Below are 72089 nucleotides of genomic sequence, written 5' to 3'. Positions count from 1 at the left end.
CCAGTTCTCAAACAAGTAATCTCAAATCACTCAGGTATTGAGGATTAGTTTCTAATAATTTTAATGAAATTTACTTATGACAGATTTTCATCTCTTACAGTAAGGTTTCATAGGTTTGTCCGATACTAGTCTTCCCAAAGTAAGTATCTATGCAAATGATTGCGACATTGCTATGTCCACATAGTTCAAGAAACAGAACTACTAGTCATCTTGCATTCTAGTGGTCTAACGTTTTCTATGCGTCCATCTTTATAGAAAACTCCGACCAGGGACAATTTTCAACTTTTGACATTCAAGTTCACTTGATAGACATTTCTTAGTCACATGACTGGTCCTGACGGTCTATCTTTAATATATCGTCAAATTGAAGGGACTCGTCATTTAATAATAAACCAAGATTAAATGGAATATGAAAATACATTTCATATATGATAAATGTTCAACCCCAATGTTTTACAACCATGGGCCTCGAACCCATCTTTAAAACAATTAATGGAATTCAAAGCTATGGTTGATTTCCAGTGCCACAATGTGAGTGTTGTTTCTTACTTGTTGCATAGATTTAGTTATCGTGCTTTGCCAATCTTAATATCCTTTTCATCGAATGTTCTTCGAGATATGATGATAAGATCTTTTGAGTATGTTTATTTTGTGATCTAATCTTTCTTGCTACAATAGTGGTTCTACTCATTTTTCAATGAAGAACCATCAAGTCAGCAGACATATGATCCACCCAAGTTCAGTGAAGAACTCTTTAACATAAACAACCCTGTTTTATTGCTTCTCATAAAATAAGTACTTTTACTTCAACTGTTTAGGTTGCTAGTGATGCTTTGTTTGGATTTACTTATCCAAGCAGTTCAAGGATATGTGGAATACTTTCCAGCTGTATCTTAGAACATAGAAATTAATATTTAATTTCCCACGCAACAACTCATGGTCTTCATTCCATGTTGCCATTTCAAAACACGATGCTCTATAGCTCGTCCTTGCCAATGTTTAACTCCAAAGGGATCTTGCTTGATCATTTGCCAGTGTTTATGCGTGTAGTATCAATCTTTAGCATATCTTCATTTCCTTGAATCAAGAACTATTCCTATGTACTTTTCAAGTACCATAAGTTTTTCTTGATCTCAATCTAGTTGATCTTCACTTAGATCAATAGATATTGGTATATGTTGGTCATGCCCAAAGTCATACGATACATTTTTGGCGATCCCCATATTATATCATACATGATAAATTCTTTTGCAGAATAATTCACAATTGAATTCTATTCATGTAACTTTAGCTCATTCAGTTTCAATAGATACAGAATCCAGCTAAATTCTTTGACATATAATATAGGTTTAAGAATCTCATTTTGACTCTTTGATGTTTTAACTTAGTAAATGCTTATACATAGTTCAAACATTCATTACTTAGATTTATTCATATGGGTCGAATGTCTCCAATGGAGTCTTTCGTGTTTGATTTAGTAAATGCCATTACTTAATCCAAAACAATATTATAAGATCTTTGTGAATGGATCTTAATACCCAGTATGCACTAAGTTTTTCCTTGGTCCATCATTGATGAATAATTTCAAATCTAAGTCATTAGAATTTGAATGTTATTTCAAAATAGAGAGATATGTGTGTGATACACATAGGACCAATTAAGTTTTATGTACTCCAACTAAACTTCTTATATATCTATAAGAATCAAGTATATTTTATGAAACTAAAATTCTTACTAGCTTCACTAAAATACAGTTCTAATTCCCAATTGCTTGCTTAAATCCATGCATAAGCTAGCTTTTCTTTTCAAGCATTTATTTGGATCCACAAATCCTATGACATGCCATGTACATAGTTTCTTCCAACATTTGATTGAGGAAGATGTTTTGTCATCCAATTTCCATATGTACCATATGCAATCATTACTTGATTTATAGACTTGAGCATTACGATTATGCATGAGGTTTCAACACAATCCACGCCATGAATTTTCTTGTAACCTTTAGCAACTAATCTAGCTTCGTGTGTGAACACAATTCCATGCTTGATGGTTTTTATCCTTAAAACAAACTTGCAACCAATAGGTGTGAAACTATTCTCGCAAATCAACAAAATTTCAATTTTGTCATCAAAACATTGATTCTGTTTTATGGCCTTTAACCATCTAAAACATTTGAATCTATATATGGCCTTTAACCATTTTAGGGAATCTAGGTTTCGTCATAGCTTTCTTGCAAGTCACAAACTCATTAATCTACATGATAATAGTTTGACTGCAAGTTGTAGGTTTCTTCACTATCTAATGGAAGAACCTCATAGCTCTAGTGACCTGAACTCTATGCCTACATGGGTATAGAACAACAAACAATAGAATATCAATAGACACTAGAAAGTCTTTTAAATATTTTGTTCTCCTTGAACTTGTAAAGTCTTCTAAGAGATGTTTATTCTTTAAAGCCACTTCTAAAGTCCTTAAAGAATAAGTGTTCGGACTTTCTGAAGAACTTTGAAAAGCCTCCGGAATGTCCGTTTATGTTTGTTGTTCGCCTTGAAGACTTTCGAGGTCTATCTCCCACTTGTCATTTTGGAAACGAATCTCCAAAAGGACAATATTTCGAGCAAACAAACATTATGTTCTCAAAAATTCGTGGTAGAAACAATACCCTTGTGTCTCATTTGAATAAATCACAATGAAACATATATCTATACTTGGGCCTTAGTTTGTCGAATGACAAACACTAAGCTCCCACTGAGTTTAGCAACTATCTAGATATATATTATGAAAAGATATTCTGAAATTACTTTTCAATAGCTTTGACGAATTTGGTTTAGTTTGGTGGTAGTTGAGCATTTTGTTTTAGAAATTATAGGAAAAGTCTTTTATGATTCATCATTGATTGAATCAAGTATTAATTGACTTTGATTATTCCAACGTAGATATGCCATATCTTATGGAGCTAGATCGTGAAATTACAAAACACAATCATTGATGATCATTTTTGGTCTTAAAGTAATCATCGTCATGATTTAACGTAGATCTTTATGATTTCTTGCCAAGTGGATTTTATACTTCTAAATCTTTAAACTAGCCAAACAGATTCAAGCTTATATCACATTGAGTAAATAAACCAATATTCACTCAAATCTAGGTGAAATAATAAAGTCATAAAATCTTTCTTTAGCTTTGAACTCTATCGTCTAGGCGTTCTAACAATAGTTCATATCTTTTGTTACTTTCAACAAGTAAGACTAGCTTGTTTCGAATTGATCTAGAAATCAATCAACTTTCAAAATTCCATCAAAATAGAGCTTTTGAATGTTAACTTGTTGATATGTTCTAAGCAACAATGCTAAAGGTTAGTGGAACTCAAATCAAGAGATTGATCTGAACCTAGTAAATTTTTTATTTATTGTTAAAGAGTTGTTTGTTTTAATCAAGCATATTGACTTAACCCGTAAATGACCATTTCATGCAAATAAACAAACAAACATTGTTTTTGTCTTTCTTGAATATGAGTCTTTCTGTGTTTGAAAACAGAAATTTAGGTATGCGGATTATGGAACAAAATAGCCATTAAGTTACAGCCTTTGAAAGGACTTAAAACAAACTAGATGACCCTACAATTAATGTAGCAATGCCATGCTTTGTTTCCCACTTGTAGGTCATTAGTGCATCCTAGCTTCCATTGTTTGAGTTATTACCGAAGTAAAACCCTCAAGCGGTATATGATACCAAGGAAGTTTGATCTCTAGGTTACTTCTCTTTAAACATAAACTTATAGGTAGAAACGAAGTCGTAAACTCCTTTCATTTGTTCCTTGTTTTCCTATTTCTTGTACCCTTTCTTATTGTCTTAAGAAATGAATTCTTTAGTGTTGACTTTTATACTTTGTTAGACATGTCCAATGTCACTCAAACAAAGTTCTTACTGAAGGAAATAGTTCCCTTGGTCCAAGTATGCATTCTATGTTAAGTCTAATAAGTGCGGTTCAGTATTAATTAACAAGTTAATAATTCAGTGAGATCAAGTGAGCTGAATGCCTAGCTAGAGGCCGCTTCAGTTCAAGTGGAATTAATGATATTAATCCACAGCTTACTCTTGACTGAACCCGTAGGGTCACACAAATAATACGTAAACGGATCAAGTATTTAATGGCATTAAATACTCCATCTATGGATATTCGGAATCGACGGATCTTGGTTTCAGTGGGAGCTGAGATCGTCACAAGGCAAGAAATGAATACTCCGGAAACGATGATATTGCCGGAAACGGAAATATGGATCGTATCGGAAATATAAATATTATCCAAGTCGTAGATGTTGCCGGAAACGGAAACATGGTACGTATCGGAAAATATTATCGGAAATGGAAATATTGCCGGAATCGGAAATATTGCCGGAAACGGAAATATTGTCAGAATCGGAAATATTATCGGAATGGGAAAATAATTCCGGAAACGGAAATATTAAATATTTGTTCGAAACGGAAATTAATTCCGGAATCGGAAATATTAAATATTGTTCGTATCGGAAATGAATTCCGGAATCGGGAAATTAATCGGAAGCGTATCGTACGAATTAGCATCGGACGAGGCCTGCCAGACGAAGGCCCAGCACGAAGCCGGGCCATCGCCCAGCAAGCCAGCGCGCCACAACGCACCAGCCAAGGCTGCGCCAGGCCCACCGCAAGGCAGGCCCAGCGCGCGCCAAGGCTGCGGCAGCGTGTGGGCCTCGTGGCAATGGGCTGCGAGCTCGCGGGCTGCGCGCGCGCGCATGGCGCCGTCATGGGCTGCTGTGTGTGCGTGTGTGTGTTTGTGTGATATACGAATCCTAAAGCTATCAGGTTTCGACATATGATTAAATTCCTAAACCTAAAAGGATGAATTAATTAAATAAGAATTCTATTAGGATTCTAGTTTAATTAATTCGTATCCTAATAGGATTCCAGTTCCTTTTCCATACCTCTATAAATAGGTGCCTAGGGTCATAATTTATAGAAATAATTCAAGTATTCAAAGTGATTTTTGAGAGCAAAAATTCAGTCATACAATTGCCTACAATAGCCGAAAATTCTAAGTACCTTAAGGGCGATCCTAGTTGGTCAAGCTTAAGGCGGATCCGGACGTGCTGTGGACTATCTACGGAGGGACGACATTTGGAGTCCTAAAGACTTGTTCTTGTTCGGTTCGGGCGCAGCTAGGGAAGGCACGCAACAAAGTGTATGCATCTAAACTATGCTAAATGATTATGTGTAAATAATATGCTTTCCTGGATTTATGGTTTTTCCGCATGATTTAAGTTTTGTCATATGAATCATAACCTAACAGTGGTATCAGAGCCTCTTATTATTTTCATAATCTAAATTGCATAAACATGGTTAAATATTACAAATTTGCAAGAATTAAAAGGGGTGATTAATTTTCGTAATTGTTAATTAATTGCAAATTGCGTTTATTTAATTATACGTACGCAGTTTTTCGGCAGTTTCTTCGTTACTAATCCAAATCGAGTGATTTTTGTGTCAATTCCGCATGTAAAAGGCATTCTAAAATTTTGACAAAAATAGTAATTTTCGGCCGAACCCAGAATTCTCAAATTCGAAGCATAACTATGACTTTTCGGAGGTTTTAGTTTTTCGAATGCAAAATTTCGTAAATTTAAGATGTTAAATTAAATATTTGCGATTCTTGTTGATAAATCTTGAATTTTTGATTGACCTACTGTATATGTTTAACAAGTTTGAATGCCTAGCCTTGTTAATTATGCAATCTAATTTGTAATTATGATTAATTTGTTGAAAATTGGAATAATTTAGAATTAATTTGATTTTCATAATTAGTTATAATTTAATTAGATACCTATGATTAAAAACCACCATAAAAATTGTAAATTTATGTTAAATTTTAAATTTTTATGACCTAGACTTGAATCCATGTTAAGCGGAAATCAATTAAATAATAAATTTTCGATTTTTCGCCCTAAAATTATGAAATTAATATTATTTATTAATTTGTCATTAATTTTGAATATAAAATTTTAATTTTTATGCGACTCGCTCATATAACTTGCACGCACAAAGAAATGGACGCTACGTGTTACCCTTAAGGGGTGTTGTATAGTACGGGCATGCGACGACGAGCAAGGGAGCTCGTCGCCCATGCGGTACGAATGCAGCGAGCAAGGGCATGGTGCACGAGCACAAGGCAGCAGCCCTGCCTTGTGTCGTGGGCTGTGAGGAATGGGCGTGTGGGCAGGGGCGAAAGCAAGGCACAGCAGTCGCGTGTGGGCAGCAAGCGTGCTGCGCCACAGCGCGCACTGCCTCGCGCAAGCATGCGAAGCCTCGCGCGCAGCGAGCGCAAGCTCGCGTGCCACGAGCGCTACGCACAGCGTCGATGCCTCGCGCGCAGCGAGCGCCAGCTCGCATACTGCTGCCTCGTGCGATGAGCGCAAGCTCGCGTGCGGGAAAGGCAGACGCGCAGCGAGCGATGGCTCGCATAGATCGAGCGCTGGCAAGCGAGCGAAGCGAGCGATGGCTCGCGTGCATCGAGCGCTGGCGCGCGCAGCGAGCACCAGCTCGCGTGATGCCTTGCGATGGTGAGCAGCAGCGATGCGACGCAGCGCATGGGCTGCGCGCACATGGCCAGCGATGGCTGTGTGCGTGTGGCCCATGGGCGTGCGTTGCGTGGGATTGTTGCGTTGCGATAAGATCGTTTTGAAATTTTTAGTTTACGTAATTTTAATTAATTTTAAAATTAATAATTTAAATTATTTTCTTGGATTTTAATTTTGAATATTGTAATTATAATAAATTTTATTTATTCTAATTATTTTACTAAAATTAAAATCGTGAATTAATTTAAATACGACTGAAATTAAATTAAACTTTTTGGATTCAATTATAAAGTTATATGAGCTTTAAATTTTAATTAAATTTGTATGTTTCCGGTTAGACTAGAAATACATTTTTATGTTTAAAATTAGTAAAGCATATTAATTTATTGGTTTAAGTGGGAGCCCTTTTAGTCATAAACTCTTGATTAGGTCTACAAATCCTTAAGGTTAAAACAACTTGATTAGAATTAATAAGGACTGAATAATTTGTAGATTATTGGTGCCCTTGATTAATTGCTGCAAATGTTTATGTGATGCATAATGTGTTTTACTAACCAGCTATGTGGGCCATTCATGATAATGAATGGGTGAATGGTATATATTGTATATGTACTGTTTTGCAGGTTATGAAGTGACTAGTATGGCCCAAATAGGATAGAAAATATGATCTGCGTACCATTAATTTGAATGTAATTGGTCTAAAGTACCAAAGTTGTTTTTCAATTCAAATATGGTCTGCGTACCATCAAATAGTTGTAATTAGTTTTAATTATAGCTTATCCTATTTGAAGAAAATGGTGCCTCCCACGGAGATTTTCAAGACGGACTTTGAAGTTAAAGCTTCAAGATGAAGTCGGGCCATACTAGATCACATTTATCTTATGCATGTTTTAAGTTATTTATTGCTTTTAAATATGTCTTAAAATGCATGAGATCAAAAGCTTGATTATGTTGCATGATTAAGGATTTTAGTTCACTTAAAATCTAACCAACATAGTAAGAGCCTTAAGTTCCAAACTTAAAAATTGAGTTAAAAGGTGCCATGCCAAAATATACACTTGCTTGGATATCCTTTACATCAATCTAGTAATAGTTTTCGCTCAGTGAGGTGTTACTTATTGGTCCTAAAGGGGCAAGGTACACAAATAATTGTGAGTACATGTTAGTTTTGGTGAAACTCGACGATATAAGTAAGGAGTCCTTTTATGTCGTGGCAAAATCGATAGGTTTACCTAATAAGTTCTTAGACGTACCTATCAACCAAGAATAGTTTCTAGACTATTAGCAAAAGGCTTTTGCTTACCTAAGATGTTTTAGGACTAAGTCGACAAACTGTGCTTAGTTCTTCAATGATTTTAGGATCTTGGAATCATTTTATTCACACCTGCCGGAACACATAACTTGAATAAAATGCTTAATGAACATTGAATTATGCATGTATGCTAGAATTTAAGTTTATTAAGAGAAACTGTGAATGGTTATTTATTTGTTTATTCTTTTCAATTGTAGTTTTAAATATGGCAAACAACAATTCATTCAACATTCGATCAATTCTCGAAAAGGAGAAGTTGAACGGGAAAAACTTCCTTGACTGGCAAAGGAACTTGCAAATAGTTCTTATGCAGGAAGAAAAGGAGTATGTCCTAGAAGAGGCGATGCCCGAAGCCGCAGGCGACGGGGTCACTCAGGCAGCCCTCAATCGTTGGATTGATGCCAACAAGGATGTGAAATGTCTAATGCTCGCCACCATGAGTGCAGATCTGCAGAAAACGTTCATCAACTCAGATGCTTTCACAATCATCAGTGAGTTGAAGAACATGTTCCAAGATCTGGCTCGAGTCGAAAGATTCGAGACTCATAGGCAAATTCTTGAGACCAAGCTTAAGAAAGGCGAGCCCGTAAGTCCACATGTTCTCAAAATGATTGGACTCATTGAGAATATGAGTCGGCTGGATCAGCAATTTTCTCAGGAAATGGCTATAGACACCATCCTCCATTCTCTTCATATCGGGTATGATCAGTTCAAACTGAACTAAAGTATGAATAGTCTGGACAAAACGCTCACTGAGCTTCACGGTATGCTGAAGACCGCTGAAAAGACGCTCAAAAGTGATAAGCAGGATGTGCTTATGGTGCGTGGGGGCAAGTTCAAGAAATCTGGAAAGAAGAGGAATGCTAAGAAAGGTGGCAACAAGGCCAGCCCAACTAAGCAAACTGGCGCCAAATCTGTAAAGAGGAAGGTCAGTCAACCCACTTCTGAATCCGAATACTTCTACTGCAAGAAGAAGGGGCATTGGAAGAGAGATTGCTTGAAGCTAAAGGAAGATCAGAAGAACGGAACATTCGTTCCATCTTCAGGTATTTTCGTTATAGACTGTATACTTGCTAATTCAAATTCTTGGGTATTAGATACAGGTTGTGGCTCACACTTATGTTCCAATCCACAGGGACTAAGAAGAAGTAGAAAGTTAAGCAAGGGTGAAGTCGACCTACGAGTGGGAAATGGAGCACGGATTGCTGCATTAGCTGTAGGAACTTATTATTTGTCGTTGCCCTCCGGGCTAGTTTTGGAACTGGAAGAGTGTTTCCATGTTCCAAGTCTTACTAAAAACATAATTTCTGTTTCTTGCTTAGATGCTAAGGGATTTTCCTTTTTAATAAAAGACAATAGTTGTTCGTTTTATTTTAAAGAGATGTTTTATGGATCTGCTAGATTAGTCAATGGACTTTATTTATTACATCACGACAAACAAGTATATAACATAAATACCAAAAAGGCCAAAAAGGATGATTCAGATCTCACCTATCTGTGGCATTGTTGATTAGGCCATATAAACTTGAAACGCTTAGAAAGACTTTAAAAGGAAGGAATTCTAGAACCATTTGACTTAGAGGATTATGGTAAATGCGAATCATGTTTACTTGGCAAAATGACAAAGCAACCTTTCTCTAAAGTTGGAGAAAGAGAAAATGAACTATTGGGTTTGATCCATACAGATGTATGTGGACCAATGAGTACAAATGCTAGAGGTGGTTTCAGCTACTTTATCACTTTCACTGATGACTTCAGTAGATATGGTTATGTCTACCTAATGAAGCATAAGTCTGAATCCTTTGACAAATTCAAGGAATTTCAGAGTGAAGTAGAGAATCAATTAGGCAAGAAGATTAAGGCACTGCGGTCTGACAGAGGCGGTGAATATCTGAGCTATGAATTTGATGACCATCTGAAAGAATGTGGAATTCTATCAGAATTGACTCCTCCTGGAACACCACAATGGAACGGTGTGTCGGAACGGAGGAACAGAACCTTGCTAGACATGGTCAGGTCAATGATGCCAAACTTCCATTAGAATTTTGGGGACATGCACTAAATACAGCTGCACTCACTATAAATAGAGCTCCGTCTAAAGCTGTCGAAAAGACTCCATATGAGTTATGGTTTGGAAAGCCTCCAAATGTGTCTTTTCTTAAGATTTGGGGATGTGAAGTATACGTCAAACGATTAATTTCAGACAAACTTCATCCAAAATCTGACAAATGTATCCTTGTGGGCTATCCAAAGGAAACAAAGGGGTATTACTTCTACAATACATCTGAGAACAAGGTATTTGTTGCTCGAGATGGTGTCTTTTTGGAGAAAGATCACATTTCCAAAATGACAAGTGGGAGAAAAGTAGACCTCGAAGAAATTCGAGTCGAACAACAAACTCTAGAGAATGCTCAAGATGACATTCAGGATGAAACTCAGAGATCTTTAGAAGAATCTGGTGAGAATCATGGTCAATCTAGAAATGTTACCCCGCGTAGATCGCAAAGATATAGATCTCAACCGGAAAGGTACTTAGGTATTTTGACGAACGAGAGCTATGACGTTCTATTACTTGAAAGTGATGAACCTGCGACTTACAAACAAGCTATGACGAGCCCTAGCTCCAAGCAATGGCAAGAAGCCATGCAATCTGAATTAGACTCCATGTCTGAAAACCAAGTATGGGATTTGGTCGATTTGCCAGATGGCTACCAAGCCATTGGAAGCAAATGGGTTTTCAAACTGAAAAACGACAAGGATGGGAAACTTGAAGTTTTCAAAGCTAGATTGGTTGCAAAAGGTTACAGGCAAGTCCACGGTATGGATTACGATGAAACCTTTTCACCAGTTGCAATGATAAAGTCTATTCGGATAATGTTAGCAATCGCTGCATATTACGATTACGAAATATGGCAGATGGATGTCAAAACTGCTTTCTTAAACGGCGTTTTAACAGAAACTGTGTTTATGAAACAGCCTGAAGGTTTTGAGGATCCAAAGAATGCTAAAAAGGTATACAAGCTAAACAAGTCAATCTACGGATTGAAGCAGGCATCCAGGAGCTGGAATATACGTTTTGATGAAGCAGTCAGTGACTTTGGTTTCATCAAGAACGCAGACGAATCTTGTGTATACAAGAGGGTCAGTGGGAGCAAAATTGCTTTCCTAGTATTATATGTCGATGACATATTACTTATCGGAAATGACATTCCTATGTTGAACTCTGTCAAGATTTGGCTTGGGAAATGTTTTTCGATGAAAGATCTAGGAGAAGCACAGTACATATTGGGCATCAAGATTTACAGAGATAGATCTAAAAAGATGATTGGACTTAGTCAAAGCACTTATATCAATAAGGTGCTTGATAGGTTCAAGATGGCAGACTCCAAGCGAGGCTACCTACCCATGTCTCATGGAATAACTCTAAGCAAGACTCAGTGCCCAAAAACACTTGATGAGCGTAGACGAATGAATGGGATTCCATATGCATCATTGATTGGTTCAATAATGTATGCTATGATATGTACACGCTCGGATGTTGCGTACGCACTCAGTGCTACGAGCAGATACCAGTCAGACCCAGGAGAGGCGCATTGGACTGCTGCCAAGAATATTCTGAAGTACCTGAAAAGGCACAAAGATGACTTCCTGGTCTATGGTGGAGATGATGAATTAATTGTTAAAGGCTATACAGACGCAAGTTTCCAAACCGACAAAGATGATTTCAGATCACAGTCTGGGTTTGTCTTCTGCCTCAACGGAGGTGCAGTAAGCTGGAAAAGTGCTAAGCAAAGCACCATTGCGGATTCTACAACTAAAGCGGAGTACATTGCTGCACATGAAGCAGCAAAGGAAGCTATATGGCTAAGGAAGTTCATAGGTGAACTTGGTGTAGTCCCCTCCATTAAAGGAGCAATAGCCCTGTATTGTGATAATAACGGAGCTATTGCACAGGCAAAGGAGCCTAGACACCACCAGAGAGTCAAGCATGTACTTCGTAGATTTCACCTTCTACGAGAGTTCGTTGAAAGAAAAGAAGTCGAGATAAACAAGATTGGAACTGATGACAACATATCAGATCCATTGACTAAACCTCTGCCGCAGGCGAAGCACAACTCGCACACTACAGCTATGGGAATCAAGCATATTGGAGTATGGCTTTGATATCCCTGTTTAATGTTTTAAAGTTTTAGAGTTTAAATCTTTGTAAAACATTATTGGTTAATCATTCACAATAAATGAAAAGAATTCATTTTTCCATTTAATTTGTGGTTTATTAAATGATGAGTCCCTTCAATTTGACGATATATTCGAGATAGACTGTCAGGACCAGTCCTGTGACTAAGAAATGTCTATCAAGTGAACTTGAATGTCAAAGGTTGAAAATGGTCCCTAGTCGGAGTTTTCTATAAAATTGGACGCATAGAAAACGTTAGACGATTAGAATGCAAGATGACTAGTAGTTCTGTTTCTTGAACTATGTGGACATGGCAATGTCATAATCATTTGCATAGATACTTACTTTGGGAAGACTAGTATCGGACAAGACCTATGAAACTTTACTGTAAGAGATGAAAATCTGTCATAAGTAAATTTCATTAAAATTATTAGACACTAAATCCTCAATACCTGAGTGATTTGAGATTACTTGTTTGATAACTGGTTGCTTTGACGTTGACCAACCGTCGCACCGTAAAAGGAGGCTATAAAGGCAACGCTCAGGTAATCACCTATCAAACGAAGTCTAATCTCAAGATCGCAAGATTGGGATTGTCCTCCCATAAATCGGGATGAGATGCTTAAAAGTTGTACAAGGCCACTCGGAGAGCTAGAAACTGTGAAATGCATGGCCGTGCTCGGATGAATCATAGGCTATGATTATCTGTTTATTTGATCAGTTGAACTCTGAAACCGAGGAACGCCTCTGGACATAATAAGGATGACAACTCTTACCTTATGTTCAAGAGCAAGCATCGAGCGACAAAGGAATTAGGAAATGCACACTTGTCCCTAAGGACAAGTGGGAGACTGAAGGAAATAGTGCCCTTGGTCCAAGTATGCATTCTATGTTAAGTCTAATAAGTGCGGTTCAGTATTAATTAACAAGTTAATAATTCAGTGAGATCAAGTGAGCTGAATGCCTAGCTAGAGGCCGCTTCAGTTCAAGTGGAATTAATGATATTAATCCACAGCTTACTCTTGACTGAACCCGTAGGGTCACACAAATAGTACGTAAACGGATCAAGTATTTAATGGCATTAAATACTCCATCTATGGATATTCGGAATCGACGGATCTTGGTTTCAGTGGGAGCTGAGATCGTCACAAGGCAAGAAATGAATACTCCGGAAACGATGATATTGCCGGAAACGGAAATATGGATCGTATCGGAAATATAAATATTATCCAGTTCGTAGATGTTGCCGGAAACGGAAACATGGTACGTATCGGAAAATATTATCGGAAATGGAAATATTGCCGGAATCGGAAATATTGCCGGAAACGGAAATATTGTCAGAATCGGAAATATTATCGGAATCGGAAAATAATTCCGGAATCGGAAATATTAAATATTTGTTCGAAACGGAAATTAATTCCGGAATCGGAAATATTAAATATTGTTTGTATCGGAAATGAATTCCGGAATCGGGAAATTAATCGGAAGCGTATCGTACGAATTAGCATCGGACGAGGCCTGCCAGACGAAGGCCCAGCACGAATCCGGGCCATCGCCCAGCAAGCCAGCGTGCCACAACGCACCAGCCAAGGCTGCGCCAGGCCCACCGCAAGGCAGGCCCAGCGCGCGCCAAGGCTGCGGCAGCGTGTGGGCCTCGTGGCAATGGGCTGCGAGCTCGCGGGCTGCGCGCGCGCATGGCGCCCCTCATGGGCTGCTGTGCGTGCGTGTGTGTGTTTGTGTGCTATACGAATCCTAAAGCTATCAGGTTTCGACATATGATTAAATTCCTAAACCTAAAAGGATGAATTAATTAAATAAGAATTCTATTAGGATTCTAGTTTAGTTAATTCGTATCCTAATAGGATTCCAGTTCCTTTTCCATACCTCTATAAATAGGTTCCTAGGGTCATAATTTATAGAAACAATTCAAGTATTCAAAGTGATTTTTGAGAGCAAAAATTCAGTCATACAATTGCCTACAATAGCCGAAAATTCTAAATACCTTAAGGGCGATCCTAGTTGGTCAAGCTTAAGGCGGATCCGGACGTGCTGTGGACTATCTACGGAGGGACGACATTTGGAGTCCTAAAGACTTGTTCTTGTTCGGTTCGGGCGCAGCTAGGGAAGGCACGCAACAAAGTGTATGCATCTAAACTATGCTAAATGATTATGTGTAAATAATATGCTTTCCTGGATTTATGGTTTTTCCGCATGATTTAAGTTTTGTCATATGAATCATAACCTAACACTTACCATTTTATTTATGTTAAATATTTTGCTTCAACTAGATGATCGTAACAGAATCTTCTAAAGTTCTCTAAGCATCGATCTATTCGAATGTCTAGGGACTAGACTCATTCGTGAATTAAATGGACAAAGATATTAGGTTGTTAACCATTGGTAAAGATGAGCGTTTAAACTCAATGCTTTATGATCTCAAAACTACATTGTATTTTGAATTCACAAGCACCAATCGGTTTGCTATTCGACTTTGATACTCGAAAACAACCATAAAAGTCGCTAAAAGAAACGTACATTTTAAATTGCTCACTTTCTCTCATTTCCGTGAATCGTTCTTGGGTTCACTACCAATCGAGGAAATTTATTGTTACCTTTCTAAAAAGATTTACTGCAGTGCAAGATATTTAATTATAAACAATAATTAAAACATACATTAAAGCATGCAAAGTCTAAACATTTATCATTAGTAATAACTTGAAAATTAAAGCAATTATGCAATTTAGACAAGTCATTGGCATTTTATTCGAATTTATTGTTCCGTCAGGTTGTGAATAAAATGAATCCAAGACCCTTAAATCATTAAAGAATTAAGCACATTATGTATTTAGACTCAATTCTAAAATATTTTAGGTAAGCAAAGCCTTTCCTAATAGTCTAGAAACTACTCTTGGTTGATAGGTACCTCTAAGAACTTATTAGGTAAACCTATCTCATTTGCCACGACATAAAAGGACTCCTTACCTATATCGTTGAGTTTCACCACAAACTAACATGTGCTCACAATCATTTGTGTACCTTACCCCTTTAGGATCAATAAGTAACACCTCTCTATGGAAGAAAACTATTACTAAGATTGATGTAAAGGTTATCCAAGTAAGTGTTATTTTGGCATAGCACCTTTTAACTCAATGTTTAAAGTTTGGAACTTAAGGCTCTTACTATGTTGGTTAGATTTTATGTGAACTAAAATCCTTAATCATGCAACATAATCAAGCCATAATCTATGCATATTTAAGACATATTTAAAAGCAATAAATAACTTAAAGCATGCATAAGATATAAATGAGATCTAGTATGGCCCGACTTCATCTTGAAGCTTCAACTTCAAACTCCGTCTTGAAAATGGATTGGAAACTCCGTCTTGAATTTCACCATGGGAGGCGCCATTTTCTTCAAATAGGATAAGCTTATAATTTAAACTAATTACAACTATTTGATGGTACGCATACCATATTTAAATTAAAACTTTGGTGCATTAGACCAATTTTACATTCAAATTAATGGTGCGCAGACCATATTTTCTATCCTATTTGGGCCATACTAGTCACTTTCTATAACCTGCAAAACAGTAAATTTACAATATACCATTCACCCATTCATTTATCAATGAATGGCCCACATAGCTGGTTAGTAGAACATATTATGCATCACATAAATATTTGCAGCAATTAATCAAGGTTTCCAATAATCTACCAATTATTCAATCCTTATTAATTCTAATCAAGTTGTTTTAACCTTAAAGGAATGTAAACCTAATCAAGAGTTTATGACTAAAACGCTCCCACTTAAACCAAGAAATTTACATGCTTTACTAATTTTAAACATAAAATTGTATTTCCTAGTCTAACCGGAAACATACAAATTTAATTAAAATTTAAAGCTCATATAAATTATTATTTGAATCCTTTAATGTATTTTCAGTTTATTAAATTAATTAATTTAAATTTAATCAAGGTTTTAATTTTAGTAAATTAATTAGTACAAATAAAATTATAATAATTAAATTTTTCAAAATTAAATTCCCAGAAAAAATTAAATTACGAACTTTAAATTTAATTAAAATCGTTTTTCCAACTGAAAATCAAAATTAAATTCAACGCGTATCAATCGGGTCAAGACGAGGCCATGGGCTTGCGCCCATGCCCCGTCGAGTCCACGGGGCAGCATCACCCCTCACGAGTGATCGCACAGCAAGGCACGAGCAGCAGCCACGTGCAAACGCAGCAAGCCAAGCCAAGCCACGCTTACGCACAGCATTGCTCGCTGGCTTCGTAGCGCAACAGGAGGCTCGGCGAGGCAGCGCTCGCTGCGGGCGAGGCATCCCTCGCTGGGCGAGGCAGCGCTCGCTGGTCGAGCCAGCTCTCGCTCTCGCGCGCTGATAGGCTGTTGTCCACCCGTCAAAAATAAAATCCTAACAAAACCTCCTAACAATGTAGTAGGGTAAACAGGGTCGAATTCACAGAGAGATGGCTATTTAAATCTAGCTTTCAAGGTATAGCGAAACTAACAATGTCATGAAATTTAGGATTCAATGTTTAAACTAAAATAAATAGAAAAATAAACTAAAAGATCTAGGGCAACGGTTCACCATATTCATAGTTCAGAATCAATCAAAACATCATCAACAACTCAAATATTCAAATTATCTAGAGCACAAGTTAATCCTACGGTTGGGTCTTAACACTCTCAATTCAACATATGCAGTACGATCGCAAACATAATCAGAATTGCTAGTTGTAGGTAAGCCTCTAAAATTCGATCTTTCGATTCTAAATCCTATTAGCATGATTTAATCAAACAATTGATCAGATTGCAAAGACTAACAATATAAACCTAATCAACTAGAAATATCAATGAATAATCAACCATCAACAATAATAATAAGGATTCATAATATAAACATGGATTCCCAAACCCTAGAAAGCGAACTACTCAATCATGAAACGAACAATGAAAATCAAATCTAAGAATGAAAACATAATTAAAAGCAATAAATAAAATAGAGAGAAAAATCGATAATACCTCAAAGAATTTCATTCATGGAGCATGTAGAAAAATTAGGGTTCATGAAAAAGAGAAGAGAGAAAAGAAACGTGAAATAGAAATCTAGGAGAATTGAAACCTAAAGTAAAAATAAAGCCTAAGGGACAAAAGCATTCCCTTGAAGTATTTATATGCTTCCTAAATTCTACACAAAATAGGAAAAAATAACAATTACATAAGCTAAGATTTAATTGGACGATCACGAAGACCAAAACACGCGCGGAAATCACTTGGGCGCAGAAACCAGCGGGCCCGCTGGTTGGTCGCTGGTTTTCACGCCCAAGGAGGAGAGTTGGGCCTGCGTTTTGGGCCGTGGGCGAATCGGATAGTCGTGCCATCTTGTTTATGTCATAACTCTTGTTCTACAATGCCTATAAGGACGTGTGACCTGCCGTTGGAAAGCTCTTGAAACCGACTTTCTAGGCCAATAAAAATCGCCTCATTCCGACATGTAGAACTTGAGTTATCATCAAAAGAGTGAACGATTGTCCGTTTTGATGCTTAGAAAAATAGCGTTTAGCTTCGTTGTTGACTCAAAATTATCCCTAGAGATATGCAATCATCCTCGAGTCAACATTCCATCCGTTCATCATCCAAATCAACTCATAACAGTCCGAAAGCATCCAAATGACCGTAAAATCACCTGAAACATTAAGAAAACACAAACGGGGCGTAATAGAGTACGACAACGATAACTTATGCAAATGTGATCCTAAATGCAACTAAAATGATATAAATGCCTAATAATGCATCCTAAATGCGCCTAAAATACCCTATACAAATATGACTCATCAAATTCTCCCAAGCTAGACTGTTGCTTGTCCCCAAGCAACACTAAACCAAAGATAGAGAACAAGACGCACATGACTTTCATAAAACCATGGTAAGACCAACCTAACTCTCGAGAAAACAATCAAACAGAGTTATTGAGATAGAAATCTAGCTCGGATACAAATAGAACCACAAAGCATCATGATCCACAATTGAAACAACCAAGCTTAGCCACATACTATTCTCAATCAAGCTAGTCGTCGCCGCATACCTTGTAGAATATAAATATATGATGCAACATGGGGTAAGATGACAATAGCAAGAAACGATTTTCATTCAATCACAAAACAAACATGCTGATCAAGAGGTCTTTATAATAAGCTTGTAATGGGGCTAGGTGAAGAGAAAGGGTAAGATATAATTTGGGAAAAAGTGAGAGTAAGGTCCAACTTGGGGAGCAAAGGTGAACTATACGTGCCGGCGTGATAATGCCGAGGATCCAACTCCATCGAACCATGAAACCCGAACAATCAACCAAGTTATAACCAAGGGGAAGAACATAATATAATGTCAATGATCTTTGTTCAATCCCCTTGCCTTCAAACTATATGCAAAAACGAAAAACATATTTTTGATTTTTATTTGATTTTTCTATTTTTTCTTTTTCTTTTTCCTTTTTGTTCTATTTTTTTTTCTATTAATTTTTTTTTCCAAATTTGAGATGAAATAAATTGATGAAAATGAAAGTACAAAAATAAATACTAATGCTAACTGTTACAAGCTTGGGTGCCAACAATAATATACACCATTTTCGAACCACGAATCCAACGATAGCCTCGAACCACGATCTATTGGCTTAGTGTGCCAATCAATCAACATTAATGAAGCCATTACGAACACCGAAGCTCCCCCAAGCTAGACTCGGGACAAGTAATAGGGCTAATAGGGCTCAATTTTTTGGAGTTAAAACAATGAAAGGACAAGGCTACAACATGGGTATGAAAGGCAGGAGCTGATGTTTCTAAATTCGTCTGAAGGCTTCCTAAGAGAATGGCCTCTGTCATACGCGGCATGCGTGAGTTGCAACTAAGCTACTATTGAATCTCAAGCCAAAGTCATACGATAACAAGTCACATCAATCACACAAACACATAGTAAGGTGACCTACAAGATAATTGGCTAGCTATTCTTGACACGAGACCAACATCTTACCGCATACCATTCAATTGGTTCACACAATGCCAAGCAGTTATCAATGTATAACATGACCGACTGGATTTCAGAATCATAACTAAGTTCAAAAGAAGCTCAAGAGAGTCAAATAAAGCCCGAACATAGTTTGAAAGTCAATTGCACAATGCAGGGTATAAAGACGTATGAATGCAAGTGAAAATGCAACTAAATTGAAAAATAACACTAGGAAAGCAGTACATTTTTTTTCGTTGCACGTAAACTCCCACCACTAATGAATGGTACAAAGCGTACAACACCTAATAAAAGCAATAAAACTATACTAGAAAGCAATAAAGATAGATATCCCTCCCCCAAGCTAAAGAAAACACAGTGCCCTCACTGTGAAAATAGCAACAAAATAACTTAAACAAGAGGGATAGATGGAAAGTGCTCACTCGTGATGAGCCTCGTCGGCCGAGTATGACTTGGTAGGACTGTCGACAGTAGAAGCGGTGTGGCCAGAAGCTTCAAACTGACGACGCAAAGAGCCAATCTCCATAGATGTGGTGGATTTGGGTGATAGCTAGTTGGTTTAGTTGCTTTCATGATACAACAACCACGATTTAAAATACTCAAATCAACTAAGATGGTGCATAACGCAAGATTCCACAATCAATCCCGAGAAGCAATCCAAGCAATGACAATATTCTCCCAATGCTAATAATTCAAACTCAACAACCAACGAACGTTAACCAATCTCAACAAATAATTCATATAATATTCACAACAACGAGAACTATTTGAATTCAACAACCAATATTATCATCAAAATTCCAATTTTGTTTTTCAAAATATGATTCAAGTGAATAAACGTTAGAAAAATTTAAATTCTAATATCTTTTGTGCACCACAAAGACCATAATTTAGTTGCGAATTCACGTGAATTCCGCAAACGAGCCACAATACTGCACAAATTACCAATGTCCACAAAGAACCAAAAACCCCAAATTGATTTCAAAAGTTAGGGTTTTAAATTCATGAATAGAATAATGGTGAAGGTGGGAGATTTGAGTGGTGGAGAGAAGGGAAGGTGGTGGGCTGGTGGTGCGTTGGTGCGCCCACCACTGCAGTGTCGTACCTGCGTACCGCCGGTGGGGGGTTGGTGGGCGCGGGACGGTCGGTGCTGGTGGTTCAACGGAGGGCGGTTCGAAAGAGGGAGAGGGAGAAGCGAAGTGCGAAGGAGGGCTGGTGTTTCCGATCACCGGTGCAGCGCCGACGGTTGGTGTTGGTGGACGGTAGAGGGTTGTGGTTGAGGTTCGACGGGGATGGTGGAAGGAGGCGAAGGGGAATGGGGTTGGGTATTGGTGGTGCGGAGGGTGAGAGGAGAGAAGGCTAGCGGGTGGTGGTGTTTCGCCGACCACCGGTGCAGCGACGGGGAGTGGTTGACAGCGAGAAAGGGGTTGGAGGATGCTGCTCGTGGGGTGGTGGTTGGTTGGGCGAGAGAACGAGAAGGGGGGAGGTTCGTGGTTGGTTTCCCCTTTTTTTTTGAATATGGGAGGGCGACAAATCCAGCGGGGTAACTGGATTGCCAGCGGGCAAGGCAGGGAGTTGCGAAATTTGGGCCAAAACAGTCAGCGTGGCCGCTGGGTATGCGCTGGTTTTCTGCGCACAACGAGCTCCCTCGTTGGGCGCGAGCTGCAAGGCTTGTCGATGCATTAAAATTCTTGGAATTAACTTGATCGTGCACCTACACATCCTAAAAAAAATCAAGCACCACCAAACTCAAAAATTAGAATCGTTAGTAAAAATTAAACACACAAAATAATAAAATAAAGGAAAATTTGTAATTATTAATCGAACCTTTGCCCGATTTTCTTTAATTAAGCCTACCTATGCGATATTTCTAAATAATCTAACCTTTATGACCCAACTACTATTATTAAGCCTAACAAGTTACTAACCTGCTATAGGCGGTATTCACCCTTACATGGCATATAACAATTATATTTTTTTTCCCCTTATTTTCTTTAATTGCTATTTTAATTTTCGTTCCTCTCTCCTCTGCGATTTTCTGCTTCATCTCTGAACTCCTCTCCATTATTTCTCTTCTACCTCTTCTCCACCATTGTCGATCCTTCATACCTCTCCATTCGAAGTTCATTAAAAATAATCAGCAATTGCTATGGCAGGGGTAAAGCAATTGCCTGTTGGATCTGGATCTTCTTCAAATTCAAGGTTTTTTTTCTTTCTAAATTTTCAACAAGACCACAATAACCAACATCCCACAACATAAAAAAAAACTATATTATTGCAACAGCTCTGGTTTTTACGAACTGACCATCAAGGAAGCCCAAAATTCAAAATTTACCAAAGCATGAACAAAAACGCTAAGGTTCGTAAGTCCACCTTCAATTGTACAATTTTGGAGACGAAATTTGAATGCGCGTGGATGAAGTCACCTATTTCCACAAGAAAATCGCTGATGATGTCATGAACCAGTACAATTGTGGTTAAAGCAGCAGTAATGAAGGAGAGAGGAATTGAAACACGGTACAGAGAAGAGAAGGGTTAAGGGTTTTTTGAAAAAAAAATGAAATCCTTGTTTAGCTGGCAAGTGATGATGACGTGTCCAATATTTTAGCAGGGAAACCAACTTTAGGTTATCAACGTTTTTAACGTTGACTTTGTAGCAGGTAACCGATCATCCAGGCTTAATAATAGTAGTTGGGTCATAAAGGTTGGATTATTTAGAAATATCGCATAGGTAGGCTTAATTAAAGAAAATCGGGCAAAGGTTGGATTAATAATTACAAATTTTCCTTGACTTTGTAGCAGGTAACCGGTCATCCAGGCTTAATAATAGCAGTTGGGTCATAAAGGTTGGATTATTTAGAAATATCGCATAGGTAGGCTTAATTAAAGAAAACCGGGCAAAGGTTGGATTAATAATTACAAATTTTCCTAAAATAAATAAATACGATTAACGAAAAACTAATCTAAAAATAAAATAAAAAATGAATTCAAGTGAACTCGAAAATAAAATAAATTGACCAAATGAAAAATAATAAATTAAAATAGAAAATAGATAAAGTGAAATAGAAATAAATGAAAAAATTGAAATAAGGAAGAGTTAGAAATCGGGTTGCCTCCCGATAAGCGCTCGTTTTAAGTCATTAGCTTGACTCCTCTCAAATTGTTAATCAGAAGAATCCAACGCCTTGAGTAATTTATCAAATGCCCCTGCAAACATGTCATTGAGCACAACATATGGCTTGAGTAAAACCAAATTCATCCTCGCAAATAGGGTATTAGACAAATAAGCAGAAAAAATAAAACCAAAAGAAAAAGAATCAGAAGTAGAAGAAAAATCAAAAGAAAAATCAAAAGGAGAATATTTCCAACTTCCTTCTAATTTCTCCTCGGGCAATGTAAACGTTTTAGAATGAGCATCAAGGTCGACGAGGTCAATTGTATCATGGAATGGAGGCCTATTGATAAAGTACGAAAGACTTAACATGGGCGATGAAGGAACAAGATCAAGCCTCCGCGAGAACGGGACATAGGCGAGAGGAGATATAGGCTCAACATTAATGCTTTTACCTACAATTTCACCCTCGTTAATAAACTTGTCACTAAAATCTTCAACCAAAAGTTTCGCAACCAATGGTTTCTCAACCATCGATTCTACAACCATTAGTGATTCTTTATCCTGCAAAGTCTCCGTTATATCCAACTTTTCCTCATCAGTATGGAGAGTCAAATGATAACCTTCCTCTAATGAACTAACATTCTCAACAAATCCACCACCATCATCATCATCATCATCATTATAAAGGATTTTCATGTCACAATAAGATGGTTCGAGTTGGAAATTTTGCATATCAAATCGAAGGAAAGGGTTGACAGTACTAACATATGACTCATTATAGGGACAAAGAGAAGTATCATGGTCATGACAATGACAACAAGAACAATAATACGGGGGAGGGGTGTGAGTCTGAGGAATAGGAAAAGAGAAATTTTGCAGAGTAGGTTCAACAAACATTGTCATCTCCCACTCATATGTATCTCTAGCTAATTGCTCGATCAAATCCCAACACTCTTCTGGAGTCTTCTCCACAAATATATAACTACTCATGGAATCCAACACCAATCTTGTATCTTCATTCAATCCCTCATAAATCACCATACATAGTTCCCATTGTTCAAAAATATAATTTGGACAAAGAAAATCTACGAACCTATAATAATATCTCCAAAACACTTCATTCTCAAATTGAGGAAAACAAATAGAAGCCATTTTATATTAAAAAAAGGGAAATTATATACAAAAACGAAAAAATATATATACAATGTAGCCTCACCAAAAAATAAAATCTAAAAAGAAAAATAAAACCGTCTCCCCGGCAACGGCGCCAAAATTTGATAGGCTGTCGTACACCCGTCAAAAATAAAATCCTAACGAAACCTCCTAACAATGTAGTAGGGTAAACAGGGTCGAATCCACAGAGAGATGGCTACTTAAATCTAGCTCTCAAGGTATGGCGAAACTAACAATGTCACGAAATTTAGGATTCAATGTTTAAACTAAAATAAATAGAAAATAAACTAAAAGATCTAGGGCAACGGTTCACCATGTTCATAGTTCATAATCAATCAAAACATCATCAACAACTCAAATATTCAAATTATCTAGAGCACAAGTTAATCCTATGGTCGGGTCTTAACACTCTCAATTCAACATATGCAGTACGATCGCTAACATAATCAGAATTGCTAGTTGTAGGTAAGCCTCTAAAATTCGATCTTTCGATTCTAAATCCTATTAGCATGATTTAATCAAACAATTGACCAGATTGCAAAGATTAACAATATAAACCTAATCAACTAGAAATATCAATGAATAATCAAACCATCAACAATAATAATAAGGATTCATAATATAAACATGGATTCCCAAACCCTAGAAAGCGAACTACTCAATCATGAAACGAACAATGAAAATCAAATCTAAGAATGAAAACATAATTAAAAGCAATAAATAAAATAAAGAGAAAAAGCGATAATACCTCAAAGAATTACATTCATGGAGTATGTAGAAAAACTAGGGTTCATGAAAAAAAGAAGAGAGAAAAGAAACGTGAAATAGAAATCTAGGAGAATTGAAACCTAAAGTAAAAATAAAGCCTAAGGGATAAAAGCATTCCCTTGAAGTATTTATATGCTTCCTAAATTCTAAACAAAATAGGAAAAAATAACAATTACATAAGCTAAGATTTAATTGGACGATCACGAAGACCAAAACACGCGCGGAAATCACTTGGGCGCAGAAACCAGCGGGCCCGCTGGTTGGTCGCTGGTTTTCGCGCCCAAGGAGGAGAGTTGGGCCTGCGTTTTGGGCCGTGGGCGAATCGGATAGTCGAGCCATCTTGTTTATTTCATAACTCTTGTTCTACAATGCCTATAAGGACGTGTGACCTGCCGTTGGAAATCCCTTGAAACCTACTTTCTAAGCCAATAAAAATCGCCTCATTCCGACATGTAGAACTTGAGATATCATCAAAAGAGTGAACGCTTGTCCGTTTTGATGCTTAGAAAAATAGCGTTTAGCTTCGTTGTTGACTCAAAATTATCCCTAGAGATATGCAATGATCCTCGAGTCAACATTCCATCTGTTCATCATCCAAATCAACTCATAACACTCCGAAAGCATCCAAATGACCGTAAAATCACCTGAAACATTAAGAAAACACAAACGGGGCGTAATAGAGTACGACAACGATAACTTATGCAAATTTGATCCTAAATGCAACTAAAATGATATAAATGCCTAATAATGCAACCTAAATGCGCCTAAAATACCCTATACAAATATGACTCATCACGCGCGCGCGCCTCGTCTCGTTGTGCCTTGCTTGTCGCTCATCCGCCCATGCTTCATCGCAGCACTCGACGCAAGGCAGGGCTACTGCCTTGTGCTCGCGTGCCACTCACTTGCTCGCTGCATACGTACCGCATGGGCGACGAGTTCCCTTGCTCGTCGTCCCATGCCCGCACAATACAATACCCCTTAAGGGTAACATGTAGCGTCCATTGCTTTATGCGTGCAAGATTCATGAGGGGAATACATAAAAATTAAAACTTTTTAATTCAAATTTATAGACAATTTAATAAATTATATTAATTTTATACACTTTGTTGCGTGCCCTCCCTAGCTGCTCCCGAACCGAACAAGAACAAGTTTAGGACTCCAAGTGTCGTTCCTCCGTAGATAGTCCACAACACGTTCGGATCCGCCTTAGATTTAATTAACTAGAATTGCACCTAAGGTTTTAAGTTATTCAAATATAATTTGTGGCAAATTAACGTTAGTTTTAATCCTTAAAACTATGTGAATACTTGAATTGGAGTGTCTATAAATTGTGAATGCCTTCACCTATTTATAGGGTTGGAATAGTGGAATTAGAAGTCTACTAGGTTTCAATTAATCTAATCCTATTAGAATTAGACATTAATTATATTAAAACTAATAAGTTATTGTTTAGCTAAACAACTAACTCTAGTAACTTTAGGAAATTTAATCTTTAATCTAATCCTAATTTCTTAAGGATTCAATGCATGCACGAACTCAACGCACACACGCACGCACAGCCCACAAGGGGCGCTGGGCGCGCGCGCGAAGTAGGCTCGGCCCACAGCGCTGCTCGCAGCCCATTGCTTGGGCGCGCCAGTTGCCTTGCTCGCTGGGCCTGGCCTTGCGCGCTGCTTGGCTGGGCTGCGTGCCTTGGCGGGCTGCTGTGTTGCCTTGCGCGCATGGGCTTGCTAGGCGCAGGCCTGGCTTCGTGCTGGGCCTTGCGTCTAGCATGCTGGGCCTGGCGTCTAGCAAGCTCGTCCGGTGTTTATTTCGTACGACGTGCTTCCGATTAATTTTCCGATTCCGGAATTCATTTCCAACTTGAACAATATTTAATATTTCCAATTCCGGAATTAATTTTCGTTTCGAACAAATATTTAATATTTCCGATTCCGACAATATTTCCGGTTCCGGGAATATTTCCAATTCCTGCAATATTTCCATTTCCAATAATATTTTCCAATATGTACCATGTTTCCGTTTCCAGCAACATCTACGACTTGGATAATATTTATATTTCCGATACGATCCATATTTCCGTTTCCGGCAATATCATCGTTTCCGGAGTATTCATAATTTGCTTTTTGACGATTTCAGCTCCCACTAGAACCGAGATCCGTCGATTCCGAATATCCATAAATGGAGTATTTAATTCATTTAAATACTTGATCCGTTCACATACTATTTGTGCGGCCCTAAGGGTTCAGTCAAGAGTAAGTTGTGGATTAATATTATTAATTCCACTTGAACTGAAGCGGCCTCTAGCTAGGCATACAGTTCACTTGATCTCACTGAATTATTAACTTGTATAATTAATTAATATTGAACCACATTTATTAGACTTAGCATTGAATGCATACTTGGACCAAGGGCATTATTTCCTTCACCTTTACATCAATCTAAGTAATAGTTTTCCGCCATAGCGAGGTGTTACTTGTTGATCCTAATTGGGTAAGGTACACAAATAATTGTGAGTACATGTTAGTTTTGGTGAAACTCAACGATATAAGTAAGGAGTCCTTTTATGTCGTGGCAAAACAGATAGGTTACCTAATAAGTTCTTAGACTTACCTATCAACCAAGAGTAGTTTCTAGACTATTAGCAAAGGGTTTGCTTACCTAAAATATTTTAGAATTGAGTCTAAATACATAATGTGCTTAATTCTTCGATGATTTTAGGATCTTGATTTCGTTTTATTCACACCTGTCAGACCAATAAATTTGAATAAAATGCCAATAACTTGTTTAAGTTGCATGATTACTTTAATTTTCAAGTTATTATTCATGATAAATGTTTAGACTTTGCATGCTTCAATGTATGTTTTAATTATTGTTTATAATTAAGTATCTTGCACTACAGTAAATCCTTTTAGAAAGGTAACGGTAAATTTCCTCGATTGGTAGTGAATCCAAGAACGATTCACGGAAATGAGAGAAGTGAGCAATTTAAAATGTATGTTTCTTTTAGCGACTTTTATGGTTGTTTTCGAGTATCAAATTTCAATGGAAAACCGATTGGTACTTGTGAATTCAAAATACAATGTAGTTTTGAGATCATAAAGCATTGAGTTTAAACGCTCAGCTTTACCAATGGTTAACAACCTAATATCTTTGTCCATTTAATTCTCGAATGAGTCTAGTCCATAGACATTCGAATAGATCGATGCTTAGAGAACTTTAGAAGCTTCTGGTAAGATCATCTAGTTGAAGCAAAATATTCAACATAAATTAAATGGTAAGAACCTTATTGGAGTTACATTGGACATGTCTAACAAAGTATAAAAGTCAACACTAGAGAAGTCAATTCTTAAGACTATAAGAAAGAGTACAAGAAATAGGAAAACAAGGAACAAGTGAAAGGAATCTACAATTCTGTTTCTACCTATAAGTTTATGTTTAAAGAAAAGTAACCTAGCAATCAAACTGCCTTGGTATTATATACCGCTTGAGGTTCTTACTTCGGTAATAACTCAAACAATGAAAGCTAGGCTACACTAATGACCTACAAGTGGAAAATTAAGCATGGCAATGATACATTAGTTGTAGGGACATCTAGTTTGTTTTAAGTCCTTTCAAGGATGAAACTTAATGGCTATTTTGTTCCATAATCAGCATACCTGAATTTCCGCTTCAAATACAGAAAGACTCACATTCAAGAAAAACAAAAACAATGTTTGTTTGTTTATTTGAATGAAATGGTCATTTACGGGTTGAGTCAATATGCTTGATTAAAACAAACAACTCTTTAACAATGAAGAACTCTACTAGGTTCAAATCAAACTCTTGATTTGAGTTCCACTAACCTTTAGCATTGTTGCTTAGACCATATCAACAAGGTAACATTCAAAAGCTCTATTTTGATGGACTTTTGAAAGTTGATTGGTTTCTCGATCATTCAAGACAAGCTAGTCTTACTTGTTGAAAGTAACAAAAGATATGAACTATTGTTAGAATACCTAGACAATAGAGTTCAAAGATAAAGTAAGATTTTATTACTTTATTATTTCACATGATTTTGAGTGAATATGGATTTATTACTCAAAGTGATATAGGTTTGAATCTGTTTGGCTAGTTCAAAGATTCATAGAAAAGTATAAAATCCACTTGGCAAGAAATCATAAAGATCTAGGTTAGATCATGTTGATGATTACTTAAGTCAAGAATGATCATCAATGATTGTGTGTATATCTAAATTGGAATGCTTGAAGTCAATTAGTACTTGATTCGATCAATGATGAATCATAAATATTTTTCCTATAATTTCTAAACAAAATGCTCAAAAACCACCAAACAAAACCAAATTCGTCAAAGCTATTGAAAAATAATTTCAAAATACTTTTTCAGTTATATATATCTAAAGAGTTGATAAACTCAGTTGGAGATTAGTGTTTGTTGTTCAACAAACTAAAACTCGAGTATAGATATATGTTTCATTGTGATTTATTCAAATGAGACACAAAGTTATTGTTTATACCACAACTTTTTGAGAACATAATGTTTGTTTGCTCGAAATAATGTCCTTTTGGAGATTCGTTTCCAAAATGACAAGTGGGAGAAAATAGACCTCGAAAGTCTTCGAGGCGAACAACAAACATAAACGGACATTTCAGAGGCTTTTCGAATTTCTTTAGAAAAGCCGAACACTTATTCTTTAAGGACTTTAGAAGTGGCTTTAAAGAATATATAGACATCTCTTAGAAGACTTTACAATTGCTTCAAAGAGAATAGAATATTCAAAGGACTTTAAAACTGGCTATTGATATTCTATTGTTTGATGTTCTATACCCATGTAGGCATAGAGTTCAAATCACTGAAACTATGAGATTCTTCTATTAGATAGTGAAGAAACATAGGGTTCAGGTCACTGAAACTATGAGATTCTTCTATTAGATAGTGAAGAAACCTATAACTTGCAGTCAAACTATTATCAAGGATGGTAATGAGTTTGTGACTTGTAAGAAAGCTATGACGAAAAATAGATTCCCTAAAATGGTTAGAGGCCATATATAGACTTAATGTTTAATTGGTTAAAGGCCATAAAATATACTTAATGTTTTGATGACAAAATTGAAATTTTGTTGATTTGCAAGAATAGTCTCACACCTATTGGTTGCAAATTGGTTTTAAGGATAAAAACCATCAAACATGGAATTGTGTCTTCACACACAAATCTAGATTAGTTGCTAAAGGTTACAAGCAAATTCACGGTATGGATTGTGTTGAAACCTCATGCAAAATCGTAATGCTCAAGTCTATAAATCAAGCAATGATTGCATATTGGTACATATGGCAATTGGATGACAAAACGTATTCCTCAATCAAATGTTGGAAGAAACTATGTACATGGCATGTCATAGGATTTGTGGATCCAAATAATGCTTAAAATGAATGCTAGCTTATGAAATCTAAGTATGGATTTAAGCAAGAAACTGGGAATTGGAGTTGTATTAATTTTAGTGAAACTAATAAGTATTTTAGTTTCATAAAATATACATGAATCTTATAGATGTATAATAAGTTTAGTAGGAGTACGTAAAACTTAATTGGTCCTATGTGTATCACACATATATCTCTCTATTGTGAAATAACATTCAAATGCTAATGGCTTAGATTTGAAATTATTTATCAATGTTGGACCAAGGCGAAACGTAGTACATACTGGGTACTAAGATCTGTTTACAAAGATCTTAGAATATTGTTTTGGATTAAATAATGGAATTTACTAAATAAAACATGAAAGACTCTATTGGAGATATTCGACCCATGTAAATAAATCTAAGTAATGAACACTACTATAAAAAGGACATTTAACGACCAACAATTTCGTCGTTAAAAGCCTCAATTTTCGTTGTTAAAACCTTTAACGACGGTCATGATATTCGTTGTAACAGATACCGTCGTTATTGCCTTTAACGACGATGTTCGTCGTTAATATTTAACAAACATTAACGATGAAACATCATGTCGTCGTTAAACATTAACGACGAATTACCGTTTCGTCGTTAACAATTAACGACGAATTATGGTTTCGTCGTTAACAATTAACGACGAATTATGGTGTCGTCGTTAATTGTTAACGACGATTTTAGAATTTCATTGTTTAAAGTTAACGACAAACTATTGTTTCATCGTTAAAAGTTAACGACGAATTACTATTTCGTAGTTAAAAAATAACAACAACATGATATTTCATCGTTAAATACTTATTCACGATGAACAATTAAGCAATAACGACCAAAAAAACCATCGTAAAATGTCATTTCAATGGTAAAAAAATTAAATTTTTGGCAATAACGACGAACTATTATGTAGTTAATATTGCAATCATAATACATTATTTAAATTCTTCAAAACACCTAACTTTTCTCTATGAAACAATATACAAAACTATAAATCAATAAATTAAAACAAATGAAAATTTCATTACTCAAAAAAAATTTGACAATAGAACTTCAAGTTATGTGAACCCAACAATCACATCTCCTTGTCTTTAAATTCTAAAAAAATTAATGTTAATAGAACAAAATAAAATCTAAATAGTTGAAGTGTCCTCTCTTGGAGCCTTAAGCCGTTGTAGTGACACTTCTTTAAATATTTAAGTTCATCTTCAACTGAACTCATGTGGCTCTTAAGTGCATTGTTTTCTTCTTGTACCGTATCCACGGGATTGGTTCTTTTGGCATTAATTTCTGAATTTCCTCCTATAACACATATAACCATGGCATTTAGTAGGAGAAAATTAAAAAATTAGAGAGTAAAATGCAGTATCAGTTTGTGTAGGATCGGGTTGTGGATGAAATATATTAGTTTATGTAACAGTATTATAAATATGTCACTCCTAACCTCCCCACTCACCAAATATGCAACATAATTTTTATTCTCCCCAATCTGCTCCCATTATGTACAGCATGAGAGCCACGAAGAAAGCAGTAAAAGACCAAGTTTGACAGCATCGGACATAAGCAAGACAAGCAGAGGTTGGTAGAGATAACCATTGGCACCTAGCTAAAGGACAAGCATCAATTAAGGAGATTTACTTGGCAGAACTCTAGGAAAATGTAGGAAAATCAAGAATCAAGAATAATAAAAATGTTGAAACAAATATGCCAAGGTTCTGTTGAAACAGTTTGTGTAGTAGTAAAATCTATCACTCATAAGTCATACCCTCCCCACTCCCCAAATATGTAAGAGAAGCTAACATAGGTGACAAAGGACATACGCATTTTTGTGTCGATTCTGCATTTGAAGTGGAACCTTTGAACTTGTTTCAGTTTCTGCATTTTCAGTTTATGAAGTTATTTCTCGTTTTTCTTCCCCCAGTATGTTTATTAGATCTATTTTTTCCAGTGAATTTCTTATGTATATCTTTTTCTATGATTATTTTTATCTTGTCACTTGCATGTTGCCAGCCTCAACAAATTGGCTGAGTGAAAAACATTGCCAAGCCTCAACGAATTGGCTATATAAGTTCAACCAGGAAAAAAAAAAGATAACAGTTCAATAAACCAACTATAAGAGCTTAAAGCAATGATTGCAGATGGAAGATAAGGTATATACCTGTATCGAGTACATGAAGTGAGCAATGACCGGAAATCTTCAAGTTCTGCATGATAGCCTAAGCTATTCATTTTTTTGAGATCCCGTCCTTCTGCTGCTTGTTTTTGTTTTAACCGGTGTCTCCTTTTTCGCATTGCAGGTCAGTGAACTGTAGAAAATAATTGATTACACATGATGGAATGTTGATTCTTAACTGTTGTACCTTATAATGAAGATTTACTTAATCAGTTGTTCGACCTAATTGACTATCAATCACTAAGCCTAACTTCATTATGCAGCTGCGATACTATTTATTTCTGACATTTGTTCTTCATAAAAGTGCAGAATTCTGCTGCATTAAGTTAACTACTAAACATGCGCTAAGAAGTTGCAAGACCTAACATGCATCATGAGTTCATGATATCCGTGAGAGCTAAATGTGGATTGTTGAAGTAGGCTGATCAGTGTTATAGTAAAGAATTAAGAATAGAAGTAATAGTGTTCCTATTTCTGATTATTCGACTAAGGAATTTTCTGAATTTTAATAAGAGCACGGTCTTTTGAGAGCAAAATAAAAGGTAACAGTCTATGGGTAAACATTGGCATATATATAGATGAATTGTCTCAACTCTTCTACATCAGATCACACCCCTTTTCTTTTTTATTTATTTGCTGATTATAATGGAGGAGGTGCAGAAATCATAGAAAGATAACAAATGTGTTCGCCTTGAAATAAAAAATCCCTACCAATCTACACCACATATTATGTAATGCTAATGCAGCCAGTATAAAACTTATTGAAAAGCCCAAGCATTATGTAGGAAAGTTAAATAAAATAGAATCAAGGAAAGGTCAGGTATTCCTTACCAAATGTTGTTGAGCAGTTGTCCCTCTTTCCACTGCAACAACAGTAGTATCATTAGGCAGGCTATGTTGTACCAATTTCTGGGCAAGAGCAGGACGTGTTGCCAAACCCATATATACAACCAGGGTACATTCAGGGTCAACAACATTCTCTACTACATACAACGGATCAGTTCCCCCATTCCTTGAGTGTCCGGTGAGATATCTAACACTAGTTGCGATGCCTCGATGAGTCAACAAAATTCCTAGTTCAGTTGATATACCTGAAGCAGCAGTAATACCTAACAAGGAAGAAAATTTCAGACTACCACTTATGGTAAATAATATTTGCCTCAGCATTTAGTCAGTATTAAAGTAAAGAAACTTTTTTCATAGGTGCGACAAAGCGAGAACAGGTGAGAAAACCAAAGGGACCCTTATGATATCATATAATGACCGAGAAATAACTACGTTTTCTTGTTATAGAGACTGACAATAACTTTATATAAGTAGTTGACCAAATTCAAAAACAAGTATGCAAAGTGTAATGAAAAGAAAGAGTGGAAGACAATCAGATCACCAATTCTGGCAAGATCAATAAGTAAATCCAGTAGAGGAAGGATTTGGATTCATGTGTGATCCAATAGTTAACGCATTGATGTCATCTGGTAACAATGGAAAACAAAAACTGTAAATAGTCACAAGCTAAGACCTGAGTCGAGTGGAGTTAGAGTCATCACCTTCTCAAAGTCCAAATTTGTGCTTCATATAATCATAACGCAATAATTCATGCTAATGAATTGAAAACTAATTACTCGACCTTTATAGCTATGGTTTGCCTAATTCGGTCCTGATTTTCTGTTTCTGAACTCTCAAGCCAATGAAGAATAAAAAAACCTCAAATTGGGACAATACACAAGTCAATTCAGTAAAAAAAAAAGGGCAAGATCAATATACCGGAACAATTAACTACCCGATTGAGAGAATCCTACCTTCAACCCTCGAAATTTTGCTAAAATACGCAAACCTCCAATTTGAAACTTAACAATTAAAACATGAAAAAAAATATAAATACACATATTTAACCTAACATAATCCATCAAAACATTCAAGGACGATTAAAAAATTTGAAATAAAAAAAGAATACAAGAAATAATCTCGCGTACCATTGCGGAATCACCTACTCGCTCGCTAGAATATCAACAAGCTGATTGAGAAGATCTACCATCAAGCCTTCCGATTAAATCGCAACACATTCCAATTCCACCACCAAAAACGCCATCCAATACATGATCCACCACCAATTAATTAAGCATCTACCCATTTCGATTCTACCACCAACATCATCTCCTTTGCCAATTAGACCACCAAAACAATGCCCAGAGGTTGAAGTTGTTTCTCGTTGAAGATCGATATGAATGAAAGGCGGTTTAATCGATAGAAAGGTGGGCAAGAACTTGGGCTTTGATTTCCACTCGCCGCCATATCTTGAATCAGAGGAAAATAAACTTAGGTTTTGGTGTGAGTTTGGTGGAATATTATAACTTATTAAAAATGAACAATAACGACGACACTAATGTGAAAATGCAAATTCAATTTTTCTTTTTAAATTTTTTAGATGTCCCGCGCGACTTTTTTAACGTGAATTACATTTTAGCTCTTTTAACGAGAATATTTTTGCTCCCGTCGTTAGTTAGTGGTCGTTGAAAGCATTATTTCTAGTAGTGGAATGTTTGAACTATGTATAAGCATTTACTAAGTTAAACACCAAAGAATATAATGAGATTCTTCACCTATATTATATGTCAAAGAATTTAGGTGGATTCAGTATCTACTAAAATTGGATAGCTAAAGTTACATGAATAGAATTCAATTGATAATAATTCTGCAAAAGAACTTATCATGTATGATATAATATAAGGATCACCAAAATGTGTCGTATGTCTTTAGGCATGACGAACATATACCAATCTCTATTGTTCTAAGTATAGATCAACTAGATTGAGATCAAGAAAAACTTATGGTACTTGAAAAAGTACATAGGAATAGTTCTTGATTCAATGAAATAAAGATATGCTATATATCAATGCTACACTCATAAACACTGGCAAATGATCAAACAAGATTCCTTTGGAGTTAACCATTGGCAAGGACGAACTACAACGCATCGTGGTTTGAAATGGCAACATGGATTGAAGAATATGAGTTGTTGCGTGGGAAATTAAAATATTTCTATGTTCTAAGATACATCTGGAAAGTCTTCCACATATCCGTGAACTGCTTGGATAAGAAAATCGTAACAAATCATCACTAGCAACCTATACAGTTTAAGTACAAGTAATTATTACCTAATAAGCAATAAAACAAAGTGTTGTTTATGTTAAAGATTTCTTCACTGAACTTGGGTAGATCACATGTCTGCTGACTTGATTGTTCTTCATTGCAAAATGCGTAGAACCACTATTGAAGCAAGAAAGACTAGCTAGATCACAAAATAAACATACTCAAAAGATCTTATCATCCTATCTTGAAAAACATTCGATAAAAAGGATATTAAGATTGGCAAAGCATGATAAGTAAACCTATGCAACGAGTGAGAAACATTACTCATATTAATTGTGGCATTGGAAATCAAGCATAGCTTTGAATTCCATTAGTTGTTTTAAAAATGGGTTAGAGGCCCATGGTTGTAAAACATTCGGGTTGAACATTTATCATATATGAAATGTAAGTTCATATTCTATTTAATCTTGGTTTAGTATTAAATGATGAGTCCTTTCAATTTGACAATATATTCAAGATAGACTGTCAGGACCAGTCTTTTAACTAAGAAATGTCTATCAAGTGAACTTGAATGTCAAAAGTTGAAAATGGTCCCTGGTTGGAGTTTTCTATAAAGGTGGACGCATAGAATTGAAAACGCTAGCCGACTAGAATGTAAGATGACTAGTAGTTCTATTTCTTGAACTATGTGGACATGGAAATGTCGCAATCATTTGCATAGATACTTACTTTGAAAAGATTAGTATCGGACAGACCTATGAAACTTTACTGTAAGAGATAAAAATCTGTCATAAGTAAATTTCATTTCATTATTAGACACTAATCCTCAATATCTGAGTGATTTGAGATTACTTGTTTGAGAACTGGTTACTTTGACGTTGTCAAGCGTCGCACCGTAAAAGGAGACTATAACGGCAACGCTCAGGTAATCACCTATCAAACGAAGTCTAACCTCAAAATCACAAGATTGGGATTGTCCTCCCATAAATCGGGATGAGATGCCGAAAGTTGTACAAGGCCACTCGGAGAGCTAGAAACTAAAAAGTGCATGGCCGTACTCAGATGAATCATAGGCTATGATTATCTGTTTATTTAGATCAGTTGAACTCTGAAACCGAGAAATACCTCTGGACATAATAAGGATGACTACTCTTACATTATGTTCATGAGCAGGCATCAAGCGACAAAGGAATTAGGAAGTGCACACTTGTCCCTAAGGATAAGTGGGAGACTGAAGGAAATAACTCCCTTGGTCCAAGTTTGTATTTATTGCATTTAATGTAGCCGGGTTCGGGTCGGGCTTGGGCATAAAAAACCAGCCCAGTATGCCGGGTCGGACCAAGATTCGGGCCAAAAATTTGTTCCCAAACCCGCTATTTTTGGGCCTAAAATACCGGGCTTTTCGGGCCAATTTTGGACCGGGCCAAATTTATAACTAAAAAGTGTATTTTTGCGTTTCCCGAACCCGACCAAAAAAATTAAATTTTCGGGCCGGGCCGGGCCTGAAAAACGGGCCGAAAAATTCTGCCCAAACCCGCAAAAAATTCAGGCGGGCCGGGCCGGCTCGATGGGTCGGGCTCGCCTTGATCGGGTCTAATTTAATGCTAAGTCTAATAAATGTGATTCATTTTTAATTAACAAGTTAATAAATTCAGTGAGATGAAGTAAACTGAATGCCTAGCTAGCTAGAGGCCGCTTCAATTCAAGTGGAATTAATAACATTAACCCACAACTTACTCTTGACTGAACCTGTATGGTCACACAAATAGTACGTGAACGGATCAAGTATTTAAGTGAATATATTATTCATTAAGTACTCTATTTATGATCATTTGGAAATGAAGGATCTCAGTTCCAGTGGGAGCTGAAATCGTCAAAAGGCAACGTAACGAATATTTCGGAAATGAAGATATTGCCGAAAACGGAAATATGGTTCATGACGGAAATATAAATATTTTCCAAGACGTAGATGTTGCTGGAAATGGAAAATGGTTCGTATCGGAAAATATTATCGGAAATATTGCCGGAAACGGAAATATTACCGGAATCAGAAAATATTTTCGGAATAGAAAATTATTTACGGAATTGGAAATATTAACGGAAACGTAAATATTTGTTCGAAACGGAAATAGATTCCAAAATCGGAAAACGAATCGGAAGCTCGGCGAGCGACAAGCCGGCAAGCGAGCCAGCCCATCGCTCGACAAGCAAAAGGCCGAGCGCACAGCACTAGGCGCGAAGCCCAGAACCAGCGCCCAACCGTGTGCGGTGGGCCTGGAGCGTTGTGGGCCGCAACGAGCCAAGGCAAGCAGCAGTGCACATGTCCAAGGCCAAACTGCAGCGCGTGCTGGGCCTTAGGCCAGCAGCGACTGCGTTTGGGCCTAGCCAGGCACGCGCGCCAACTTAGCCCTTGTGGTTGCGTTGGTTGTTTCGTCTTGGGCTTCAAGCAATATCTGATTACTTAGTCGCCAAGTAATATTGGCTTTGAGTATTAGTTTTTCTAGTCTTACTAGAATTGGATTAATTAAGAGTTTAATTATTGCTACAATTCTAATTGGTTAAGAATTTCAATCCTAACGGGATTGGTAATTGTTTTCCTAGTAAGACTCAAATTCCTTATTTCCTACCCTATAAATATGAGGCTAGCCCTCATAATTCAAACACATCAAAACATATTCTTTACATATATTGTGTTCAAAATTGGCAGCACTAAATATGTCAAGTGCGGGGTCATTTTCAAAATTGGCAGCACCAAATTTGTCAAGTGCGGGCTCATTTTTAAAATTGGCAGCACTATACATGTCAAGTGCGGGCTCATTTTCAAAATTGGTAGCACAAAAAAAGAAACATCAAGTGCGGGCAGGCCATGTGATGCACATGTAAAAGCCCGCACTAAACCCCATGAAATGAGCCCGTACTTGAGGTATTTTCCTCCAGTGCTAGTTGGTTGAACCTAAGGCTGATCTGAACGTGTTGTGGACTTTCTACGGACGGGCGACACTTGGAGCTCTAAAGACTTGTTCTTGTTCGGTTCGGGAGCAGCTAGGGAAGGCACGCATCACATTGTATGTAACCTAAATTATGCTAATTGATTATGTGGCAATTAATTTGGATTCCTGGCTTTATGGTTTTTACGCAAGAATTATATTGTTTGTATTATTCATAACCCAACAGCGAGAGTGAAGGTGGTGATGTTGGTAGTGATCGACCATTGTTGATTAAGGGTGTCAGAGAAGGCTAAGTGTAGACAACTTTAATGAAGGAGTGATTAGAAAAGGCTGTGAGGGAGGAGAGATGAGAGAAGGCTATGGAGGCAGGCAGAAGGAGGAAGAAGGAGGAAGCATAATAAATAACTAAAATTAAATTATAAAAGTGGACCTTCTTGGCCGATTTCTCATCATTCGGGTTCAATAAAAGTCAATGGGGGTATAAAGGTTAGATTATTACCCTCTCCATCTCGGAATACTCGCACCGCTTTCTTTATAAAACCGTCTCGGAATACTTGCAGCGTTTCTATAAATGACATATTTTTTTCTAATTTTATATTGTTTCTTTCACTTACCTTAGGTCTCACTTGTATTCCTAACATCTAAAAAAACATTAAAAAATCACCCCACTCTCCACCAGAACCACCACCCTCAAAAAGTTGACACATTTCCCACTAACTATATTAAAAAAAATACTCAATATCAATCACCACCTAATAAAATAAAAAGTCAATTAAATTACTTTAAACTATGTATCGGTCAAACCGGTACGAATATTCCAAAACGGAGGGAATAGATAATAATTCATAAGTTAGATTATTAATGAAAAATCGTCGAAATATTTGATTATGCCATCCTAAATATTACGTAATTTATTGGTTTCTTTATTGACAGACCCCAGAATCAAGTTACCTCTAGAATGGAAAGAATAACGTTCTTAGACCCCACATGAAAACATGATCCTACAAATGCTAAATACAAATCTCTTTTTACTTCATCATTCCAATTCCAATTCCAATTCCAATTCCAACTTCACTTCACCACTCTACCTAGCTTCTCCATGGCTTCCTTCCTCCTCTTTCTCTCTCTCCCCCTCCTCTTCTTTTCCCCTGTCTCATCCTCTTCGTCACCGTCATCGTTACCGGATGATCAAATCCCAAAAGTAATAATTCATTTTGCAATTTAAGATAAACAAAAGTAACTTCAAATTAATAATATAAGTTTGTGATGATTAAATGCAGAGTTATATAATCTATATGGGTGGATCAAATGTAGAAGATGATGAGTCAGATATGAAAGTTGCAGAGTCTGCTCATTTACAATTGCTTTCTTCTGTTATTCCAAGGTATGATTATTAACTTCATTATTCGTTGTATTTAATAAGTAATTAAAATTATTATGATCAAATATTTAGATTGTTTAAATAAACAATTAAAAAATTGAATGCAGTGACGAGGGAGAAAGGATGTCGGTGAATCATGTCTACCATCATTCATTCAGGGGATTCTCTGCTTTTCTTACTCCCAGTGAAGCTTCTCTTCTTTCCGGTACCTTTTTATTTATTTATTTATTAGTATTATTCTTTTTCCCTACTCCAATCCATTCATTATTATTACTCATATAAATACATATCATAATGGTTCTTTAATTTATTTTTTATATACATTTAATTATATTTTAGAAATTAAGAATACGGTAATTTAATCATTTAGAAAAAGTTGTCAAAAAAATCTTATGAGAATTTTCATTAATTATTTAATAAGTACCTTATATAAAATATAATGGAAAATTTGGTAATATTAATCCAACCTTTGGCCGATTTTCTTTTATTAATCCCACCTATGACATATTTTTTAATAATCCCACCTTTACTACCCAACGACTTTTATTGGGCTTAAGTGACCGATAACTGGTGAAAAAATCATTGAGATGGTGATGAATTGATGATGATGACTGAATACATCTAGAGAGAGTACTTCCACGTAGGGATATATTACCGGCGACAATAGGTTTATGACGTGTTGGGCCCAATAAAAGACGTTGGGTGGTAAAGGTGGGATTATTAAAAAATATGTCGTAGGTGGGCTTAATAAAAGAAAATCGGCAAAAGATTGGATTAATATTACCAAATTTTCCTATATAAATAAGGAGTGAGAAGGGGAGGTAAGATCAAGTGTAAGTATAAGAAATGATTACTCACCAATGAGTTTTTAGCTTAACCGTTAAAATTATGAATCACTGTATGATAGGTTACAGAAATTTATCCTTCCTATTTGTAATTTGTATGCTCTACTAGCTTATTCGAGATAAAATAGTAATTATTTAAACTCCGGCCACTTCCAATGCGTTTTGCACAATAAGAGCATATTTGATAGATTTTAGCTGATGGAAAGGAATTTACTTAAGATCGGTTTGTTTCAGTGCGTTCTGTTCACCTTAAAAAAATAAGTTTCAGTTCCAATAAGTTCAGATAAGTTTCAATAAGTTCAGATAAGTTTCAATAAGTTCAGATAAGTTCCAATAAGTTCAGATAAGTTCCAATAAGATTCAACAACAACAATAATAATAATAATAATAATAATAATAATAATAATAAATAATAATAATAATAATAATAATAATAATATTAATAATAAATAATAAATAATAATAATAATAAGAAATAAATAATAATAATAATAAAAAAAATTAATAATAATAATAATACAACAACAACAACAACAAAGCCTTAGTCCCAAAATGATTTGGGGTCGGCTAACATGAATCGTCGTAGGAGATCGTCATTGTCACCAATCAAACCAGAAAACAGCAGGAAGTAAAAAGAAAAAAACAAGGAAGAGAAAGTGAAATTAATGAAAGTAGGATAAGAGAAAATAATAATAATAATAAGAAATAAAAATAAAAATTAATAATTAAATAATTATTCTTATATTATTATTCTTCTTCTTCTTAATATTATTATTATTCTTATTATTATCATTCTTATTATTATTATTAGTGAAATATTACTATTATGATTATAAATAACCCAACACGATATTAACCCGAACCGATAAGAACCCAAATTCGGTGAAAATTGACCCATTACATTCAAACCCGATTTAACCGATTTGACATGAAGATGACCGATATTATTCTCAAATCCGTTTAAACCCAACCCCTTTTCAACTCGTTCCTGTTTAAACTCGTACCCGTTAATACCCGAAACCGTTTCAACTCGTTCCCGTTTAATCCAGGATCTGTTAAAACCCGAACCCGTTTCAACCCATACCCGTTAAATCCTAAACCTGATAAAATTCGAACCCGTTTCAACCCGTACGGCCGTACCCGTAAAAATCTGAAAACGTTATTTATTATTATTAATTATTATTTTTATATCCGAGTATATTATTAATTAATTATTATTATTATTATTATTATTATTATTAATTATTAATTATTATTATTATTATTATTATTATTATTATTATTATTATTATTATTACTACTACTACTACTATTAAAAGTTTCAATAAGTTCCAATAAGTTAAGATAAGTTCAGATAAATTCCAATAAGTTCCAATAAGTTAAGATAAGTTCATATAAGTTCAGATAAGTTTAGATAAGTTCAGATAAGTTCAGATAAATTCATATAAGTTCAGATAAGTTCAGGTCAAATAAGTTGAATAGAACGCACCCTTAGCTAATTTAACTTATTTTGACTTTTTTAGCAAAAATAATATCAAATCAATTTCAGTTAAGTAAAATTGAGTTTTTTCACACAATTTATACACACAAAATAGTGGTTTTCAACTAAAATAAGTTCAAACAATTTAGTTTCTATCAATCCATTTGAACAAACGGAATCTTAACTATTTACAGTACCTAATGTTTGGTATAAGAGGATGGTACTCCCTCCGTCTCTTTTTTACGTTTTGTATTTTGCACGCGTTTTAACGACTAATTAATGTGCATTGATATTCTTCCAAGTTTTTATGTAAACGAGGAAAATTACGTTTATTTATAATGTTTTCACTCTTATCAAGATTCTGATATTGGGAAAATGAGAAAAAGTTAATGTTCTAAGGGAAAAGGTTGAGAGATTAAATGACCAAATGGATTTAATTGGTTAAAATAATAATTGGACATAAAATTTGATAGAATATTAAATCATTTATGTGATAATATAAAAGGAAATGTAAAGAACATTTTAGGACACCCAAAAAGAAAAACGTAAAGAACAAAAAGAGACGGAGTGAGTACATATTATCTAAAGTTAACTATTGCCACAATTTGTTATCTCTTCTGGTCTTATGGTAACAAAAGTGTTACCCTGCATTTTGATACACATTATCTTTTTCTCTTCTTATCTACTACCTCCATTTCTGAAGTTTTTTATACTTTAGAATATCTGTCCAAAGTATGAAAACTTAGACCATAAGTTATCACTATTATATACATCAAAACGTTATATGTAAAATCTTGTTAGATTGGTCTTGGTATGTATTTTCAGAATCAATTTTTTTTAATATTTTCACATACGAAATTGGATATATTAGTAGTTAAATATTGCATTGGAGTCCGTGCACATAATAACTGTAAAGATCGAACTTTCTGAAACTGAGGTAGTATTACTTACTGTTTCATTCATTTCCAAAATTTATGCTCCGTAAACACACATAATATTTTCTTCTTGTGATTCAATTTTATTCCATTTTATTTTCTAAACTTATACTCCGTATCAAACACGCACGAAGAAATAAAAATCACATGCTGTGATATATGCGCAAAAACATAACATAGCAAGAAGACAAATTAGAAAAAGGGCAAAAACTTTGTTCCTTAGTACAAAAAATTGAATAAATTGTATTTTTTAAGGAAAATTTGGCAATATTAATCTAACCTTTGGGCGATTTTCTTTTATTAGTCCCACCTACGACATATTTTTTAATAATCTCACCTTTACTACCCAACGACTTTTATTGGGCTTAAGTGACCGATAACCGGTGAAAAAGTCAATAAGATGGTGATGAATTGATTATGATGAAAAAATATATCGACAGAGAGTATTGTCACATAGGGACATATTACCGCTTATAGCAGGTTTATGACCGATTAGGTCCAATAAAAGTCGTCGGGTATTAAATGTGGGATTATTAAAAAATATGTCGTATGTGAGCTTAATAAAAGAAAATCGGTCAAAGGTTGGATTAATTAGCAAATTTTCCTTTTTTAAAATAAAAATGGTAATTATTTAAAGAAATGTTACTATAAACAAGAACAATGGTAAAAAGGGCAATGATATAAAAAAAGAATAAATGTATATAAATAATAAAAATGGTACATAAAAAAAATGGTACTCCCTCCGTTCCTAAATAAGTGTCACTTATTGGGAACGGCACGAAGCTTAATAAAATTGTGAAGTGTGTAAGATGTAATGATTGAGAATGTTTTTGTTTTGGGAAAGGAAAAAGTAGATAATTATTTATTGATAAAGTACAAATAAAAGTGGATGTGGGGGATTGAAAAGTGGAAAAGTGTAGAATGTGTAAGTAAAAGTAATCATGATTTATAGAAAATTAGGAAAAGTGTTTGGAAAAGTGTGAAAAGTGTATGAAAAAGTGGGAAAAGTATATGTTCAAAAATAGAAAATTGACACTTATAAGAAAACGCCAAAAATGAAAAAATGATACTTATTTGGGTGATGATAAAGGTCGCAAGTTGCGACAATATTTAGTTGTTGCAATCTTACGTGTCGGAGTTTAATTGGTACATATAGGCGCCACGTAGGATATGCTTCGTCACAATATTTTTACTATCATTGCGATATTTTTACTATGAAAAATTGTAAATAAAGTAGTTGATATAAAAAAAGAAACACAATATAATATTAAGATTTTCCTACCTTTTTTCTTAACATGTATAATAGATTATATAAGTTAAATATTTTAGTTTCCAATTTAAATCATAACACATAAGCATGACATGTCATCATTGTGACACGGCTTAAAGGTCGCATGTTGCGACCTTTATCATTTTCGTACTTATTTATGAACGGAGGTAGTATATATACAACCCTATTATTTGTGACACGTATATGTCTGTGATGTATTTAAAATATATCACATCATGCCAACCTAACATACACTAACAGTACGGAGTATAACTTTATGAAGTGAAAGAATTAGAGAGGATCGGTATTAATAAGGGTCGAATTTGTTTGGGATAGAGGAAAAAATAGAATAATTTCCTTGTTATGAGTGTGAATACGTACTTTCACCCATAAAAAGTACGTGTGGTAAGTTGAAAATAGTAAGTCGTGTAATGTACAAAAAGGTGAAGAAAAATTAATTTGGAGATGTTTTAAATGTGTGGGTAGGTCATGATGAGGTAATCTCAGTGTTTCGTGATCCAATATTAAAGCTCCATACTACAAGATCTTGGGATTTCTTGGATCAACAATCTAGATTTGGATCTAAATTTCAACATCACTACCATGGATTGTTTGCCTCTACTGATGTCATCATAGGAATGATTGACACAGGTATATCTAAAGCTTCTTACTATCGTTTTTTTATTACTCTTTCCGTCTCTAAATAGTAAATATTTGCTCTATTATATTTTATTTAAGTTTATATAATCATGTAAATCTTATAGCTCATGACTTTAAGTTGACATTAGGGAATTTTGCATGATTGGGTTTACTAGGGTACGAGCACCAAACATTTTGGAGCTTAACCATGTGCCAAAATTGCACTTCACTATCTACACTTTGCTTCTGTTAAAACATCACATCACCTTTAATTAAAAGCTTTTCAATAATACACCGTTTTTATTTTTACTATGGAAATTCCTAATTTCAACTTTAGAAAGGTTTTCAGCATGATGAATGACCCTTCATTGTGCATGGAGACTGGAGAGAGTAGTTTATTTACAACCCTTAATTAATCACTCAAAATACAAGGACAATCAATATGAAGGTAAAAGGTATTCTCTTCATCGTACATAAATAACTTCTTAGAAGTCTAGTTAAGTCCAATAAATTAAATATATCTAACAATTTCAATTCAGATAATTTCATGAGATTCCAGGAGAACAAAACTCACCATACTAAACAAGTCGGGCGATATTATTTTGAAATTTGAAATTTGAAATTTGAACGTTTTTCACACAACTCTATTATCGAACAAATAAGGAAACGGGCAACAGGAATACATCCCAATAAGTGGTCGGTCGTCCGTTGTCTCATCATCCGTTGCCAAACCATCTTCTTTGTTGCTCTAGGCCTGACCTCCAACATTGGTTTTGGAATGGATTCCCTCTCCGCGCGGAGCCGAGCAAACTCCCCCCCCCCCCCCCCCTCCCTCATATGCCTTATGGCTAGCTTTTACGGTTTGCTCTATCCAGCTCTTTAGCTTGACTACCTCTACCGAGAAGCTCTCTCTCGCTTCAGGTTTGCCTAATCAAATTCTTCCTTTTCCTCCGCAATCTTAACCTGCTAATTTAGCTGTTGCGCCAGCGGGGCTTGACAAAATAATCATACTACATATTACATCTTTAATGAAAAGGAGGATTTTCTTTAATATAAAGTCATACGACATCTACAATAAAAAATTTCCCTGAAAAAAACAAGAAAATGTCTAAAATAATACTCGTAATAAATCCTTTTTTCAAAATAAAGAAATAAGTAAGTACCGAATAACATTCGAAATCATGGGTTATGTGTAACCATGAAGCAACTTCAATGTAAAAACATATTTTGGTTGCTTGGATGATCTTGTCACTAAAGCTACATTAATCTTGAAAAATAAATCTGTTGTATACAGTTTGATCTTGACTAACATTCAAGAAAGGAATGAGTGGGGGAGTTTGGTTCGAACAGGGTAAACGAAATGGAATCAACAAAGGGAAAGAAGGGGAAAGGAATGAAAAACCCTTTGATTTGGTAAGTTGTTTGGGTGAGATTTCATTCCCTTCACTTTTCTCCCTCCTTCCTCTCCTCTCTCTTTCTCCCTCCTCTTGCCGCTGTGATATTCCAGTAGGAACACACACAAAAGGGGGGGGGGGGTGAATTGTAATTCGAACTTTGATAGAGTTTCTTTCGAAACCAAGGAACAGTAAAGAAACTGAGAGCAAGAAAGACTAAAATAACAATTGTGAGAACTTCTTGACACTAATCAAGAAGAGAATTTCTTTTATTATAGTAATACCTCGATTACAATAACTCTCTAACACAAGTTTCTCTCTAACTCGTGTTCCTCACAGTAATCTGCTCAGATTACAACTCTCTCTCTTTCACTTTCTCTCAGACTTAAACTCTAAGTCTTTACAGGATAACTCTATCCTCACTAATACAAAATACAATTCGTGTTTAGATAACTCTAGATATTAATAATGCTTTTGTATATATATATAAGGAACTTAGGAACTTTGAATTAACTAGGACACAAACTGTTTTAGAAAATCTTTGAGAATATGTTTTTAGGAAAGCAAAAACTCTTAGAATGTTTGTGTATTTTTCCAGAAAATATATTGGTTCTTTTATAGTGTTTATCCCTAGGGTTAGTTCCCTTCAAAACCTCAACTGCTAACTGCCAGCACTTTGGTCTCCATGTCCCTTGACTTGAGGAACAAGGGGAAGACCACTTCCCACGTTTCAGCCACAATGCAGTTAGTGGTTTTGACTCAATCAAACCCTAAAAGATTTTCTTTAAAACAGATTTTATTCATCTACAAAAACTAAGGAGAATTTTTAGGAAAATAAGTTTTGCTTAAATAAAATAAAATGTGAATCTATTTTATATTAAAACTTATTTTTATTTAATTACATGTTTTCCATAAAAATTACTTTCAGCAAAATAAATGGCTTAATTAATTCACAAGTTCCTTGAGTACCCTATATACCATTAGCATAATTAATATTTACATAAAATTCTAAGTACAGTAGACTACCTAGACTTTTATCTCTTCCCTTTGTTTGGAACTTGCAACTCAGAAGCTTCAGACGTTCCAGCTCTGGAACAATAATGAGTTCCTCTCTGGCTAACATAGGAACTCGTGGTCATGAGACTGTAACAGTTCTTGTGGGTATGAAAAACTTTGGATATGTAAAATGTGTTGCTCCTCTTGTGACATCAAAGCTAGAACAGATACAACTTCCAGCTCAGGAACTCCAGTGGCTGTTCCAAGTGTAAATCAGGAACTTCATCATCTGATTCAAGTTCCTATCCTAATAGGAACTTATGCACTTACCTGTCTAAAGTCATTAGCAACCACAATCAGGAAGTTTGCAATATGTGTGTGTCATCAAACAAAACCTAGGAACAACAATATTCCCCCTTTTTGGTGATGACAACACTTGCAAACATTTTACAAATGAGAGTAAACACAAACAGGAACTTATGCAGACTACAGTGGGAAAAAAAACAAAAAAAATAGAGAAGAAATACTAAAAAAAACTTACAGAGAGTACACAAGAAGTTGATTTAGGAACTGGATTGATTGTACCTTGGAAGTTTGCACCTTGACTTCCCCCTGTTGACATCAACAAAAAGCATAACACGAAATATAGCCATTCCAAACACAGTGCCCCACGATCAACGTTTGCCAAGTTAAGCTAGCCTCAAAGTATTAAACCAACTCACACAATAAATTAGAAAGTAAGCAGTGATGATCAAAACTAGAAAACACAAAGATATTTAACCAAGCAAGTCAAGATAAGATGGAACAAATACCCAAATTTGAAAATTATACAGACCAAAAAAAATTAAAAAGATTGTTCCATGGCAAAAGGTAATTGAAACATGGGATATGGTGATTAAGCTTGGGATGGGGAACCAGAACCAGCAGTTTCCTCAATCACTGTCTCCTCAAAAGTTTCCAAATTATTAATTTTGGTGAGAATGGTGGCACGAGTGGCATTGGCTTGATCTGAGTAGTGTTGGAGATTGGTTTGGAGAGTCTTGACACTGGCAACCAATGCACCTATGTGAGCCTGCATTGAACTGATCATGTGGTATGTTCCCTCCTGCAGTTCCACCAGACGGGCAACTGTTGCCTTGAGCTCCAATATCTGATCATCTTTTGTGTTCCAGGCACCCCCATGGTCTTGAACATGTTCCTGTGCAGATGGAACACGACGAGCTTTGGATTTCTTGGAGGATCTTGGTGTCCTGGTCCTTGGCACAGCAGCGTCAGGCAGTTCCTCTTGTTTGATTGGAACAACATCCTCCTCTATGGGCATCTCCTTGACCTCCCCTTCTTCATTTATTTCCATAAAGATAGGCCCTGTTTTCTTGTTTTCTTGCATTGCCACCCTCATGCTCTTTCTTTTCCCTTGGGATCCCACACACTTCTTTTTCCCTTGAGGAACTCGAGATAAAGTCACCTCTAAGTGTTCGAGTTCCTCCTCCTCCTCCTCTTCTTCTTTAACTTCTGGACCCCCTTAGTATTCTTCATCCTTTTTCTCTTTTTTTCCAGCCTTAATGACTTTGCCCTGAACTACCTTAAGGTTTAACAGAGTGAGCATTTCAAGTTGTAGGATTTGGGTTGATTTTAGAGGGATGACATAGTAGGGACTGAGGTCAACTAAGAAGCTTTTGAAGATTTCAGTGAGAAGTGAAGAGTAAGGGATTTTGTATTTTGGTATGCAGGTGGATAGATGTTTGATCATAATAGCTGGAAAGTTTATGGGTATTTTTCTTTCTAGACAATACATGAGGCATGCATCAAACAAACTGGCTATGTTCCTTTTCTGGGTTCGAGGAACTACACCTCTCCACACAATATTGAATAGCAATTTTTGAAGGGGTGAGAAACAGTTATGTGTTGTGGAGGTGGAAACTTTGGAATTTCCTCCAATTGAACCAACAATATCATCTTCATTGACACTATCAGTGGTCACTGTAATCTGACCTTTCAACCACATATCAAAACCCCTATTGGGTGTACCAAACAACTATTCCAGATAGGAGGCATCAAACTCTATGCGAGTTCCATTTACTTTACTCGAACACACATCATCAACACAAGTAAAGTTTTTGCTAAATTCTTTCATGGCTTCGGGAATTAGGGGTGATTTGGCATAAGTACTTAACAAGCTTACCCACTTTTGGTGTTCGAGGATCTCCATCAATTCATTGAACTTCGTAGCTTCACACCATGTTGAATTGATTGCAAACCCTTCCACCAGATTGCTCTCCTTAGCAGTGAGTTTCTTGATGCTTTTTCCTTCCCCCTGAGTGTGAGCACCCTCCTGTGGTTCCTCAGTTTCCTCGAGTGGTTCACCAGAAATTTCTACCCGACGCTTTTTGGATTTTCTTGTGAAGGATCTAGGGTTTGAAATTGGGGATTTTATTTCAATGACAGTGTCGATTGGTTCCCCCTAAGTAATTACGAGTATTGGATTGTGAGATCGAAGGGGAATTGGTGATTGTATGGGTGAGGTATCCATGGGAACTGGAGAGGATGGATTTCTTTTTCGTTTGAGGGAAGTGAGATCAGTGTTGTTGCTTGTGAGAACCATGGTGAAGGGTTTTTATAGGTGGAAGGAGAGGTGGTGTCAGTGGAGAAGGCGTGTGAGAGAGAGAGAAAGGGGGTTGCATGGATTGAATGTGGAAAGTGAAGAGTTTCTCTTATTTATTGCCAATGGAACCATTCTAAACATTCTTTGAATATGGGTATTCGTTTTTGAATTTTAAAAATTTGTTAAAAAAGATTTAAAAGAAAAGTATAGAAATAAATTAAAATAAAACTGTGTTTGACTTGGTATTGACTTGCTTAATTTTGTATCTCTGGATTAACTAGTTTGAAAGGAACTGCTTACCTTGCACATTTGGAGTGTGAGTTTGTTTGCCACGATGGTAAGCTTCAACTATGTTTACACACAAGATTTTGTGTTTGTAATAGTCTGTATGTACTATGGTTTTTGCCTTTACCTTAGAGGAACTTCAATTTAGCAATTACCTTAGCTTGATCATTCCGAGTTCCATTCTCATTTTCTCATGTTTCTCCTTGTTCAAAGGCTTAGTTAAAATGTCAGCAATTTGGTGATCAGTTTGGCAAAAATCTAATTTAATCAAACCTTTCTCAACATTATCTTTAAGGAAATGGTGTCTAATGTGGATGTGTTTGACCCGGGAATGATGAACCGGATCTTTTGAAATACAAATAGCACTAGTGTTATCACAATAGATAGGAACACAATCATAGATAATACCAAAATCTCTTAACTGTTGTTTTATCCATAGAATTTGTGAGCAACAAGCTGCAGCAGCTACATACTCAGCTTCAGCTGTGGATAGAGCAACAGTGTTTTGTTTCTTGGAACCCCAAGAAACCATGCATGGACCTAAGAACTGTACCATACCTGATGTGCTTTTTCTATTCACTAAGTCACCTGCATAATCAGCATCAGCATATCCTTTTAGCTCGAATGATCCACTTCTTGGATAGTATAGGCATAGGTCATCAGTTCCTTTGAGGTATCTTAGTATTCTTTTCACAGCAGTTAAGTGGGACTCCTTTGGATTGGATTGAAATCTTGCACATAGTCCTGCACTAAAAGAAATGTCAGGTCTACTGGCTGTTAAATATAATAGTGATCCAATCATAACTCTGTATTTTGTCTGATTTACACTTTTCCCATTTGGATCAGTGTCTAATTTGGTAGTTGTTCCCATGGGAGTGTGGTTTACTTTGGCTGATTCTAGCTCATATTTCTTTAGGAGTTCCTTCACATACTTTTGTTGGTGTATCATGATTCCCTCCTCAGTTTGCTTGATTTGTAAACCAAGGAAGAAGTTGAGTTCCCCCATCATGCTCATTTCAAATTCACTGCTCATCAAGTTTGCAAAATCCTTGCACAAGTTCTCATTAGTTGCTCCAAATAATATATCATCAACATAAATTTGAACTACTAACAAATCAGTTCCTCTAGATTTTAAAAATAAAGTTTTTTCTATTCTACCTCTTTTAAAATCATTTTGAAGGAGGAACTTTGATAATCTCTCATACCAAGATCTAGGGGCTTGTTTTAATCCATAGAGAGCCTTATCTAGTTTGTAAATGTGATTTGGAAATTCGGGATTTTCAAATCCAGGGGGTTGTTCCACATAAACATCTTCCTCTAAGAAACCATTTAAGAAAGCACATTTAACATCCATTTGATAAAGTTTAAAACCCATGAAGGCAGCAAAAGCAATTAAGATTCTAATGGCTTCTAATCTAGCAACAGGTGCAAATGTTTCTTCAAAGTCAATACCTTCCTGTTGATTATAACCTTTGACCACTAACCTTGCCTTATTCCTTATGATTGTTGCATGTTCATCTTTCTTGTTCCGGAACACCCATTTCAGCCCTATCACCTTCTGGTGCTTTGGTTTGGGTTCCAAGTGCCACACCTTGTTTCTTTTGAATTCATTTAATTCTTCTTGCATGGCTATGATCCAGTCAGCATCCTCCAGAGCCTCAATGTGGTTTCTTGGCTCCAATATGGAGAGGAACGCGTGGAATGCACAAAAGTTCCTCAGCTGTGACCTTGTCTGAGTTCCTTTTTTGATGTCACTCATAATGAGTTCCATTGGATGAGACTTTTGATGCTTCCAAGGTCTAGGTTGAAATTGAGCTACTGGTGTTGTGGTATTTTCATCAGTTCCTTCTGTGACCTGAGTTCCTTGTTGGTCATTGTGGGGTTCCTCGGGTTCTGGTGTTGTTTCTGGATCTTCTTGGATCTCTTCGTGTTCCTCTTGTACGGGAACTTCTTGATTTTGTTGAGCAGTTCCTCTGGCTGTGTGTTTGCTTGGTTGGAACTCCTCATCATTTTCTGCAGCACGAGATAAACCAATCTCGAAATGTTCTTGTTCCTGTACTATATCAGACTTGTTAGATTCATCAAATATTATATGTACACTTTCCTCAACGCACATAGACCTTTTGTTATAGACTCTGTAAGCTTTGCTATTTAGAGCATATCCTAGGAACACTGCCTCATCGCTTCTTTCATCAAACTTCCCCAAGTTCCTTTTGCCATTGTTGTGGACAAAACATTTACTACCAAAAGCTCTAAAGTAAGAGATGTTGGGTTTTATACCTTTTAGTAGCTCATAGGGGGTTTTGTTTAGGATTGCTCGAATCATAACTCTATTTACAATATAACAAGCTGTATTGACTGCTTCAGCCCAGAAGTTCCTAGGTAAGGAACTGGCTATTAACATGGTTCTTGCCATGTCCTATAAGGTTCTATTTTTCCTCTCAACAACTCCATTTTGTTGTGGAGTTCTGGGAGCTGAGAAATTGTGGTCCATACCTTGTTCCTTGCAGTATTCATCGAATTTGTAATTTTCAAACTCTGTTCCATGATCAGATCTTATATGGATCAGTTGATGACCTATAGTTTTCTGGATTTTCTTTGAAAATGCAACAAACTCATCAAACGTTTCATCTTTTCTTGTTAGAAATATGACCCAAGTAAAGCGAGAGTAATCATCAACAATAACTAAAACATATTTTTTCCCACTTCTGCTTTGAATTCTCATTGGGCCACACAAGTCCATATGGATGAGTTCCAATGGTTTTGTTGTGCTTACCAATTTCTTAGGCTTAAAGGAACTTCGGACATGTTTGCCTTTTGCACATGCATCACAGACTTTATCATTTAGGAACTTGATTGAGGGGAGTCCTCGAACCAGTTCCTTTGATCTTAGTTTGTCAAGCAGTGAGAAACTAGCATGTCCAAACCTCCTGCGCCATAGTAGGGGATCTTCTTCAAAGGCACTGAGGCAGGTTAAATTGTTCCTGGGAACTGTATTGAGGTCCACAGAATATGTGTTCCCTTTACGAGTTCCTTCCAAAATAACCTTCCCAGTGTTATTATTAATGATTTGACAATTTTCAGAAGTAAAACATACAGAGTTTCCTTTGTCACAAAATTGAGAAATGCTTAGTAGACTGTGCATTAAACCCTCGACTAAAAATACATTTTCAATGGCATAGGAACTTGACCTTCCAACTTTTCCAATTCCAACAATTTCTCCTTTCATGTTGTCTCCAAAGGTCACAGTTCCTCCGTTGTAGGCTTCTAGTGAGAGGAATTTAGATTTGTCTCCTGTCATGTGTTTGGAACACCCGCTGTCGAGATACCACGAGCTGTTCCCCTTCACTAGAACCTGTAAAGAGATCAAGGGTTAGTTACAGGAACTCGGGTTTCCTCGAGTTCCTTTTCAACTACAACATCTGACTTCTTAACCCATTTTTGCTTTACATAATTAATGTTTCTTTGATCCTGTTCCTTCATCTTGGAACACTCAGTACTTACATGACTTCCACTTCCACATGAGAAACAGACTTTCACACTTGGAAGATCCACATACTTTTTCTTATGACTAGTTTTATGATTAAAACCTAATCCTTCTGTTCTCTTAGATTGAGCATTCTCAATCCATTTGGGAGGAACTTTAGGTGGTTGTCTCTGTGCCTTGGCCATGGCTAGTTCCCTCTCCAGTTTCTCTTTCTGTTCCTTTGTGGTGATCAGATCTTTGTTTAATCTTTCTAAGTCGATGTTAAAAACTCCCATGTTAATTTCCAAGGATTTTGTAGGATCTAAGCTTAGATTAAACATCTTATATTGACTGAGTTGCACTTGTAGAAGGATGTTTTCATTTCTAATTTTCTCAAATGACTCATTAATGGTGGTATTTCTATCTAGCAATTCAAAGAACCTGCCTTGAACATCAGATCTAATATTGTTCAGATAATTTATGTGGTCTTTACTTAGTTCCAAGGCTCTGTCACTTTGTGCTTTTAACATACTTAGCTTTTTGTAATCATCTAGAGTTTCTAGCAACAGTTCAATTAGTTTTGACTTTGAAAGACACTGAAGAGTGGAGGAACTTACTTCTTCTGATGGAACTTGTTCAGTTCCTTCTGTTCTAGCCATAAGGCAGAGATTTGCGGTTTCTTCATTTGGTTGTTCCTCATCATCTTCTGAGTCTGTTGCTTCGCCCCATGCAGCTATCATGGCCTTCTTGAAGTTTGGCCTGTTGAAAGTAGACTTGTTATAGCGTTCCTTGACTTGTTCCTTTCCTTTTCCTTTGGCTTTGTCGTTCTCCCACAGAGGGCATTCACGAATTTGATGATCAGTTTCTCCGCATTTGAAGCAACCTTGCTCAGTTTTGGAACTAGTGGTTTTCTTAGCAAAGTTCCTTCCTTTCTGGTTTCCTGGTCTGAAGTTCCTGTAGAGCTTCCTCATTCTTCTAACCAGCATGGCAGCCTCTTCTTCATCTGGCTCAGATTCGTCGAGTTCCTCAGCTTTTAGAGCAAGTCCTCGATTTCTGGAACTCTCAGGAACAGCAGCTCCAAGATGCAATTCATGTGTCATCAAGGAACCAGCAAGTTGTTCAATGTTGAACTTGGTAAAGTCCTTGGTCTCAAATAGTGCAGTGACCTTTGTTCTCCAACGATCATCTTGTGGCATGCTCCTTAGTATTTTTCTTACCTGTTCATCTGTGGGAATGATTCTACCAAGAGAAACTAATTCATTGGTTATGTTAGTAAATCTAGTGAACATTTCTTGAATAGTTTCTTTTGGAAGCATTTCAAATCTTTCATATTTAGACATCAAAAGATCAATTTTGGAACGCTTAACTTCATTAGTTCCTTCGTGGGTTACTTGTAGTAATTCCCAAATCTGTTTTGCGTTCTTGCACCCCATGACCCTATTGTGTTCATGAGGTCCAAGTCCACAATGCAAGATTTTGACAGCAATAACATTCATCTCATATTTATCAAAGTGTTCTTTAGAAAATTCAGACATTGGTTTAGGAACTACCTCGTTTTCAGCATTTGTCTTTGTTACCTCGAAGTCTCCAACTTCAATTACACGCCAAACTTGGTAATTTTCAACTTTGATGAATATCTCCATTATGTTCTTCCAGTATGAGTAGAACTTACCATTGAACATATGTGGCCTTTGCGTGGAGTAGCCTTCTTCCAGTTTCTCTTGTGAGTTCATACTATCAGGAACTTGACTCAAACAGGGTTTCCTGTGTTTTTAGTGAGTACTGGCTCTGATACCAATTGATATTCCAGTAGGGACACACACAAGAGGGGGGGTGAATTGTAATTCGAACTTTGATAGAGTTTCTTTCGAAACCAAGGAACAGTAAAAAAAACTGAGAGCAAGAAAGACTAAAATAACAATTGTGAGAACTTCTTGACACTAATCAAGAAGAGAATTTCTTTTATTAAAGTAATACCTCGATTACAATAACTCTCTAACACAAGTTTCTCTCTAACTCGTGTTCCTCACAGTAATCTTCTCATATTACAACTCTCTCTCTTTCACTTTCTCTCAGACTTAAACTCTAAGTCTTTACAGGATAACTCTATCCTCACTAATACAAAATACAATTCGTGTTTAGATAACTCTAGATATTAATAATGCTTTTGTATATATATAAGGAACTTAGGAACTTTGAATTAACTAGGACACAAATTGTTTTAGAAAATCTTTGAGAATATGTTTTTAGGAAAGCAAAAACTCTTAGAATGTTTGTGTATTTTTCCAGAAAATATATTGCTCTTTTATAGTGTTTATCCCTAGGGTTAGTTCCCTTCAAAACCTCAACTGCTAACTGCCAGCACTTTGGTCTCCACGTCCCTTGACTTGAGGAACAAGGGGAAGACCACTTCCCACATTTAAGCCACAATGCAGTTAGTGGTTTTGACTCAATCAAACCCTAAAAGATTTTCTTTAAAACATATTTTATTTATCTACAAAAACTAAGGAGAATTTTTAGGAAAATAAGTTTTGCTTAAATAAAATAAAACGTGAATCTATTTTATATTAAAACTTATTTTTTATTTAATTACATGTTTTCCATAAAAATTACTTTCAGCAAAATAAATGGCTTAATTAATTCACAAGTTCCTTGAGTACCCTATATACCATTAGCATAATTAATATTTACATAAAATTCTAAGTACAGTAGACTACCTAGACTTTTATCTCTTCCCTTTGTCTGGAACTTGCAACTCAGAAGCTTCAGACGTTCCAGCTCTGGAACAATAATGAGTTCCTCTCTGGCTAACATAGGAACTCGTGGTCATGAGACTATAACAGTTCTTGTGGGTATGAAAAACTCTGGATATGTAAAATGTGTTTCTCCTCTTGTGACATCAAAGCTAGAACAGATACAACTTCCAGCTCAGGAACTCCAGTGGCTGTTCCAAGTGTAAATCAGGAACTTCATCATCTGATTCAAGTTCCTATCCTGATAGGAACTTAGACACTTACCTGTATAAAGTCATTAGCAACCACAATCAGGAAGTTTGAAATATGTGTGTGTCATCAAACAAAACCTAGGAACAACACGCTGTCGTTTCTCCCTCCTCTTGCCGTCGTCGTTTCTCCCTCCTCCCGTCGGCGTCGTTTCTCCCTCCTCCAGCCTCTGTCGTTTCTCCCTCCTCCCGCCGCCGTTGTTCCTCCCTCCTCCAGCCTCTAATGTTTCTCCCTCTTCCCGCCACCCTTTTCCCTCCTACCGTCGCTCTTCACTCTCCTTCTCCCTCCTACCGCCGCCCTTCTCTCTCATTTTCCCCCTTCCCATCGCCGCTTTCTCTCTCCTTTTCTCTCCTCCCTCTTGTTTTGATGACGGTCAATCGTGATTTAGGTTACTATTTGCGGGTGGTGGTGGTTGAAATGGGTGTTTTGCAGGTGGTGGTGGTTGAAAAGGGTGTTTTGCGGGTGGTGGTGGTTTGTTTCGGGGTTCTTGCGGGTGGTGGTGGTTAGTTTCGGGGTGGTTGTGGGTGGTGGTGGTTGGTTTCGGGGTGATTGCTTGTGGTGGTGGTTGGTTTCGGGGTGGTTGCTTATGGTGGTGGTTGGTTTCGGGGTGGTTGCTTGTGGTGGTGGTTGGTTTCAGGGTGGTTGCTTGCGGTGGTGGTTGGTTTTGGGGTGGTTGTGGTGTTGGAGATGGGTGGTGGTGTGGTGTATGAGTTGGTCAATGTTGGTCAAGGAAGATGAGTTGAAGAGGAGTTTGGGTGTAAGAATGATACCCTAGGAGGGGTAGGGAATCACGGTAGAGGGAAATTGGGGAATGAGAGGGATAAAGGGAATGATTGAAATGGACAAACAAACAACAACAAAGGGAATGAGAGGTGTTGATTCCCTTTCCCTTTCCTGAATACCCCCAACCAAACCCCCTAATTAGTAGTACCTCTGTTTCTGCAAGTTTAGATGATATTTTAAATGTACATATTTAGACAAATCTAACAATATCTCTGTGATAATGTTTTGATGTACTATATATTAGTGTACGGTAAAAAATTCCATACTTTAGACATATATCACAAAGTGTAAATAACTTCGAAGAAAAGAGGTAGCTATCTTTATTTTTGTAGGAAGATATATATTGTTTAAGAATTGCTAATGTAGATAATTGTTTTACAAAGATGATCATTATATGACTAATAAATATTATGAAAGAATATTTGGGATAATTTTTTAATATTGTGAGTTGAAATGAAATTGATTGATAATTTTATTGCACATTTTTTACTTGATAATTTCCTCTAGAAAGTAACTACCCAATTTCACTGTTTCTTCATTGATTGGAATTATCCGATTTTCTGAATAATTCCCTTAATTTGGGTCAATATATGAATATTTTTCTATGATCGTATTTATGATAATTACCTTTATTAATTATTCTTTTATGGTATTATGAAGTTACGTTCCATATGAATATTGTTCATAGTTATTCATATGTTAAATCCTACATGACTAAGTTTCCGGTCAACACATCTTCCATGAATTGGGTCAATAATCATATTCCTTGATTTTCTAAAGTTATAGAGTGGTAAAGTTCAAAATAAAAAAAATAAAAAAAAAAGATAATAAAAAACACCAAATTATACATTTCATCAAAATTTGTAATATTTGTTCATACAATTTTCACGCAAAAAGTTTATGGTTTAGTATTAACCATAAATTATTCTCTAGTATAATTATCCTGTTGATCAAGGAATATATATTCACATCTTTAAAAAAAAACAATGTACTTACATGATGAGCTTTAGAGTATAGGCCCTAATTTGATTTTGACACATGATGATGTGGTTAGAGTACTAAAATGAAGTCTATGCGTGCAAGCATGCCTAAATGAATTTTCTTAAAGGCCCTAAACTTGTGAAAAGAGGTCAGAATGTCTGATGATCTATCTTTCTGAACGATGAAGAGTTGCAATGAAGCATTAATCTCCAGTATGACAGCAACTAATAAAGCAAAAAGTTTCACAAATTAGGTTTGCAATTGTTACTGTTTCAGGGATATGGCCGGAATCTCCAAGTTTTAGTGATAAAGGTCTAGGAGAAATACCCAAGAGATGGAAAGGAGTTTGCATGGAAGGCTCCGACTTCAAGAAGTCTGATTGTAACAGGTAAAATACTCGGAACATTAAAGTCGACAGATGCTATACTATCTAGCTAGATACCGCGCTAATTACCTTTTACAGGAAGTTAATTGGTGCAAGATACTACATCCACCAAGGCGGCTTTGGAAAATACAGCAACTCCACTGCCACTAAGTCAAATGTCTCAGCACGAGACCATGATAGTCACGGTACCCATACAGCATCGACTGCTGCAGGTGTCCAAGTTAGAAATGCTAGTTACTTTGGGTTGGCACAAGGCACTGCCAAAGGAGGCTTACCGTCTGCTAGGATTGCTGTTTACAAGGCTTGCACTTTAGATAATTGTGCTGGTTCCACTATATTGAAGGCTATTGATGATGCTGTCAATGATGGTGTCGACATAATATCAATATCACTTGGAATGGATCTACTCTTACAAGCTGATTTTTTGAGTGATCCAATAGCCATTGCAGCATTTCATGCTAATCAAATGGGGGTTATGGTGGTTTGCTCTGCAGGAAATAGTGGTCCAGACCCATTTACTGTTGTCAATACAGCTCCATGGATATTAACTGTGGCCGCTTCCAATATCGACAGGGATTTTGAATCAACCCTGCTCCTAGGAAACAATGCAACTTTCAAAGTGAGATCACTTCTGTGAATACCATATACATCAATGTATAGTACATAGATTTAGAGCATGATACTAATGGGAATTTGTTTGATTTTCTAAATATGCAGGGGTCTGGTATCACATTGTCAAATCTTACAATCTCTAGCCAATATCCACTTGCATTTGCTGGTGATGCAGCCTCTGCGTTCACCCCTCCTTCAGAGGCAAGGTAATCACTATTTGTTGATTATCAAAATCAAGCACGGTTAGATTGCTCAAGACTCCAGAAACAGAATCAGTATCCTGGATTTTTTGCAATGAACTTGGACTGTTCATTTCATCTCTACTTCTCTAGTACCTATATCACTGTATGGTACCCATGTCTTATTCTCAATGCTCTGAAAGGGTTATTTTAGGACCAAAATCATAGTTGGTTTCTTAAAATAGTCGTCAGGTAAAACTGATACCCGAGTTAGTTAGTCTATCAGATATGAGGACGCGAGTCCAGTCTATCAGAAATGCCTAATATAAAACAAAATGCAAACTAGGAGCTCAGGGAGTATGCATGAATCTCTAATTCCCTCCTCCTTCATTGCAGCAATTGCTATCCAGGATCACTGGATCCTACGAAAGTAGCTGGGAAAATAGTGGTTTGTTTGAACAGTTACCCAACTATATCACGGCGAATTAAAATGTTGGTGGTACAAGATGCTGGAGCAAGAGGCTTGCTTTACATCAGTAATGTTGAAAAAGGTGTGCCTTTTGATTCAGGTGCTTTCCCGTTTACACAAGTTGGAGAAGATGACGGAATTCAGATACAGAAGTACATAAAGTCTACCAGGTATGTGATTTCTTCTAAACTTAACAACCCTTTGATGCTTAAAAGTTCTATCAGAAGTTCACCTTTAGGAAAATACACAGGAAACCAACAGCAACAATCCTCTCAACAGTTGCTGTGCAAAGATATAAACCAGCACCAATTGTTGCAGATTTCTCATCAAGAGGTCCTGGAGAACTCACAGAAAATATTCTTAAGGTACACATGTTTTTATATTTCGTATGAGTTAGTACCCTCTTACCATTGATTGGTCGACTTCCAAAACACGTACGGAGTAATATTTGTTCTAAACTTGAAATATAATTATAGCCAGACATTATGGCGCCTGGAGTTGCAATACTAGCAGCGAATATTCTAGAAAGTGAACCGGGACAAGATCCTGTTGGAAAGAAGCCATCAAAATTTGCTATAAAATCCGGTACATCCATGGCTTGTCCTCATGTAACTGGTGCGGCGGCTTTTATCAAATCTATTCACCACAAATGGACACCATCCATGATTAAATCAGCATTGATGACAACAGGTAAGTATGATGAAACACCCCATAATCATACAATACAAAATCTTCACATCACAAATATCCTGCCCTGCCTTATGATGATCTATGTTGCACGAACTCATAACTCATATCATACACGGATATGTAATCCAACAGAGACAGATCATAATCAGAGCTATATATTCTTTGAAAAGTAGATAATCATTAGACAGATGAAGTCAGTTATTTACTTTCAGATATATCTTTGCAGCAACTGTTGCTGATAACACGGGGAGAGGTTTGACAAATAGTTCAGGTGGCACTGCAAATCCACACGAAACTGGAGCTGGGGAGATAAGTCCAGTCCAAGCCCTTAATCCAGGATTAGTGTTTCCAACCACTACAGAGGATTACTTCCATTTTCTATGTTACAGTGGATATACAGAGAAGATCCTCCGATCTTTGACAAGCACAAAATTCAGCTGTCCTAAAGTTTCCTCTGATAAGCTTATATCAAACTTAAACTACCCATCCATCTCAATAGGTGAACTGAAAAGAACTAATGACAAAAGAGTTACAAGGCATGTAATCAATGTCGGGTCACCAAACACAACATACACAGCGACAGTACGTGCCCCAGAGGGATTAAGGATAAGCATTTTTCCAAAGAAGATATATTTTCGTAAGGGTTTGACAACAGCAACTTTCAATGTTTCATTCCATGGCAAGGAAGCTCAAAAAGGCTATAATTATGGCTCACTAACTTGGTTTGACGGACTACACAGAGTCAGAATTGTATTTGCTGTAAATATTGTAGATTGATATGATTGAGGAACTACATGCACACACATTCTTCATAACTACATGTGTATATATATTTCACACAAACCTCCACAGCTCAAACTCAAGATTTCAGTATGATGATTAAATATGTCTTGTAACACTCATCTATTTATTGTCCATACCACAGTCTTACGACGTTTATCATACTTTTGATTTACATTGATGTTGTTCAATGGTGTAGTTCATGTTCTTGTTTAGTCTTGTCTATTGTATTTTTCAATCTTTCACAATTATTCTCTATAAAAAGAAACTGTAAAGCTAACCAAGTTAAAGAACTCTATTAATGGCAGAAGCTGGAATTAGCTGATAAATTACGCACAAAACACTTGGTTTCTTAAGGATACAAAACACTTGGCTGTGCAGCAGTGGAGGTAGTCACGTTGTGGTGGCTGTGCCAGCAAGAAGCAAGAAACAACAAAGAGGTGTGGTTGTGCTTGCGTGCGTGGAGGAGGAAGGAGGGAGGAGCGGGATGGTGGACAGAGGCGCGGCAGCGATAAGGTGGTCGCAGGACTAGGCGGTGCGGGCTGGCGGCAGCAGGCGGCCGTGCGGTGTTGCTGGTTGGGTAAACAGAAAACATCGAGTGAGGGGGAGAGATAAAACGAAAAAGAGAAAGAACAAGAGAAGGAGGAGATTACCGTGCAGCGGCGACGGCGAGGGATGTAGGATGATATAGATGCATAAAGCGGAATTTCAGGAAACAATTTCCTAACATCTATCACAGGATCACATGCATAACAATAATATAGACCAGATTAAGTCGAAAGAATAATCAACTTTGTAGCGTGTTCTCCCGTTTGTATGCAAGCTTCGAAGATCTTAGAGCCCCACTTGTTGCTCCTCTACTTAGTCCACAAGCACCAATTGAATCCCACGTATGCTAGTACGGAAGAGAACGATCACGATCAATCTCTTGCTTTGTTTGGGAAGAACGGCGTTTCAGAGAATAAGAATTAGGGTTTTTATGTTTTCCTTTTGTCAGATATTGAATTACGTAATTTCTAAATCCCTGACATTATAACTATTATAATGTGAGAGTTTTAAGTTAACACAAAACCAAAGCCCAACATTCTTTCTCTTAATAGACCGATTGCCATCGGGGCTTTTGGGCCCATTCCAATTAGTGCTTATATGTGTGACCTTATAGGATTAATATATTTTAGTTGTAGGTCCAATCAATATTGTCCTACTAATCACATTTATTCTCTAGCAAGCAAATATGATTACTAAAATAATTAACTTATTATCTTCATAATTAATTCCTATTTATATTTAGTAACTGCCGGAAATGTCTAAGGACATAATTCCTTCAATCTCCCACTTGTCCGAAGACAAGAACGCAATGCTAAATTCCTTAAGTCTCTTAATGCCAAAATTTGATAACACACTGTTATTCTCAAATTCTAGTTTCTTAATCGCCGAGTTCGAACTGTTCAAATAAAGATTAACATTTTAATCCCATTCCGCATGGCCATGCAATTTTTCAGTTCTCGCTCATCAAGAGGCCCCAGACACCATTCCTATCTAATAGGATGACTTATTCACTCTTGTATGACCATAACTCCCACTCAATTATTAGCCCACCTGATCACTGCCTTTATAACCTCCTTTTACGGCGCGACGTTTAACAGCGTCAAGGTTAAACTAATTGTCTCGTGGTTATTAAGACATACTCATGTCTAAGGAATCCACTAAATATAGAAGTTTGATTCTACTTTTAGAATCTAGTTAGGTCAAGTCTCAATGCATCAAGTATACATCCATATAATCAATTAGACATCCCTATGTCTCCATAGCCCATGGAACTGCACTATCAATTAATTACATGCTAGTCTTCTCATAAATCACTTATGTCCAATTTAGTGATTTAGACTAGGGACTTAATAAGTTGTGATTTCAGTTCACTTTATAGGGTTCCATTATCAAAACGTTTTCGATAATCCTATTTGAAAACACAAGTTATTTGGACATTTTATTTAATACTAAACCAAACAATTAAATAAGAATGAACTTTTATTGATAAACATTCAAAGCATAATAAATGTCTTTACAATTGTAAACATAAAGTAAACAAACTAAAGCCATTCTCCCATATGCCTAAGCCCCATAGACCTAGTATGACTCTCATGCTTAGGTTGAGCAAGCGGTTTAGTCAGAGGATCAGCCACGTTATCCTCAGTATGAACCTTTCTTACTTTCACATCCCCTCTTTCAACGATCTCTCGAATAAGATGGAATCTCCTGAGCACATGTTTGGATTTTTGGTGCGATCTGGGTTCCTTGGACTGGGAAATGGCACCATTGTTGTCACAATACAACTCAATGCCATTTTCAATGCTAGGAACTACACCAAGTTCACTAATGAACTCTTTGATCCAAACAGCTTCTTTTGCTGCATCACTTGCTGCAATATACTCAGCCTTTGTTGTAGAATCTGCGATGGTACTCTGCTTAGAACTCTTCCAGCTCACAACCCCTCCATTGAAACAAAATATGAAACCAGATTGTGATCGGAAATCATCTTTGTCACTTTGGAAGCTTGCATCGGTGTATCCAGTTGCAACCAACTCATTATCTCTACCATAGACCAAGAAATTATCCTTAGTCCTTCTTAAGTACTTAAGGATATTCTTTGTTGCCATCCAGTGCGCCTCTCCTGGGTTTGACCGGTATCTGCTGCACATACTCAAAGCATATGCAACATCCGGTCGAGTGCATACCATGGCATACATAATGGACCCTACTGCAGAGGCATAAGGAACATCACTCATGCGCTTTACCTCATCAGGTGTCGAAGGACACTGAGTCTTGCCAAGTGAAATGCCATGTTGCATGGGAATGAAACCTCTTTTGGAGTTTTCCAGCTTGAACCTTGCAAGAACCTTATCAATATAAGTCTCTTGGCTAAGTCCAATCAGCCTTTTGGATCTATCTCTATGGATCCTTATTCCCAAGATGTATTCAGCTTCTCCTAGGTCTTTCATGGAAAAACAACTTTTAAGCCATTCCTTGACTGACTCAAGCATGGTCTTGTCGTTTCCTATGCGAAGTATGTCATCCACATACAAGACTAGCAAAGCAATACTACTCCCACTCAACTTCTTGTATATACAAGATTCCTCTTCATTTCTGAGGAAGCCAAAAGATTTGACTGCCTCATCAAATCTGAGGTTCCAACTCCGGGATGCTTGCTTAAGCCCATAAATGGACTTCTTAAGCTTGCAAAATTTTCTTGGACTGTTTGGATCTTCAAAACCTTGTGGTTGTGTCATGTACACATCCTCTTTCAAGAACCCATTCAAGAAAGCGGTTTTGACATCCATCTGCCAGATCTCATAGTCATGAAAGGCAGCAATCGCAAGAATTATCCTAATGGATTTCAGCATGGCTACTGGTGAGAAGGTTTCATCATAGTCAATACCATGAATTTGTCTAAAACCTTTTGCCACTAGTCTTGCCTTAAAGACATCAATGTTTCCATCTTTGTCCTTTTCAGTTTGAAAATCCATTTGCAACCTATGGGTTTAACCCCATCAGGCAAAGCAACCAAGTCCCATACTTGATTTTCAAACATCGAATCCATTTCGGATCTCATGGCTTCAAGCCATTTCTCGGAGTCTTGACTCGTCAAAGCATTTGTGTAGCTAGTAGGTTCCTCATGTTCTAAAATCTTTATTTCAGAACTTTCAGTCAAAAGGAAATCAATATATCTCTTTGACGGAATGACAGTCCTACTAGACCTACGTTGGGGAACAACAGGAGAAGTTTCCACCTCATTAGGTTGAGGGACTTCGCATGGATTATCTCCAAGTGGGACGGTAGAAGGCGCATAAATGGAATGCACCGCCTCTTGAGCATTTTCATGCTGGATCGTCTCTGACGAGGTGTGAACCTCATCCATTTGTTGCTTATCTCGAATTTCTTCGAGATATACATTACTCCCACTTGTTTTTCTGGAAATAAACTCCTTTTCCAGAAAGACACCATCGCGAGCAACAAACACTTTGTTTTCGCTTTGGTTGTAGAAGTAGTATCCCTTAGTCTGTTTTGGGTAACCCATAAAAAGACATTTATCAGACTTGGGTGAAAGCTTATCAGATAGTAAACGTTTTACATAAACTTCACAACCCCATGTCCTTAGAAAAGACAATTTTGGAACTTTTCCAGTCCACATCTCATATGGCGTCTTTTCTACTACTTTGGACAGAGCTCTGTTGAGCGTGAATGCCGCTGTTTCAAGCGCAAATCCCTAAAATGAGGCAGGAAGGTTAGCAAGACTCATCATGGACCGAACCATATCTAATAGAGTTCAGTTCCTTCTTTCGGAAACCCCATTCAACTGTGGTGTCCCTGGTGGAGTCAATTGCGAAAGTATTCCAAAATCTTTCAAATGATCACCAAACTCTTGAGATAAATATTCACCACCACGATCGGATCGCAATGCTTTAATTTTCTTTCCAAGTTGGTTTTGTACTTCATTTTGGAATTCCTTGAACTTTTCAAAGGATTCCGACTTATGCCGCATGAGGTAAACATATCCAAATCTGCTCACATCATCAGTAAAAGTAATGAAATACCCGTACCCTCCCCTAGCCAAGGTACTCATAGGTCCGCACACATCAGTATGTATGAGGGCTAAAAGATCATTGGCCCTTTCACTTGAGCCTGTGAAAGGAGACTTTGTCATTTTCCCCATTAAGCAAAACTCACAAACTTCAAATGATTCAAAATCAAATGATTTGAGAATTCCATCCTTATGAAGTTTCTCTATGCGCTTTGAGCTTATATGGCCTAATCGACAATGCCATAGGTAAGTAGGGTTCAAATCATTTGGTTTGTGTTTCTTGTTTTCTATGTGATAGATATGGTTTTGTAAGTCTAGTACATATAAACCATTTGATAATTTAGCAGAGACATAGAACATACCATTCAAATATGCTGAACAACAATTATTCATAATTTGAAATGAAAAACCTTCCGAATCCAAAATCGGAATAGAAATTATGTTCTTGGTAATAACTGGAACGTAATAACAATTATAAAGTTCTAATATTAAACCAGAAGGCAAGCGTAAACAATAATCTCCTACAGCTAAAGCAGCAACTCTTGCTCCATTGCCTACTCGGAGATCCACTTCGCCTTTGCTCAAGCTCCTACTTCTTTTTAGTCCCTGAACATTACCAATAATGTGAGATCCACAAGCGGTATCAAATACCCAAGAAGCAGTTGTAGCTAAATTAACTTCTATGACATAGATACCTGAAGTTGAAGCACCAGTCTTCTTATCCTCCAGATACTTGGGGCAGTTCCTCTTCCAATGACCAATCTTGTGGCAGTGGTAGCACTCATGTTGAGCGACTACCTTAGCCTTGGGAGTGGCCTCTGGCTTGGTTGAAGAGTTCTCATTGGCAACCACCTTGCCCTTGTTCTTCTTCATGGGAGCCCCTTTCTTCTTGAACTGCTTACCTTTACTAACCATTAGAACATCCTTATGTTTAGGTTTACTTGGTAAGTTTCTCTCAGCCTGAATTAGTGAATCATGCAACTCTTGCAGGGTAGCCTCCCCTCCTTGCATGTAGAAGTTCAACTTAAAGTTATGAAAATCTTTAGGCAAGGATCTGATGACTATGTCAGTTGCCAGGTCCTTAGGATAAGGGAAGCCCAATTTCTCCATGGTCTGAAAATGTCCAATCAAATCGAACACATGCGGACCAACGGGCTTCGCCTCTTCCAACTTGGAATCCAGAAGTTTGCAGTTTGCTTCAAATCTCTCCAATCTAGCATTTTTCTGAAACAAAGTTTTCAGTTGCTGGATTATGCTGTAGGCATCCAGACCATCAAAACGTTTTTGATACTCTGGTTCCATGCAAGCAAGCATCAAGCATGTTACTTGCAAGGAGTTATCCTCTAGAGTTTGTCTAGCTCGCCTTTGAGCTGCAGTAGTATTTTCTGGCAGGGGTTCAGGGAGAGGATTGTCAAGAACACTTTCTTTTCCTTCCGCTCTGAGAATAATTCTCACAGCCATTTGCCATTGTAGGAAGTTGGTAGCATTCAATTTGTCTTTTTCAATTAGAGGGCGCAAGTTAAAAGTAGAGTTGTTTGCACCAGACATGATAACTACAATAAAAAGTAAAGCAAGATTCAATATAATGTTTATCAAAAGTAGCAATTAAACAAATTCAATTCACTACTACCCTTTATTCAAAATTAGAAGTCCCCATTGAATAAAGAATTAACCAAGATCCCCTCCCACTACAATCAAACGGACTTTGGCCCTGCTACTTTAATTTATAGTATTCGAGGTAAGTAAACATTTTACTAATTATAACTGATTATAACTCTTGGTAGACAGGTTAACAACTCTTTGTATTTTCCTATCTCTTAGCTTCAAAACCCAAAACTTTGTCTTTTGATAGTTTTGTTGAGTTAAACCAAACATTACATGTAAGTTTCAAAAACCTACCCTACTATCCCCGGAATTATAAGCAACACCCTGCTTTGGCAGAACCTATTACTCATGATCTAAGGCTTTATAGGTGTTGTATGGAAAAGCACTTAAACTCAATATTATTTTGGGACCTAAGTTTACTATGTTGGTTAATTAAAAGTGAACACATTGCTTTAAATAACCACATACATAAACTCATTAAGCATTTTAAGGCAATATAAAATGCATAAAATTAAATGTGATCCTAGTATGGCCCCTAAAATAAGCTCAAATCTTCTTGGGTTCCTGTTCATCTTTCTTGGATCTTCATCCTTGAATTTCTGATTGGACCTTCTTACTCCATCGAGCTCATAATACGAACTTTATAATCTAATTTAAACTTTTAAATTAAATTACAACAATACAGAACGATGCACAGATCGTATTGCAAAATTTTCTTGGACTGTTTGGATCTTCAAAACCTTGTGGTTGTGTCATGTACACATCCTCTTTCAAGAACCCATTCAAGAAAGCGGTTTTGACGTCCATCTGCCAGATCTCATAGTCATGAAAGGCAGCAATCGCAAGAATTATCCTAATGGATTTCAGCATGGCTACTGGTGAGAAGGTTTCATCATAGTCAATACCATGAATTTGTCTAAAACCTTTTGCCACTAGTCTTGCCTTAAAGACATCAATGTTTCCATCTTTGTCCTTTTTCAGTTTGAAAATCCATTTGCAACCTATGGGTTTAACCCCATCAGGCAAAGCAACCAAGTCCCATACTTGATTTTCAAACATCGAATCCATTTCGGATCTCATGGCTTCAAGCCATTTCTCGGAGTCTTGACTCGTCAAAGCATTTGTGTAGCTAGCAGGCGGCCGTGCGGTGTTGCTGGTTGGGTAAACAGAAAACATCGAGTGAGGGGGAGAGATAAAACGAAAAAGAGAAAGAACAAGAGAAGGAGGAGATTACCGTGCAGCGGCGACGGCGAGGGAGACTGTGGTCGCAGGTTGGCGGCGGTCGTGAACAGTAGCAAGCAAGGAGAGGCTTGAGAGTTTTTTTCTTTTTCAAGTCAATGTTGAAGCACAGAAGAGGGTTTTGGTTTTGTTTTTGTTTCTACGTGAAATTGAAAGAGAGGAGAGGAGAGTTGTGTGTTTACTATTTTGGACTTCATCAATTTGGGCTACGATTAGGATTTAGTTTTAGTATTTGAATTCAAAATCGATTAGGATTGTCTTTCAATTTCGAATGTGTTTTCGTAATTCAAATTCTTTTTAAATTAAAATTCTAAAATTATTTTTGATTTCATAAACCGTTAAAATATTTTGAATGTAATAAAATAAATATACGTTAATTATATATTTATTTCTAAGATTCGTAAAATCTATTTAAATTTAATTAGCTATACGTTAAAATATATTAATAACATTTATAAATTTACGGGGGATTACACTAGATGACACGGAACGAGCGTAAATCACCAGTGTGGCGCTTGAATCACCAAGGTTGGATCCAAGCTAGTCTTCTCCAAATATGAAATTAGAATAGTTAGGGGTGCAATGAGCCGAGACTCTCAATAAACTACTCGGGTTCGAGCTCGGTTAAAGCTCGTTCATGTTCGTTTATTTAATAAATGAGTCGAGCTTGAACAACTTTTGAAGATCGTTTAATAAACGAGCTTGAACATGAACATACTTATGCTCGTTCATTAAATTTCATAAACAACTCGTTTATTTATGTTCAAGAACAAGCTCGTCTGTTTGTGTTTATAATCAAATTTTTTTATACATAATTGTTTTATTATAGATAAAAATTGTATTTTGACTTTAATTTTAACATCCAAAAAAATACCATAGAATGAAAATATTTGAATTTAAATAGCTAAATTAGCGTGCATTTAAAATAATGTTTTCAAATGGTTAAACTCTCGAGTGCAAAGCTCGTTGAAGAAAAAACTCGAGTTAATTAATAAACGAGACGTTCATGAACCGTTCACGAGTACAAAATATCTTAAACGAACCGAGCTTGAACAGATTTTTGAGCTCGGTTGAAAGCTCGGGCTCGAGCTCGACGAGCCTAGCCGAGCCGAGTACTACCCTGTTCATGTTCATGTTAATTTAATTTAGGCGAGTTCGATCCCGATCCCGAGCCCGAGCTCGAGCTCGAACTCGCCTAAATTAAATGAACATGAACATGGTAGTACTCGGCTCGACTAGGCTCGTTTCCACCCCTAAGCATAATACACAACTAAATACGAGAAACAACACTTGCATTGATTTGACTTGCACTAAGACACATGTATTCGTATAGACACCCGGACGCACCACACACGTGAATACGGAGTAATTGGCATTAGTTGTGTCATAACAACGACAAACTGTCATCACTTGCCCCGAGTCATAAACAGCCTTTGTAGTTTGTTACGAAATTAAACAATTATAACAAATTATCTCAATGTAGCAATTGACGAACTGAATAATTGTCGCGCCATGCCCGAACTACTGCTCTAAAAGAAAATTTCGTGCTACCCCGTTGCGATAGATAGAACTCTTGCGGTTGTTTTCCAGGGTTAATACAACATCAAGGCTTGTTTGCACTCACAAGGCTCGATTGGAGACCAGAATATTGCCCGACAAATGGAAGAGAATTTTCGGAGGAGATGAATGTGTTTTTCTCTTTGTGTGAGAATGTGTATAGGAAAAACGGAAGAGGAAGATAATATAATCTGGGTTGGGAATTACAACATCCATAAAATGGTTAACTATTAAAACGAAATCAATATGCATTAAGCTTGATAAATTCTGACCGTTACGTAATCAACTAAAGATTTCCGTAACAAGGAATTAAGAAAACGGTTGGCTTCCAAAAAGAGTACATGGGCCCACAACCCACCCCACTCTCGCACATCGCATTCCCAAAGACCCGAAGTCCTGAGATCGCAGCCACATAATTAATCATAGGGTTCGTCGGCCAACGCGCGTGTGTGTACCATAACCCCTCTTCCCACTTCCTTAAACAAATACTACACATCACTCAACCTCCGGCTCCAATATATGAATAAAGGAAGAAGTTGGTATTTTACATATGTGGGATATTTTCCCTCTTTTCACTTTTCAACTCTTTTCATTTGTTTTGTGAAAAAAAAAGACAGAAAGAAATTTATTTTTAATTGTGCCAAAATAACAATTGAATAAGTGTCAATGTCTTGCGACTTGAATTAACACTTAGTGACATTAAAGCTAGGACCCCTTTCCTATATATCGAGTGACATTCGTCTTGAATTCGATCTTGCTCGTTTATCAAAGCTCGTTTGTTTAAAGCTCGTTTATATTGATATATTCCCTCCGTCCTGGAATACTTGCATCGTTTCTATAAATGGTAAACTTTTATTAATATTATATCACATACCCCCTTTATATGTCGTTTTGTGGTCTCATGTACCCTCCCCCCACCCCCTATCCCCTTTAAAAAGTTGACACATATCCCCTATCTATGTTAAAAATACTCACTATCAACTGTCATCTAATTAAATAATAAGTCAATTACATTGCATTAAACTCTGTGCCAGTCAAACCGGTGGAAGTATTATGGGACGGAGGGAGTATATAGTTTAGCTTGGCTCGAGCTTGAATTTAAACAAGCTACTCGTGAGCTATGATCTAACAATGAAAAACTTAAATGAGCCAAGCTCGAACACTGGAAATGCAAGCTCGGTTAAGCTCGGCTCGAGCTCGAGCTTGAGCTCGAAAATTTCATATCAAGCCTAGCTCAAACAGACTAATATTCGACTCGACTCGGCTCGTTGACATCCCTAAGTAGAGAATACTATTTTCATATATGAAACAAAAGACGAGAGAGAAGGTAGTTGAGCCGTCTCAAACATAATAGAGGCCCTGTGCTAACTTTAAGGATTAGGCCCCAAAAAGTTAAAGTTCGTGGAACTTTAAAAAAAAGAAGTGTGCATCTAGGTTTTATTTTAAGTCTCATATGTTGTAGGTATACTCTCAACCATTATGACAAGCAGCAATAACTACAATATTGGTGCACATTTAATACATGATCCAAATTTGGAGGCCCTTTTAGCTCCTTCATATTCGTGGGCCTTGCGCTATAGCCCAGCTTGCACATGCTTTTACCCCGGTCTGGAAGGTCGTAGATACTCCGTAAAAGAGTTCATTTAATTATGGCAGTGTAGAGCTCGGGGGTAAGGGCATATTGGGTGCTTTTTTCAAAAAATTAAATGCTCATTATATGTTATTTTGGTTACTTTTAAAATGTAGGAATTATGTCACTTGTCCGTAGATCTTTTTAAATATATATGCTTATTTTAAATGAGCACAAAACGTGTGATAGCCTTAAATTTTTGTATTGGACAATGTATAAAATCATTCAAACAAATTCCCAACTAATTCAAGTTAAAAATTCAAATAAATTAAAATTTTAATTTCTTACCGCAACCGATCCCGATAAACACTACATTTCAGTTATCGTGTTGTACCAAGTTTTACCGAGTTCAAGCTTGTTTATTAACATTAACATAAGAATCGAGTTTCAAACAAGCGTTGATCAAGCTTGTTGACGAGTTTATTCGCGGGCAATTCACGAATGTACCAGCTC

The 72089-nt window shown here is 36.6% G+C and overlaps 1 protein-coding gene across 1 annotated transcript; it reads left to right on the top strand.

The window, feature by feature from the left end:
* The first annotated feature begins 38788 nt into the window (after nucleotides 1-38788).
* Nucleotides 38789-61201, top strand: LOC110784773 (CO(2)-response secreted protease). The gene is made up of 11 exons (XM_021989217.2): nucleotides 38789-39053; nucleotides 39133-39236; nucleotides 39341-39438; nucleotides 44250-44414; nucleotides 58188-58299; nucleotides 58375-58915; nucleotides 59014-59114; nucleotides 59484-59726; nucleotides 59807-59921; nucleotides 60033-60246; nucleotides 60473-61201. Exons 1-11 carry the CDS (start codon nucleotides 38952-38954, stop codon nucleotides 61021-61023), a joined length of 2346 nt encoding a protein of 781 aa, XP_021844909.1. The 5' UTR covers nucleotides 38789-38951; the 3' UTR covers nucleotides 61024-61201.
* Nucleotides 61202-72089: the final 10888 nt, after the last annotated feature.

The sequence above is a fragment of the Spinacia oleracea genome, chromosome 4, assembly GCF_020520425.1.
Source record: "Spinacia oleracea cultivar Varoflay chromosome 4, BTI_SOV_V1, whole genome shotgun sequence".
Taxonomy (NCBI): Eukaryota; Viridiplantae; Streptophyta; class Magnoliopsida; order Caryophyllales; family Amaranthaceae; genus Spinacia; species Spinacia oleracea.
The sequence above is the reverse complement of the archived record's forward strand: the minus strand, read 5'-3'. Positions and strand labels throughout refer to the sequence as shown.

What these genes read in the sequence shown, in the direction of transcription:
- LOC110784773 (XM_021989217.2), top strand. Translation starts at nt 38,952, where the DNA reads ATGGCTTCCTTCCTCCTCTTTCTCTCTCTCCCCCTCCTCTTCTTTTCC. An exon ending in GAAACAATGCAACTTTCAAA is followed by an intron (nt 58,916 to 59,013) that starts GTGAGATCACTT and finishes CTAAATATGCAG; the next exon opens with GGGTCTGGTATCACATTGTC. An exon ending in AAGTACATAAAGTCTACCAG is followed by an intron (nt 59,727 to 59,806) that starts GTATGTGATTTC and finishes GAAAATACACAG; the next exon opens with GAAACCAACAGCAACAATCC.